The following is a 72089-nucleotide window of genomic DNA, read 5'->3' on the forward strand; positions in this document are numbered from 1 at the left end:
TGGCAAAGCATAACAAAACCTCTATTCCCAACAAGAAGTTTACTACTATAGTTAAATTGGAGATTGTACATATAGATCTTAGCAGTCCTATGAAGACTAAAGAATTCTATGGTGAAAGGTATTTCATGATTTTGGTTGATGATTTTTATAGAATGATGTGGGTTGCATTTCTTAAAGAAAAATTTGTGACATTTGATAAGTTCAAGACACTCAATAGTAGCATTGAAAATGAATCAGGCATGAAGATTAAATTTCTAAGATCTGTTGGTTTCTGATTTAACAGTTTTGCAAATAACCAAGAAACCAAACAAATGGATCTAAGGCTAGCAACTTCCTATGATAAATGCACTTGACTGGAGTCTTGGGCCAACTATAAGGCATAATTCCTTCTTCACTTCAAGCTTTGCAAGACCTAGGCAGGTTAACCTTGAGGTTCTAAGATATGGTACTAGTGCAATTAAAAATGAATCTGAACCTATTTAGTGTAGATGAAAACCCCTTATATCTCCCAATAACTCATGAAATGACATAGATATACACTAGCTAAATGAAAATCTATGAATCTCGCAAATCGAGTGAGGGTTAATTCTTTTTAGCCCATGAAAAAACATTAAATACTGAAATGATTTTGATTAAAACATTGAATTCAAAAAACCCTCAGGTATGCAGTAGTAAGACTTTAATGATCTTGTAGCTGGCTAATGCCTAATCCATTGGGCAAATCCATTAATAAAATGCATACATATGGATATCTGATACTTATTTATATATTCAAATATACAATCTATCTATTCAACTTGTAAATAAACATCAATGTTCAATTTAAACCTCATTCTTACATGATATCACCATCAGTAACCTCACACCCTATTAATTTCCTTGAAGCATTTATGTAACCCTTTGAGTTACAGACAATAATGAAATAACATACACCCTTAAGGGATTGCCACTACAACCTAAGCTCTATGTCAAACATTATAAAACATTGAAGATCACTAATGATAGGAGACAAGATTCAAGATGAAAATCAACCTACAGTTCTTTGTATTAATTTCTTTGAAACAATACAACCATATGAATGAAATGAAAATATGAAAACATCTAATAGATCTGAACTATCTGTATTATCCTTCCTAATGCTGTTCATGAAAGAGAGAAAGTATTGAAAGAATGTGGCTTTATAGTAAAACACTGGAACCCTGTTGGTATTACCTAGAGAAAACTACCAACAACCACAATGAAAGAAAGATAGAAAGATATAGAAAAGAAAGAATTCTCGGATCTGATCTCAGACTGACATGTGTCCACTTGGAAATCAATCTTTCCTAGTTGCCAAACCTCCTTCTCCTTCCTTCCATTTTGATCTGATTTGGTTTCATCATTATTCTGTAATTGATTTGAAAATATCTTCTATTCAATGATGAAAACCCTTTTGCAATCAAAATATCTAAAAACCTTTTGAAATTCTAGTGAAATTTGAGTTTCAATTGATTTGAAAGTAGTTAAATTCTTACCCCAACTACATTTTCACTTCCTTTTAGCCACATTCAAGTCATTACCTTAGTAGTAATCAATTCTGAGCTTTAATACTTGAATGCAGTTGGGAAAATAGGAATTTGAGAGAAAACCTTGAATAACCTAAACACACTGCTTCTTATATGAAAACTAACCTCAAAATTAGAACGTTCATCTTCTCCCAATTTTGAAGATATATAATATCGCTATATTTGCTCACCAGAAACCTCCATAATCTTAGTTTGAAAAAATGTCCCCCCTTGCTATAAAGTTCAGGTCTGCAACTATTTGAATTTAAAAATTCAAAAATTAAAAATATTCTAAATGTCTAAACTTTAGAATATTATCCCTTTGAATTTAAAATTATTGAATGCGCACCCATTTGAAAAGGTATTTAAAATAATAATAAAATTATGACTTAAAAAAATTTCACTTTCCTCCAAATTCATGTCAGCTCTTTGTTGACCAAGCACCACATGGCACTCCATGATTGGTCTGTCTGATCGCCACATCAGTGCTCAATCATCACTACATTCTAACCACTAGTCAGGTCCACTGCCACGTGGCACTTGCCTTCTTTCTCGCATACATAGTTGGCAGTTACTGACTGTACAAGCGAGGAATCACCATCATGACATGTGTCCCTATGCCACATCATCTTGCACTTGGGAGTGCCACATCACCTTGCATGCTTTATCACATTCTTTAACCAACTCCTATCTCTATTTTGCGGGCATGCACTGTTCTTTCAATGCACCATGTGGCATGATCGCGTTGCCTAGGTCCACATCAACTCACTTGCCTTTTCATTTAAAATTATGCCTAATGTCACGCTGACATCACCAGGTCAGCTAGGACCTACCTCACAAGCTTTGGCTTTCAAAAAAGAATTTTTCCTTAGAAATTATGTGAAGTGTGTTGGATAGTATTTAAACTTCAATATTCTTGCCACCCACCCCATGTGGGATTATTCATTTTCACAGTTTTCTCAATTTCCTATGCTTGTTCCTCTATTTTCTTGTGCATATCACTTTCCTCAGTTGTGAAATGGAGTGATAAAGAGGAGATGTTGTCATTGCAACATGCCTCTGAAATAAAAGGTCTCCAAAAACTTGCATCTACATGAGTTTAATAACAGGTTGAGTTTCTATAGTATTGTAAGTTTCACTCAAGGGGCTCCCTATGTTGTTGCGAGCATAAGGGAAAAGAACATTAGATACAAATGAAATTGGTGTTGTGGTCCCTTCTATATCGAGCAAAATGTAATAATAAGATGATTCCATGTTACCAAATTCCTTTAGAGCTCTAGGTAGCACAAGATTTTGTTGAGTTTCCACATGTATTTATGACTGCATCTTTTTAGATATTAGACCATGATCCGGAGTGAATGGGTCCAAACCCATCTAATATAACTTGAAGGCAGCATCAAAAAGATAGTGATAGAATTCTACCTAGATCTTGGCACTTGTCCATGAGTCACCCCATATATAGATGCCCTGATTCCTCACTAGAACTACTGTAGTCTTTGGATAAGCTGCAATCTTATTGCTTGTGTGTGAATTCCTCTAGCAACTTCTCTTTAATTGCATGTGGCTTCTCTAGTTTAATTTCCTATGGATTCTTCTTTCAGTTGCATGGGCCTCTGTTACTCTCCTTGCTATGGATTTTTAAAACTTTGACTAGAGTCTTCATTTTTCTTGGCCACCTTTGACTCTCTAACACCTGTTGCCGCCTATCCTTCATCAAGCTCCCCTGTCATGGGTTTTCTTTGACTAGCTCTGCCCTCTACTCGCATGGTCTTCGCATCTACTATGGCCTCTCTATGATTTTTGGGCATAAAACATGAGAGCTGCTCCAACAGTGCCATGCTTCAAGCCTTTACCTTTCATGGCTATGATGACAATTTTAAAAAAAATTAATTCGAAGAACAACTATTTCTTCTAGCCATCAATCTATCATATGATTTATCTAAAAATTAAGAGAACTTGCACTCCCTTGAGTATCAACCCTACTAGATGAACAAATTACCCTCTCCTTAGAGGCCTTTGATGCCACAGTTTCTATACACCTGCTGACAATTTTGAGGTCTTCAGCCATGGGAAGTAGTTTTTTACAAAAATGCAATACTGTCACTGCACTTGTAAGGTATTTTGGAATAACTTCATCTATGTAAGCTTCAACTTGAGACATGAGGTTTGCAATTTCATAATCCTCTATCATCTACAGATACGTAGTAGCACAACAAAACATTACAATATTTGTAATGCTAACTCCAAAGTTGATTCCATAACAGAATTTTGTAGCTAGTTCAAATGCTTTGACTCCACGTGGAATATCACAAATATCTATTATCGATAGGTTTGCATCATGTGCTTCTGCTACTAGTTTTTGAATGTATCTGGACTTTGAGGCAAGAGGAAACTTGTGTAGAGAAGATTTGGCCCCTCTTGCTTGAACTGCACATCACTTTTAGTTGTTCAACTTTGTGTATATACTTGCTAATAACTAGGCACCCAAATAAATTGCAATCTTAGGTTTATTTTTTAAGAGGTCACAGTGATTTATAACATTACCAAATTCTTCCCCTAGCTCCCAACTAAGTATGTAAAGCATTCCAAATTCTATAACAGGCTAAAATATTACTGAGTTTTAAAAACATATGATGTAGTATTTTTGTTGTAACTTGTTGATGTATAATTCTCAGTGATGCCCCTTCTCTTAGAAGAAACCCTAGCACTTCCTAATGATTGGTATCATTTTAATCTCTGAATATCTTCTATTTCATATCTTATTAATCTTATCAATCTAGTACAATTAGTCGGGCCCAAAAGTGGGTTTGGCTAATTTTTTTTCCGTTTTCGAACAACTAAAATGTCAAATTGATCCATTGACTACCTGATACTGATTCAAAAAAAATTCAATCACTCAATCAGCATTTGAAACTCATTTTATCCTTTTTTGCAACCTACCGCTTTTGTGCTAGGAGGTCCTTTGACTGGCCTTGAACACTGATGCAAACACCTGACCGAGCTTTGAAATCTGGCACACTGAATCTTTGCTATGCATACTTGTACCACATCGAATCAAGTTTCATGAGAAATTAAGGGTCAAAAGATATTTGCTATTAAAGTTGACCTTTCAGAACTTCCTGCAAGAAAATATGTCAAAAAATAACAAGTTGCGTTTGAATTTGGCTTCGAAAATTGGGTAAAACTAACACTTGGGAAGACAAAAAATCGGGCACTAATTCTCTATCATGAGGACATTATGGATCTGAAATTTGGGCTCATGATGAATAACTAGGCACAAATGGTGGATAATTAAAGTAGGCTACTTGGATTTTGCAGATTGAAAACACTGTCAAAAAGCAAATGGAATTGACTTGGAAAAGTGTGCAGATGAATTCATCATGACCTAAAAACTGGCACACTTAAAGTATTTTTGGAGGAAAACATAGTGGTACAATATATTCAATCTCATCTATCATGGATTTCAAGATATGACATCACAAACAGGGGTTCCAAAAAATTTGCAAATGCTGACACTAGTAAAAAGTTACAAATTGCATTTAGAATCGTGTTTGAAAACTGATCAAATGGATTCGTCATGAGCTGAAACTTGAAACATAACAAGTCTCTGATGTCTAAAATGAAATGCACAAATAATTTCATCATTTGGGTCAACTGGTCAAAAACTATAACTCATCAAACAAGGCTTCCTAGAATTAAGTGCAATGTGCATCAGCATGAAAACAATAAACTGCCAACTTTGAGGGATTCAAAGCCTAGTCAAATGAATTTGAATCAACTCAAAATTTGAAACATAGGCTTTCAATTATGGATACTAAAAATTGGTGATTCATGAGACATTACTGGGTGCAAGATATTCAGTGGGAAACAGGGCCTCATGTCGCTATTTAACACTAAGGGTAAAAATGCAGATTTAGAACTAGCTCAAAACAAGACTTCACGAAATGGCTCAAAATGGTGATTTAACTTCATGGAACAAGGAGACACACTAAATGGAAGGTATTAGAAACATGAAACACCACTTTGGGGCTCAAAGGTACAACCAGGTACAATCTCATTTAAAAGCACTCATAGGGCTCAAATTCTCAATGGTACTCAAAATTGACCATGAAATTTTTAGTCCCAACAGTGGCTTTGTCTAGGGATGCATGTCCCTTGTGGGCATGGAAAGGATTCAAATCTTTGGGAGAAGAAAACCACACACCTGAACTTCAAAAACTTCTCTTGAACAACTTTATTGAAAATAGGGAAACTACTTTAACTATGTACACACGATGGCCTTGGGCCACCTAAAAGTTTTCAAAACTCCTTACCTCTATCATATACCTGATTTTTATTTACATTCTCCTAAGCTAAAATAAAATTCTCATTCTCATTTGTTTCACCCAACATATCAATATTCACAATCAGCTCATTAGGCAAAACAAAACTATCATCATCTTCATAGTGTGTATAAAAATCAAATATACTTTCTTCATCTTGCTCACTATGAAAATATGAATCAATGTGATCATAACTATTGATATCTAACTAAAACTGATCACTACTAAGTGAATCATGGATTCTTTCAATTGGAAACACAAAGTTCTCATATTCAACTTCATTCAACGAGTTACATGGATCAAATTGTAACTCACCTTATGCATCCATATATGAAGAGTATATAAACTCTAATTTCTCCTCATTTGAAACATCAATACTCCATGAATTAGATTGAACATATGATTCATCTTCTTCACATTCCAAAAAATGATTAGATCCCAAATCATAAGAATTATCATGAAATTGCATGTTCAGTATATGTTGATCTGTATCAATATTTCCCTCAAATAACTCACTAAAATAAATCACCTCATCAGTATTATTTTCCTTGTCACATGAGTAATTTGAATGTATCTCGGCCTTATGAAAACAAGAAGAAAATGAACCAGCAACAAACCTTATCTCTACATCTTCATTCTCAACATAGAAGTCATCATGTGTATTAATGTATGAACTACCATTACATACACCTCCCAAACTTGATAGATCATATTCTAAAACTATATCTTCTTTAGCATCAAATTTAGGGGAAATGAATTCACCATATGTAAATGCAAAATGTGGCAAAGCACAAGCATCCTTAGATAGGTTAGCATAACTTTCAAAATCATGAGCCAACAAGTTGGAAATCTCATCAAAACTTAACAAGATTTCACTACTAGTTTCTTCCCCTTGGTTGTGATCATTATCTAGATAGCTTGATACATTTGTAATAGAAAAGTTGTTAGTAATATATTCTGAAAAGTCAACATCTTGATCATCAAATACATCTTCTTCTTTAGATGACACCTCAACAACCGGCATCGTAACACATTTACATTCATCACTAGAACGAAGACTATTACTACTGTCACATTGTTCCTCTTCTTTATATTCATTATCATAAGAAGATGAATCCACATTATGCATATTATCAGACTATTGATCACTATCCTCTAATTCATAAAATTGAGACTCTTGATATTCAGTATCACCTTTAATGAACTCATTAGATTTCAAAACACTTTTGATCTCCATGATAAAATCTTGGATTTCATAAATTTTATCTAATCTTAAATATTGGCTGGCCAATCAACCAAATGTGGCATAATATCACCAATTGTATTTCTTAACATTAAAAAAGTCTTATCATGAATCCTTCTTTTCAATCTAGCAATATTTGCATGAACACTTTCAGGAGTTGGTACATCATTTTCAGACCTAAACTCTGAATCCATTTTATAAACTTATTAAAACTCCACCTCTATTTTCTTAGTACTGAAAGCACTAGATGGAGGCATCCATTTTTAACAACTTTTGACTTCCATGAAAAGAAAACATGAAAACCAAAATACCTCAAGTGTTGATGCTAAACTTTAATATGTTGATTTGGCATAGGTGCAAGACTGAAAATCCTTTACACCACTAATCCAACTTTGTAGAGTTGCCACATCCTTTCATGCAGATAAAGATATCACTACCATGATTCAATTTTTACACTTCAATTTTTTATAATAGTAGATTGCAAAAAACACTTTAAAACTTATCAAGAATTTAAAACTTCCTTTCCAAGAAACTATCAACAGTTTTAGATATGCCCATACAATCGAAAGTCCTTCAAAATTTTGCAATGAAATCAATTAGGAACAAACTATTATAGAGATTTGAGAGTCACCACTCACAAAAAATCTGAACCAAACCTTCAATGTAGGAGAAACTTGTAGATCATTAACACCTCGAAAAGAAAATACACTTTATAAATCGATTCCTAACTCTGAACTTTCCCAACAACACTTGAAAAGACTGAACTGATTGAAGATAGACTCATAATAGTCATAGAACACAATTTTCATCCAATTTCATAACACACTGATGTCCATGAATAAAGCTTAACTGGGGATCACAAAACCTTGCATACAAAACTAAATATGCAAAATACATCAGAGGTTTCTAGCTCCATAATTTAGGCATTTACAACCTTGTCCCTAGCAGAGTCACCATTTTGTTGGCTCCTGATTTAATAGTTTTGCAAATAACCAAGAAACCAGACCAATACATCTAAGGCTAGAAAATTGCTATGATAAATAAACCTGACTGTAGTCTTAGCCCAACTATAAGGCATAACTCCTTCTTCACTTCAGGATTTGCAAGACCTAGATGGGTTAACCTTAAGGTTCTAAGATATGGTACCAGTGCAATTAAACATAAATCCAAACCTATTTACGAAAAATGAAAATGTTGGAATAATGATACATTTGTCATTAGTTACAACACTTATTTGATTCTGAATGCTTACCAAGTTCATCACTCAGTTTACAATTCATACCAAGCATTCGTTCGTTACCAAGTATGTACAGTAGTGTTTACCGAGTCAGGAAGATAAACGAAGGATTTAGTGTTTACCAAGTCAGGAAGGTAAACGAAGGATTTATTGTTTACCGAGTTAGGAAGGTAAATGAAGGATTTAGTATTTACCGAGTCAGGAAGGTAAACGAAGGATTTAGTGTTTACCAAGTCAGGAAGGTAAATGAAAGATTTAGTATTTACCGAGTCAGGAAGGTAAACGAAGGATTTAGTGTTTACTAAGTCAAGAAGGTAAATGAAGGTTTCAGTGATTACCAAGATAGAAAGGTAAAAGAAGTATTCAGTGCTTACTGAGTGAATCGTCCGAGTTAGTTTCTACCAAGTGACACAATGTTTACCGAGTCACTAGTGGTTACCAAGTTCCAAGCTACTCAGAATGATTAGTATGGACTATACTCCTGCTCTTACTGAGTGCATGACGATGCAGTGTATTGCAGTGGATGCCGAGTTTTACAAGGTCACCGAGTGAGTTTGAGGAACCTGAGTTTTCTACTATCTAGCTGACTTAGTAATGTTTTGTCCACTTGTGTTCAGCCGACCTTGTTGCTATAAATATTGGAATGGTATATATGTAATGTATTGTGCCATTTGCAATAGAGTGAAGTAAGAATGTAATTGAGAAAATTGAAAGAGAATTAGCAGCAGAGTATTCAACAAGGTTATCAAGGAGCAGGAAAGATATATCCATCACATCAAGTGATCAGTACATAAGATCTAATCAGTAAACCAGTTGCAAGTAGATCCACTACATTATCTTAATAGGTGAATCAGTTTGTAAATCCTTTAACAGGGTAGACTTAAAAGTCTTTTATAAATCTCCTAACAGAGTGCATACTTCATTGTATGTTTGTAAATCCTCTAACAAGGTGGATCTAGCAGTCCTACTTGCTCCTAACAGGGTAGATCACCAGAAGTGATCATTGTAAGCCTTAACCGACCAACTTTATACTGCAGTATTGAATTTTCGTGGGCATCATCCCCACCCTAGTTTTACATTCAAATTGAAAGGTTTCTGGTTCACCAAATTAGTGTGTTAATCTTTTCATGCGTACAGTAAAGTAGATGAATGAATGGTGAATTTTTTATTATGCTGAATTGGTTTAAATTTTTAAAGTTTACTAATTCACTCCTCCCCTCTCAGTAACCTTGTTAGTCCTGAATATTGCCAACAATTGGTATTAGAGCATTATGGTTCTTAGGATAAAGTTTAAACAACTTGAGCAAAGATCAAGGACAATGGAGATATTCAGATTTGACAAAACTATTGACAATGAGAAACTAGATTTGGAAATGGCCATGATACAACTTAAAAAAGAAAAAGAGCATCTTTCTCTATCCCTAAAAGGAAGGAAAGATCTTGCAAAAGAAATGAAAGATCATCAGTATACTGAAACAAAAATTGAAGATCTCATCCCATCAAGTAGTTCAAATGAAGCTAATGAGGCAAACAAGGCAATCAAAGAACTTCTAGAAAAGAATGGATCTTTGCAAGAAGAAGTAAGGATGCTAAGATTGGAACAAGAAACTCAATCAATAAGATTTTGTGAAATTATGGAGCAAAGAAACATGATGCAAGAAGAAATAGAAAGAAGGGACAATGAAACTCAAAATCAATCCCTTGAACATGAAGATTTGGAAGATCAACTATCCAATGTAAATCAAGAAATCAGGATTCTCAAAGCACAAAGTGAAAGAATGAGAAATGAATTGAATATTGAAAGACAAATCAATGAAATTCTAAGAGGAGACCTAAGATCTAAAAAGAAAATCAATGAAAGCTTGGAAAATGATCTAAATGTTGAAAAACAAGTCAATGAAAGGATGATGAAATCTCAAGCAGACATGAATCAATTGAATTAGAAAAATGAGCAGAATTTTTATAAGCAAAAAGGTAAAGCTGGTCTTGGATACAAGGAAGAAGGTGAATCTTCTGAACAAGGTACCCAAAGGAATCAAAGACCCACTTATAATCATTGTGGCAAGATAGGTCATACATCTAAAAAATGTTGGAGTAATGGTAAAGGTAAATTCAATGGCAAATGTTGCAATTGCAATCAGCATGGTCAGAAAGCCAATGAATGCAAGGAGAAACCAAAGTTTGAAGGCGAATGTCACAAATGCATGAAAAAAGGACACAAGGCATCTGAATGTAGATCAAAATCATTCAATCCAAAAAAAAAAATTGTCAAAGCAATATTTGGTTGGGATTACAATACTTGGTGCAGATGTCACTATTGTGGAGAATATGGACACACAGGAACAAACTGTAGAAGGCATCACCTAAGGAAGAAAGATACAACCATAAGATGCTATACTTGTACTGAACTTGGTCATATAGCCAAGAATTTCATGAATATAGGAAAGGTTGAAGATGAAAAGAAAACTAGAGCTGATAATATTCGAAAGCAAATGAAACAACAGTGGATTCCTAAGTCTACCGAGCAAGAAAATTCAAATGATGGAAATGTCACTCTAGAAGTGGGTGACTCCACCATTCCTAATTAGACTTATCAAGAAGGATAAGGGACTACATCTTCAAGCCATATCCTAAGCAGTTCCAGAAAGAAGGAGTGGAAATGATAAATCAGTATTGTAGATACAAGTCATAATTCACATTATTGCATCTATCGAGTAAGGTTGGTTTTCAGACTTTACCGAGCTTGGTCAAGAAAATAAGAAAGGTTTTGTGTGTTCACTAAGTTTCAAGGTTTTCCGAGTAAGTCAGTGACTATTTGTAAAATTGTAATTCTCATCTACCTTCGTACCTGAGCATTAATGACAGAATTTTGATCAAAAAGGTAGAATTTGGTCTCATTTTTCACCGTGAATTCAGAGTTCATAGAGAAAATATATTTTCAAGTGCATCCAAGCGAGTTCAAGTGATTTGAAGTAATTTTCTAGTGAAGAATTTGTGTTACGAAATCATTCTATTACTGAGCAACAATGGCATCCACAAGCACCAGTGGAAGCAAGGCGAAGAAAGGTTCTAAAATGCTTGTGAAGGGAGTCGAATGGAAGGCGCCCAATTTCAAAATAGTTCCTACCATCACTGAATCACTCGACCCGCATGGAGATCAATCGCAGATCCCTCCAAAGGTACTTCTTATCAATGATATTCATACTCATTTCAAGTGTACTATGCAAGAAATAGGGACACTAGATATGGATAGTACCCTAGCCGAGTTATGCATGGATGGAACCCTAAAACCTGAGTTTAAACATTTGGAAACCAAAGGTTTAACCCATATCCTGCATTTTCTAAGGAGTTTCCAAGTGAAATGGGTAAGGTATATCTTAAGCTGTGTGCATAATGGACAATTGTGGTTAGAGCAACCCATCCTCATAACGAAGAAGATGATCCACAAGATCATGGGTTTACCAATGTTGACCAAAGCCAAAACCACCAAAACCCTAGGTCGAGATGAACTTCAAAAATTAACCCAAGCTGTATGGGATGGCAGAGGTTCAAAGCTTAACAATGTTTCAGATGTAGAACTGAAATTTGGTATTTGTGTTATTGCATACAAACTATATAGTTCCAATAGGCTGAATAGTGTACCTTGTGAGGCTGTAGATTTGGCATATAAGATTATGAAGAAAAACATGGAGTTTGACCTAGCTGATGTGCTATTAAAACAATTGAATAAAAACATGGATAGCATAAGGACTGGAAAGACAAACCCCTGTAAATTTGGTTCTTTGCTAGTTTGTTTATTTTTCTATGTACAGAAATTCTTTCCATCTAAAGGTGCAGCTGTATGGAGGAAAGATACTCCAATTTTTTATCAAATAAATGAGTTCATAGCAGAAATGGGTATCAATTTTGACAAGGTAATGGATAATTATTTTGAAGATTTCAAGGAAAGGATGAACAACAGATTCAGGATACCTCCAAAACTTGTTGAAGATTATAAGGATGATGTTTGTTTTATGGTTGATTGTGACAGAGTCTACATCCAGGCAGTCAAACCCTGAGTGGCATGGGTAAAACCATTTCCCTATGAGCTAAATATTGATGATGCTAGAGATATCATTAAGGCACTGGTAAATGAACCAGTGGATCCCAAGTTGCTTGCATTTGGAACCTATGAAGAGGCAAAGGTTAGAATAGAGCTTGAAATCAAGCTTCCTCAAGCAATCTCTAAAGGCAAGAGAAAGATAGAAAAACTAAAAGCTGATACTGGACCTCTTATGCTTACCGAGGGCAACGGTGAGGATGAAGAAAAGGAAGAAGAAGAAGAGGAGCCAGAAAAGGAAGCAGAGCCAGCAAAGAAAAAGGGTAGGGTAATCATTACCAAACCTCAAGCAGTGTTCACAAGGAGAACCAGGAGAGGCAAGAAAGAAGTTGTGTTCAGCAAACCTCCTCTAACATTTGAAGAAAGGATGAAACAACTAAGGATTGGTGTAGGAATCAACAATTTCAAGGCATTGAAATATGAAACCAGAACTCTTGCTGAGCAAAAAGAAATTGAAGATATGTTAATGGACAAGTTGGGAACTTGGAAATTCTCCCCAGACCAATTTGTTTCCCAAATTCCTGCTGAACTGTTTGATAAAATAAAGGTGAGATGGGAGAACATCGAGCAAACAGTTAAAGACATTTTTGAGCAAAGATTAAGAGAACTAGTCCCCAGCCTAACAGATGCAAAAATCAAAAGGGCATTGAAGGATCATGAAGGAAAAATGAATATGAGATTTAATACATGTCTCATATTGCTAAAAAGCATTGAGCCAGTTGTTAAAAATGCAACTTATAAATGGAGTGATACATATAAACTGCATAAGACAACTGAGGAACCCATAGAGATCAAGGATGATGATGACAATGGTGATGATGAAGAGGATATGGATGGTGGAAACACCATTTCCATGGAAGTAACTGATGAAGACCTTGAAAAGGTAATGAAAAAGAAGGAAGAAGAAGAAAGGAGGAAGAGGAGGAAAGGAGGAAGAAAATGTTAAGGAAGAGGATGATGCAGTCAAAATTGCAGCAGCTGTCATTCCCTCCCTTCCTAACTCTCCACCAAAGACTGTAAAATCTACTATGGAGATAGGATCTTCAAGCAAGATTGTGAGAACAATAGAGACATCCATTGCCCAATTTCCTCCAGTCTCCTCTCAGCTCCAAGTTTCTGCAATGCAAGTGCCAAGCACTTCATCTACTGAGTTGGTAGTCACTTCTTCAGTTAATGAGCTTCAAAGCACATCATCAGCCACCAAGTCATCCACTGCAGCAGTTACTTCACCGAGTATATCTCTTCCACCTGTAGCTTGTACAGTAAGTCTTCCAAGTTTCTTATCAATTTTTTCTTCCTCAGCCACATTGGCCCCAATTTTTGCTCTAGTTAGTTCTCCAATCGTAAATACACTAGTATGTACATCATTTTTGAGTAGTACATCATTTTTAGGAAGTATATCAAGTTTTGATACAGCCAGCACTTCTCTTAGTTTACCTTTAGTTGGTCCCATTCTAGTCTTGACTGCTAGTCTTGCATCATCAACCATTGTATCTACTTCAAAAGGAAAAGAGGTAAGTACTGTAGATAAACCAAAGACACCATTGAAATTTCTGCTTATAGGAAAAGTATTAGATGGTGATATAGATTTGGATGAAGAAATTGTCATTCCAAAGATAAATCTAGAAACTGCTACAGTTAATGAACTAAGATTGGTTAGTCAGCATCTAGAGCAAAAGGCACAGCAAATGTAGCTAAGGAATGAAAGGGACAGAGAATTCAACATAATTGAGAGTGCTAAAAACATAATAACTGAGGCTATAAGTGTTGATGTAGATTCATCTCAACACATTTTGTTGTAGCTAGAAGAAGCAGTGAATAAATTTAATGAGGATATCTCAGGACAAGAAAAGTTAATGGAGAAAGCAGAAAGGAAATTTGAAAATAAGGTGCTTGAGCACATTGCTCAGTACTTAGCAATAAAATAGGTTGAATTAACCTCAATTTTTTCTAACATTGAAAATTCTTTTAATAACATAACCTCACTTTTTGCAAAACTTTGTGATGTTACCGAGTATACAAAGGAAATAAGAGAAAAGTTAAATAAGATAGATAAGGATATGAAGATAAGTGCCCAATCGCTGAAGCTTGACCCCAACTCAAGCTCATCTCATCACCTCAGGATCAAATTTTTGGCAGAGAAGCAGGTAGAACTACTCAAAGAGGAACGAAGGGTAAGGTCTACACTGCTGGAAATCCAGAACATGATCCTTCCCATCATGAACACAATGCAGAAACACATTTCATATTCAAAAACATTGATCCATGACAATAAATTCTCTGTTGCAAACCATATGATTGAACTTTTTGCAGAAGTTCAAGTAGCTCTCTCCACATGTAAAATCCTGCAAGACAATTGGGATAAAATTCTGCAACTAATTCTTTAGGTACATTTTGATTTTATCACACATTTTGGTGTCTCCATGTAAATACATTCTTTATTCTTTGGCATTATTGTCAAAAAGGGGGAGAAAGTAATATATAGAGGAGAATCAGACACAAAAGGGGAGAAGGTAATAAAGTAATAAAGAAATAATGATAGTGGTGATAATATGAATAAAGACATATAACTCATGTAAAAACCTTGTGTATAATGTATGGGGGAGTTATATGTAAGGTAGCCCATCTATATTTAGCACAACAGAATCAAGTCAGTTTTATCAGATCTTGTGTATAAATTTTGGCTCATAAGTTTTTTTGTCACTAATGCCAAAGGGGGAGATTGTTGGAATAATGATACATTTGTCATTAGTTACAACACTTATTTGATTATGAATTCTTACCGAGTTCATCACTCAGTTTACAGTTCATACCGAGCATTCGTTGGTTACCAAGTATTGTTCAGTAGTGTTTACCGAGTTAGGAAGGTAAACAAAGGATTTAGTGTTTACCAAGTCAGGAAGGTAAATGAGGGATTTAGTGTTTACCGAGTTAGGAAGGTAAACGAAGGATTTAGTATTTACCGAGTCAGGAAGGTAAACAAAGGGTTTAGTGTTTATCGAGTCAAGAAGGTAAATGAAGGATTTAGTATTTACCGAGTCAGGAAGGTAAACGAAGGATTTAGTGTTTATCGAGTCAGGAAGGTAAATGAAGGTTTCAGTGATTACCAAGACAGAAAGGTAAAAGAAGTATTCAGTGCTTACCAAGTGAATCGTCAGAGTTAGTTTTTACCGAGTGACACAATGTTTACCGAGTCACCAGTGGTTACCAAGTTCCAAGCTACTCAGAATGATTAGTATGGACCGTACTCTTTCTCTTACTGAGTGCATGACGATGTAGTGTATTGCAATGGATGCTGAGTGTCAGAAGGTCACCGAGTGAGTTTGAGGAACTTGAGTTTTCTACTATCTAGCCGACTCAGTAATGTTTTGTCCACTTGTGTTCAGCCAACCTTGTTGTTGTAAATATTGGAATGGTATATATGTAATGTATTGTGCCATTTGCAATAGAGTGAAGTAAGAATGTAATTGAGCGAATTGAAAGAGAATCAGCAGTAGAGTATTCAGCAAGGTTATCAAGGAGCAGGAAAGATATATCCATCACATCAAGTGATCAGTACATAAGATATAATCAGCAAACCAATTGCAAGCAGATCCACTGCTTCATCTTAACAAGTGAATTATTTTATAAATCCTTTAACAGGGTAGACTTAAAAGTCTTTTGTAAATCTCCTAATAGAGTGCATACTTCATTGTATGTTTGTAAATCCTCTAACAAGGTGGATCTAGCAGTCCTACTTGCTCCTAATAGGGCAGATCACTAGAAGTGATCATTGTAAGCCTTAATTGGCCAACTTTATACTGCAGTATTGAAGTTTCGTGGGCATCATCCTCACCCCAGTTTTACTTTCAAATTGAAAGGTTTTTGGGTCACCAAATCAGTGTGTTAATATTTTCATGCATACGGTAAAGTAGATGAATGAATGGTGAATTTGTTATTATGCTGAATTGGTTTAAATTTTTAAAGTTTACTGATTCACCCCTCCCCTCTCAGTAACCTTGTTAGTCCTGAATATTTCTAATAGAAAACCCCTTATATCTCCTAATAACTCATGAAATGACATAGATCTATCGTAGCTAAATGCAAATCTATGAATCTCACAAGTCGAGTGAGGGTTAATTCTTTTCAGGCCACTACAAAACATGAAATACTAAAATAATTTTGATTAAAAGATTGAATTCAACAAACCCTCAGGTATGCAGTAGTAAGACTTTAAATATCCTAAAGCTGACCAATGCCTAATCCATTGGGAAAATCCATGAATCAAATGCATACATATGGATATCTGATAATTATTTATATATTCAAATATACAATCTATCTATTTAACTTGTAAATAAACATCAATGTTCAATTTAAACCTCATTTTTACATGATATTCCCATCAGTAACCTCATAACCCTATTGATTTCCTTGAAGCAGTTATGTAACCCTTTGAGTCATAGGCAATAATGAAATAACATACAGCCTTAAGGGACTACAACTACAACCTAAGCTCTATGTCAAAGATTATAAAATATTGAAGATCACTGATGATAGGAGACAAGATTCAAGATGAAACTCAACGTGCTATTCTTTGTATTAATTTCTTTGAAACAATACAACCATATGCATGAAATGAAAACATGAAAACATCTAACAAATCTAAACTATCTATATTATCCTTCCTAATGTAGTTCATACAAGAGAGAAAGTGTTGAAAGAATTTGGTTTCATAGTAAAACATTTGAACCCTGCTTGTATTACCTAGAGAAAACTAATAAAAACCACAATGAAAGAAAGATAGAAAGATATAGAAAAGAAAGAATTCTCAGATCTGATCTCAGACTGACATGTGTCCACTTGGAAATCAATCTTTTCTAGTTGCCAAACCTCCTTCTCCTTTCTTCCATTTTGATATGATTTGGTTTCATCATTATTCTGTAATTGATTTGAAAATATCTTCTATTCAATGATTTTAACTCTTCTGCAATCAAAATATTTGAAAACCTTATGAAATTTTGGTGAAATTTGAGATTCAATTGATTTAAAAGTAGTTAAATTCTTACCCCAACTGCATTTTTACCACCTTTTAGCCACATTCAGGTCATTACATTACTAGTAATCAATTACGAGCTTTGATACCTTAATGCAGTTGCAAAAATAGGGATTTGAGAGAAAACCTCAAATAACCTAAACACACTGCTTCCTATGCAAAAACTAACATCAGAATTAGAAAGTTCATCTTCTCCTTATTCTGGCGACATATAATATCTCTATATTTGCTTACTAGAAACCTCCAAAATCTCAATTTGAAAAAATGTCCCCCCTTGCTATAAAGTTCAGGTCTGCAACTATTTGAATTTAAAAATTCAAAAATTAAAAATATTCTAAATGTCTAAACTTTAGAATATTATCCCTTTGAATTTAAAATGATTGAATGCACACCCATTTGAAAAGGTATTTAAAATAATAAAAAATTTATGACTTAAAAAAAATTTTGTTTCCTCCAAATTCGTGGTTAGATCTCTATTGACCAAGTGCCACATGGCACTATGTGATTGGCCCATCTGATTGCCACATCACCGCTCAATCATCATTGCCTTCTAACTACCAATCAGGGTCACTACCACATGGCTCTTTATTGCTTTCCTACATGCACACTTAGTAGCTACTGACTATGTAAGTGGGGAAGCATCGTCTTGACACATGTCCCTATGCCATGTCATCTTGCACTATGAAGTGCCACATCACCTTACTTGCTTTTCCACATTCTTTAACTAGCTCACATCTCTATTTTGCAGGCATGCACTATTCATTTGATGCACAACATGGCACAATCTCATTTCCTGGGTCCACATCAGCTCACTTTCCTTTTTGTTTAAAATTATTCTTGATGTCATGCTGACATCACCAAGTTGGCTGGGACTCACCTCACAAGCTTTGGTTTTCACAGAAGCATTTGTCTTTGGACATTATGTGAAGTGTGTTGGATAGTATTTAAACTTTAATACTCCTGCCGCCTGCTCCATGTGGGATTATTCATTTTCATGGCTTTCTCAATTTCTTGTGTTTGTTCTTCTATTTTCTTGTGCATGTCCCTTTCCTTAGTTGTGAAATGGAGTGATAAAGAGGAGATGTTGTCACTACAACATGTCTTTGAAATAAAAGCTCTCCAAAAACTTGCATCCACATGAGTTTAATATCAGCTTGAGTTTCTTCAGTATCGTAAGTTTCCCTCAAGTGGCTCCCTCCGTTGTTTCAAGCATAAGGGAAAAGAACATCAAACATAAATGAAATTGGTGTTGTGGTCCCTTCTATATCAAGCAAAATGTAGTAATAAGATGATTCCATGTTACCAAATTCCTTTAGAGCTCTAGGCACCACATGATTTTGTTGACTTTCCACATGTATTTGTGACTACATCTTTTTAGATATTCGACCATGATTTAAAGTGAATGGGTCCAAACCCAGCTAATATAACTTGAAGGAAGCATCAAAAAGATAGTGATAGCATTCTGCCTAGATCTTGGCACTTATCCATGAGTCACCCCATATATAGATGCCATGATTCCTCACTAGAACTATTGTAGTCTTTGGATAAGCTGCAATCTTATTGCTTGTGTGTGAATTCCTCTTGCAACTTCTCTTTAATTGCATGTGTCTTCTCTGGTTTAATTGCCTACGGATTCTTCTTTCAGTTGCGTAGACCTCTGTTACTCTCCTTGGTATGGATTTTTCAAAATTTGACTACAGTCTTCATTTTTATTGGCCGCCTTTGACTCTCTAACACCTGTTTCTACCTATCCTTCATCAAGCTCCCCTATCATGGGTTTTCTTTGACTAGCTCTGCCCTCTACTCGCATGGTCTTCACATCTGCCGCGACCTCTCTATGATTTTTGGGCATAAAATATGAGAGCTGCTCTGACAGTTCCATGCTTCAAGCCTTTACCTTTCATAGATATGATGACTCTTTAAAAAAAATTCAATTCGAAGAACAACTATTTCTTCTAGCTATCAATCTATCACAAGATTTATCTAAAAATTAAGAGAACTTGCACTCCCTTGAGTATCGACCCTACTAGATGAAAAAATTGCACTCTCCTTAGAGGCCTTTGATGCCACAGTTTCTATACACCTGCTAAGAAATTTGAGGTCTTCAACCATGGGAAGTAGTTTTTTATAAAAATGCAATACTCTCACTACACTTGCAAGGTATTTTGGAATAACTTCATTGATGTAAACTTCAGCTCAAGACACTAGGTTTGCAATTGCGTAATCCTCTATCATCTACAGATACTCAACAACACAACAAAAAATTGGAATATTTGTAATGCTAAATTCAAAGTTGGTTCCATAACTGAATTTTGTAGCTAGTTCAAATGCTTTAGCTCCACCTGGTATGTCACAAATATCTATTATCGATAGGTTTGCGTCATGTGCTTCTGCTACTAGTTTTTGAATGTATCTACACTTTGAGGCAAGAGGATACTTGTGTAGAGAAGATTTGGCCCTTCCTACTTGAACTGTCACATCACTTTTAGTTGTTCAACTTTGTGTATATACTTGCTAATGACTAGGCACCCAAAGAAATTGCGATCTTAGGTTTATGTTTTAAGAAATCATTTTTATTTATTACATTACCAAATTCTTCCCCTAACTCTGAACTAATTATGTAAAGCATTCCAAACTCTCTAACAAGCTAAAACACTACTGAGTTTAAAAAGCATATGATGTAGTATTTTTGTTGTAACTTGTTGATGTATAATTCTTAGTGATGTCCCTACTCTTAGAAGAAACCCTGACACTTCCTAATGATGAATATCATTTTAATCTCTAAATATCTTTGATTTTATATCTTATTAATCTTATCAATTTGGTATAATTAGTTGGGCCCGAAAGTGGGTCCATCTAAAAAAATTTCATTTTTGAAAAAATGAAACCTCAAATTGATCTTCTGACTACCTGATACTGATTTGAAACAAAATTGATCACCTAATCAGCATTTGAAACTCATTTTATCTTTCTTTGCAACCTGTCAGTTTTTCGCCAGGAGATCCTTTGACTAGCTTTGAAAACTGATCCAAACACCTGATCGAGCTCTAAAATCTGACACACTAAATATATACTCTACATACTTGTACCACATTGAATCTCATCTCATGAAAAATTTGGGGTCAAAAGATATTCGCTATCAAAGTTGACCTTTTAGAACTTCCTAGAAGAAAATATGTCAGAAAATAATAAATTGGGTTCGAATTTGGCTTCAAAAATTGGGTAAACTAACACTTGAGAAGAAAAAAATTGGCGCACTGATTCTCTATCATGAGGACATTATGAATCTTTGATTTGGGCTCATGATAAAAAATTGGGTGTAAATGGTGGATAGTTAAATAGGCTACTTGGATTTTGTAGATTGAAAACGCTGTCAAAAAAGTGATTTTTGCAAGTGGAATTGACTTGGAAAAGTGTGCAAAAAGATTCATCATGACCTAAAAATTGGTACACTTAAACTATTTTCTAAGGAAAAAACTATGGTACAGTCCATTCAATCTCACCTGTCATGGATTTCAAGATATGGCATCATGAACAGGGGTTCTGACAAGCCTGCAAATGCTGACAGCAGTAAAAAGTTACAAATTGCGTTCAAAATCACGTTTGAAAACTGATCAAATGGGATCATCATGAGCTGAAACATGAAACATAACAAGTCTCTAATGTCTAAAATGCAACACAAAATAAATTTCATCATTTGGGTGAACTATTCAAAAGCTATAAGTCATCAAACAGGGCTTCCCAGAATTAAGTGCAATGTGCATCAGCATGAAAACAGTAGACTATCAACTTTGAGGGATTCAAAACCTAGTCAAATGGATTTGAAATGACTCAAAATATGAAAAATAGGCTCTTAATATGGACACTAAACACTCCCAAAGTGGTGAGTCATAAAACATTACTGGGTAAAAATGTAGATTTAGAACTAGGTCTAAACAAGACTTCACAAAATGGCTCAGAATGGTGATTTAACTTCATGGAATATGTAGATGCACTAAATGTAAGGTGTTAGAAACATGAAACACCACTTTGGTGCTCAAAGGTATAACCAAGTGCAACCTCATTTAAAAGCGCTCATAGGGCTCAAATTCTCAATGGTACTCAAAATTGACCATGCAATTTTTAGTCCCAACAAGATCAAACAGAGGAGGAGAATTTACTTCAAATGAGTTTAAAATATTTTTTGAAGATAATGGAATCAAAAGACAATTTATCAACTTTGAGAACCCCTAAACAGAATGGTGTAACAAGGAGAAGAAATAGATCAGTAACAGAAGTAGTAAGAACTATGTTAGCTGAGAATAATGTATCCAAGATATTTTGGGGAAAAGTTGTAAATACAAATATCTACACTATGAGAAGACTGCAAGAAAGGAAAGACATAAATAAGAGCCCTTATGAACTATGGTTTGGTCACTCACCTATAGTTAAGCATTTAAAAAAAATTGGCAGTAAGTGTTATAGCAAAAGAGATGATGATATTGGTAAGTTTGATGCTAGAAGTGATGAAGGGATGTTTCTTGGCCATTCATTGAAAATAAAGGCTTATAGATGTTATAATCTAATAACTAAGACTATTATGGAAAGCGCTAATGTGAGAGTTGATGAGAAATTCAAGATACAAGAAAGAATACTTGATAACAATTCAGATGGTAAGAATGTTGTTACTATACCAAGGAACGATGAAGTATTCTTTGAGACTAATAATGATTTGTAGAATGAAGAAAATTCAGGGCAAGAACAAAGCATAAAACCTTCAAAAAAGCTAAGAGTTGAGATAGAAACTCCTACTATGGGTAAGAATATGAAAAAGGATCATCCACATGAGTAGATCATTAGAAGTAGAGATAAAGGTGTTATAAAAAGAAGAAAAATAATGAAGAATCATGTTTGATATCTCAAGTTGAACCTAAGAATGCAAATGAAGCATGTAAAGATGACTATTGGAAACAAGACATGAAAGAGGAATTGGATCAAACAATAAAGGAGGAATGAGAATTAGTACCTAGATGAGAAAACAAAAATGTGATACCTGAACTAAATAAGTTTTAAAAAACAAGATGAATGAGAAAGGTGAAGTTGTAGGAAAGAAAGAAAGATTGATATATAAAGGTTACACACAACAAGAAGGAATAGTCTATGATGAGACCTATGCTCCTATTGAAAGAATAGAAGCAATAAGGTTATGCATAGCCTATGTAGCACATAAGAAATTCAAATTATATCAAATGGATGTCAATTTATCATTTCTGAATGGAGAAGTCAAAGAAGAGGTGTACATAGAACAACTTGAAGGTTGTCCTTTGACAAATGACAAGGACATAGTATGCAGACTGAAGAAATCATTTCATTGCTTGAAGCAAGCATCGAGAACCTAGTATGCAAGGTTAGACAAGCATTTGACAAAGCTTTGATATAGAATAAGTATGGAAGACAGCAATCTCTATTGGAAAGAAATTGATGATGGATTGATAATTTTGGTAGTATTTGTTGATGATATAAAATTTGGAGGAAATGATAATGAAAGTGACAAGTTTGCAAAAGAAATGAAGAAGGAATTTGAAATGAGTATGATAGAAGAGATGAAATATTTTCTAGGATTATAGATTGTGCAAGATAAAGAAGGAATCTTTATTTATCAGACTAAGTATTTGAAAGATTTACTAAAAAGATTTGGTTTGGAAACATGTAAACCCATTGGAACACCTATGGTAACGAGACCCAAGTTATCTACAAAGGATGAGACACTTTCTGTTGAGCAAAAGAATTACAAATCTATGATCAAAGGATTGTAATATTTGGCTCACACAAAGCTGGATATAGAAAATGTAGTTGGAATTGTTGCAACATTTCACATGGATCCTAGAGAAGCACATTATGCAACAATCAAAAGATATTTAGATACTTAAAAGGAACATCTAATTTTAGATTGTTGTATGATAGATCTAATGATTTTAATTTATGTGATTATGTGGATGTTGATTGGGGAGGTAGTAAGGATGAAAAAAAGAGCACCAGTGGTGGAGCCTTCTTTCTTGGAGGAAGATTAGTTTCTTGGCTAAGAAAGAAGTAGGATTGTACCTCACAAAGTACAACAAAAATAGAATATGTTGTAGTAACAAATAATTGTAATCAAGTTGTTTGGATGAAGCAGATGCTGAAGGATATAAGGATAGAATTCAGTAAAGCTATTGTCATATATTGTGACAACACAAGAATATTAAATATTTCTAAGAATCTAGTGTTTCATTCTAAGACTAAGCACATTTTTATCAAGTATCACATGTTGAGAGAAAAATTTGTAGAAAAAGAAATTAGATTTGATTATGTGAGCACTAAAGAGAATATTGCAAATATCTTCACTAAGCCTCTTCCCAAAGATACTTTTGAGTATTTACAAGGTATGCTAGGGGTTATGTGCATTCTGACATCAGAATAGATGATGCAAGAAGTGCATTAGTCTAGTGTAATAGAGCACTATTTTTGTCTAGATTGAATGCTAATGCTTCTTGTATGGGGAATTATATGTGATGGACAAAATCATATAGGACTCTTGTTGGATGTTTTTTTTGAATAGTGTCCTTGGACACTTGAGCTACTGAGAGATAATTATTGTAGAGATTGTTGGTTACTAACACATTTGACATTGATTTCAATGAGGGAGAATTTAGAATGAAAAAAAGTGTGAAAAATAGTATGCATGGAAAAATAGTTTGATGTAAAACACATTCAAGTATATCAATTGGGGAGAATAATTGATGAAGAGCATTTGAAAAGAAAGATTAACAGTCTTTTGTTGGTATTCTTGGAACTAGATGTTTATCATCTATGTTTCCATCAATGCCAAAGGGGGACATTATTGGAAGCATGAATGCTTCTGATATTCCTATGGGGGAGTATTGTGGAAACATGATTAAATCATTATAATGATGATATTTTACATTCATGGCTATATTTTTCATTAATGTCAACATATTAGTTTTATGCAGTATCTTATATAAGAACAATGGAAAGATCAAGATGGTATGGATAGATAGTTAAGCATTTTCACTAAGAGATTTTAAATGGAGATCCTATTATGTGTATAGTATATGTAGCTAACCTTAGAGGCATAAGATATTAAGTTTGGATGAAGTTATACAAGTTTTGGTGATAACTATTTTGAGATAGAGTTTGTAGAGGTATGCTCTGGTAAACTTGTTATATCTCTTAGCAGATTTATTATTCTGAGAAGCCAAACTTATAGATGTGAAGAAGATATGTTGGTGATGACATAGCTAAGTTTTCTGATTATAATGACACGTGTATGGAAAGTTATTCAATTTTCAAGATTAAAGATTAATTTTATTGCTAAGTGTAACATGTTATTACTATGGTCCTATAATAATTAATTGATAAGGTTTAACAACTAACTCAGGGAATTGTTTTATGGATTAATTTAAAGGAAGGATGCTTTCCTTTATCATGATAATGGATGTGAATTAATTGTAAGCAACATGAAGAGCATAATGCAAAGTTAAGTAGAGTAGGGCAAAGGTGACCGAATCTTAGTTTCCAGGGTTTTATTATGTGATATGAAGTTATATACTTAGATTCAAGGTTTGTGACTAGGTCTACAAGGTTTGAAACTAATTGGCCTAGTTGACAGGATAGAGGAAAGGAGTTAAAGTACAATACATACAATTATTCTTAGAGGAATAGTTTTGAGATCAGTTGAACAGTGAGTTCGATGATCATTTCGCAGAAGTTGTTTGGACAGTGGGTCCTTCTATGTTCTACAACTCCTAACAAGGTTGGTGCAACTCCTAATAGGGTTGAAATATCCTAACAAGGATTCAAATTCTCCTAAAATGTACTCATATGTACTAAATATTTTAATAGACTCCTAATAGCATCCATTTTCTACCAAGGAATATTTATATTAGTACATCATCTTGTGGGCATCATTCCCACTAGGGTTTTCCCTCTAATGAAGGGTTCCTCTAGTTAACATATCTAGTGCAATTATTTATGTTCATCTTTGTATGGTTTTTTTTCTTACTTTGGTTGAATGGTTAAGATTTTTTAAAGTTGATAAATTTTTTAATCATTGCATAACTGATTCACCCCCCTCTCAGTTATCTTGGTGAACTATTGTTTCTAACAAATTTTAGTCATCTAAATCAAAGAAGAATGAATCAAATGATCATATTAAGGATACTAATATAGTTTCTAAGCTTAATTAGGAGAATTAGATTCTAAAGCATGAACTTGGGATCAATAAGCATATGATGTGCATGATGGGAGATGAAAAGAAAATTTAATCCATTTTGAGATCTAAGAATATAGATCTAAAATATCAACTTAAAAGGGTGACATCTAACCTCAAGAATACAAAGTTAGAGGATAGAGAACTTGAAAACTTAAACATTATTACTAAAAGAGAAGTTACGCAAAAAAAAGAAACAACTTGAGAATTTTTATTTTGATACTAAGAAGCTTGATGAGAATATTATGGTACAGAGACTAGTTTATGACAAGATAGTAATTAGGTATGAAGTAGGAGAATCATCTAAAGAATTCAAAGATACTAAGGAGTTAGATCTAGTAAACCAACAACCTATTCATGAAGAAGATTGGAACAAAAAATTACATTCTCAACTTGATCAATTTAAAAAACCTAAATAAGAAAGGAAATAATTTAGTGGAAGATTCTTTTCATGTTATCAACTTTGACAAATGAAGAAGGGTTGTATAGGTAAGAATTCTAAACCCTTTTCTCGTTCTTGATATAATTTATTTTCTTATGGACATAAAGCTAATGATTATAGAAAACCTAGATACAATAATATTAATCATATATACGAATGTATTGACCTTGCATCTAGTAGAGCATTAATAGAAACAAATTTCATAAGTAATGGAGTTATGCATGATAAGTGCAACACTTTTGGATATTATGCTAGAAATTCCAAATTGTAGACTAATCTATTTGGACGTAGATATGCAAAAAATTATGATAACATGTCACATTTGAAACAATTCATGAAAGACAACAAGATTTTATGGGATGAAAAACATGAGAATGCCAAGTATGAGATCACATAACATAAGATATAGAAGGCATGCAAATAACAATATAAGAAGGAATCAAAAAGAATAATGGAAGGAAGAAAGACAATATGAAAGTGCAAGTAGAAAACTTCAATGAAACATTTGGTAAAGCAAAGATAGCTAAAACCACACAAAAATGTGCTAAGAAGACAAATGGAACATCTTAGAAGAACTTGAAATCAACTTTAGTAGCTGATAAACCCTAATCAATCTAAGAAATTAATTCAATAGAGTAAACAAGGGGAGAACACAACAAGAATTTATTAGACCCTAAAATGTTGATAGAGAGTTTTGTGCACTTGAGAGAAATATGAAAATAAAATATAAAACATAAAATTAAGACACATTAAATTATGGGGTCATATGAGAGCTTTAGAAAGACATTCATTTTAGTGGATATAATATTAGATTTTTGAGATTGTGTACTAGTGAAATTAATGCTGAAAATATTTATCATAAACAAAATGATTAAAAATAATTAATCATCATTTGAGAATTTGGAGATAAAAGAAAGTTGTGGAGGATATTTTAGAGTTATTTGATGGAGAATAAGAGGGTTGGAGAAATAGAGTTAGCATGGTTTATGTAAAATCCTAAAATCTAGAATTTTCAAGTAGTTATCTACATCAATAAAGGCTAAATTGTGAAGTCTTTTAAAATTTTAACATGGATGTATCTTTATTACATGATATTTTTGAGAAAAAAAGGTATAAGTTAAAAATAATTTTAATTTCACATTTGGGAAATGACCCTATTGGGGCATTCTCACGAATTCTAGATGAAGTGCTAATTGTAGAGGATGTGCAATCATACACTCACTAAAACATTTAAACATAGGGAGATTCAAATATTTGAAATAAATTTGAGAAGATTTATAAACAATACATGAAATTTAAGGATGAATTAAACCATTTAGGCCAACTAAAGATTGGACAATTCTTGTTTCACAACAAATTTAACAATGAAGAGTGGGAAAGAATCACTCTATGAAGAATCTATGACAAAAAAATTTGGATGTGAGATAAAGTATTTGAGAGAAAATATGATCTAATTAATGAAGTGTTTGGACTAAGTAATAAAGGAATAATGCTTATGAATAAGAAGAATGTGAAGAAAATAATGTAACAAAACACTAAAAGAAAAGTGAAATGGTAGAAGTATGATGTTGAGTCTGATTCAAGAAGATGATACCATATTTATAAATAAAATACTAGCTCACATGATGAGTTCTATTACAAGGTAAGATTAAGTCTCTAGAGGCTTCATGCATGTAGCTTATGAGATATGTATGGATAAATTGGAAGTTTACTTTGTGACATTTTGTTAAGAAATATTTTTTTGACAACTAGGAAAGAATCAAGAAGAACAAGTATGCAACCTTTAGATTTGGGTCTCTCATAACTTACCTATTATTTCATTTCATGAAGAGATTCTGAAACATGCCATAGTGTAATTGAAAATTGGATAAGTTTTCCATGAAATTGATAAGATACTATTATAGAGAAACTTCTAAATAATACATGATGGGAATTATAAATAATTTGATAAGAAAATTACAATCTGACTTGAATAAAAGAGTAAGGATACCTAGAAGAGTTGTAGAGAAGTACAAGGAACCAATATGTTTGATCATGGAACCTAATCAAAAATGTATAGAAGCAATTGATACAAGAGTAATGTTTTTTGAACCATTAGGTTATTTAGCGACTAAACACAAAATTGAGGGTTATGCAAAAGAACTACTAGAATATGATATGGATGATGACAATGAGTGATGGGGTAAAGCTAAAGAGAGAATAGCTAAAGCTTAGTAGCTGTAGATATCTAAAGTACCTAGAAATAAAGTTGATAGTTTTGTAAAAAAAGTGTTAAAAAAAATAAGGATGACAAGGGAAAGTTATAGTGAGGCTAAGAAAATAGAAGTTAAAATCAAGGCAACTAGTGAGAGTAATAGTTTTTTATGGGTTAAACCACAACCAATTGCACCTAGTACCCCACCATTAGCATTACCTACTCCTATAGTACCTACCTTGGAAAAATCATCTATTGTATAATACTAAAAAGATGAGGAGGAAGAAGAAGGGATAGTGATAAGTGAGATCATTAATGCTACTTCTTAAAGAATGTCTACAAGGACCTCACTAGTAGTGATACTAGTGTTATAAAGGATAGGGTTGTCATTGCACCAAAAGTTTTGTATTTCAATGTTTGATACAATTAATAGTCTTATAGAACCACAAGAGGTGTTTATTCCATGTCATAAATCTTATGAGGGATGTTGGACTAGTGACAACAATCCCCCTCCCAACATCACTCATTGTGGCCTATGAGATTCGAACATCTAACCAATCTATGATACCAACTGTTAGAAAGGAAAAGATTTTCATTGGACCAAAATATCGATCTATTAATGCTTGATAAAACCAATAGTCTTATAGATCCATAGGAGGTACTTAAGCCATGTCTTCAATCCTATGAGGGACACTAGCTCACTGCCAACAACTAGAACCTATTAAATAGGAAAAGGAGAGAGAAAAAATATAGAAATAACCCAAAGAGATGAAAAGATCAAGGAAATGACTAGAAGTTCAAGACCTAAAAAGTAGCCAAAGGTGATAATGACATATGTTAAGAGGAAACCCATAGAGAAAAAAGGAAGAGACTCCACCAAAGATAATGATATGGAAAATCACCCAACCACAACCAATTCCATAAACACAACCACAACCACAACAAGTAGAGAGAAAAGAAACAAAAAAGGACTAGTTTGAAACCATAAATTGGCACAATGAATCAAATGCTTATCATTGATGCAAATTTGGCATGTTAAAGAAATATTATGATCTATATGTTCCTTTATAGGAGAGAAAATTAGAGAATAAAGCCATCAGACATATGGTTGATTTCAAGCAACTATTTGTACATATACATAAATATATCCCATAAGAATCATATGATAGAATGATAGAGAAAAAGGCTAGGATAAAAGAAGAGGACAAGAAGATAAGAGGTGGAAATTAGGAAGCTCTTTGATATTCAAATTAATGATGAAATGAAAGCTATATTAAAAAAGGTTTCATCCCATTATCAAGAAACAAAAAGAGGTCAATATTGCTAATGGAAGACTTGTATTAAGAAGTACTCAAAGAAATAGAGGAGGTAATAGTAAAAGTGACAATGTCATCAACATTTAGTCCAACAACAATATATGATGAACCCCAAGATATTACCATGATTGACTTTGAGGATACACATGATGTGCAAGATGATAACATAATGATAGGGAGAGAAATAATTACTTTAAAATAAATTGGTAAAACATTGGGGAAAGCCAAATCCAACAATATTTCTTTAAAGAAGAGTAAAATAGAAGAAGAAAAGAAACAAGAGAAGAAAAAATAAGAGAGGGAAGATAACGAGAAAGAATAGAATAATCAAATGGATACTTGACCATCACAACCACCTAAAGAAAAAAAGATCCATAGTTGAGGATGGATAGGTTGTAGTAGTGTAGACACTTCCGAAGGCAATAGAAACATCATTAGAAAGTACTTGAATATCACCTCTTAGAACATTAATTGCATATTTTTGACAATATGTTACTCAAATGTTTAATTGAAACAATGACATTAAAAATATCTTTAGTTTATAGGATTTTTACTTGGAAAAATAGCTGAAGTAACTATTAAGATGAGAAAGATTGTAATATGTACACTTGAAAAAATAACAGAGAGGATCTATAATACAATTCAATTCTAGATCAATGAACTTGATATAGAGAAGATAGAACACAAGGCAATAGAAGCATTTGACAAGAAGTTCTCTATACTAGTGGTAGTTGCACCAGTGAAGGCTCAAACCTCACATGATGCAAAGTTGTGAGGCACAATATCTAACAACATTACTACTTATTTATCACTTCTTCATACTTGTATCAATGCAGTGATAAAATATAGGTACAAGAAGGAAAAATTGTATATGGTAAACATTATTTATCATCTGATTATAGAAAAATGTATTTAAAAAGGATCAAAGAAAAAAAGAAAGAATTGAAGAACATTGCCACTAAATTGACAAATTTTAATACACTAATCATAGATTTAGAGAAGGGGATCAACAATGCTCATGATGAGATAAGGCTACTTGAGTTGGAGAAGGAAAGGATCACAAATAAGTTTTCATTGTTAAAAGAAGACCTAATATTGAAAATTAATAATGTGCAGAAGAAACTTAAGGAATGTACATATAAAAAAGAAATATTTTCTAAATTTTTTTATTTTAATCTAATTGTAGTTGAATTAGCATCCTATGCTTTATGTTCATTAATCAACATTTCTCAAGTAGTAAAAGATACATGGTAGATTGAATTTACCATCTTGAAGATTTTTGTTTAAAGTGTATTAAAATCATTAATAATTAGTAAAATTGATGAAAATTGGTAACAAAATTATGACATGTACATATATTTTGACTCACCTTTTCCATTGATGTCAAATGCGGAGAGTATAGTATTGAAGAAAGTTGCAAATTGTTATGTATACTTTATTGTATGAAGTTATAAGTACGATAAAGTATATTGAATGAGGGAGTAAATGAGTATAGTATGAAAATAAGATGGTTTAAATTTTGAAGATGATCAACATATTTTGAAAATTTAACAACACTACAATTTTTAGGTTTTTTGTAACATAACCAATTTTCCCACATGTTTCCATCAATGCCAAAGAGGGAGATTGTTGTCATCTTTCTTAGGAGGATAAGTAAGGATGATATAGGATTTTCATTTATGGAAACATATACCTACTATCAAAAAGGAAAAATATGATATTAATTTTTGGATATTTGAACTTAGAAAATTGTCTAGGTATTATTTAAGAAAATAGGGAACAATTATACATTTTTCTTTAGCACTATTTACTAGAAGCACTTGAGATAGTGCATGGTTAAGGGAAGTAAGTACAAAATGTAATGACCACATGGGTAAAAGAACTTAAGTTTTTTTTTGTTATGGACAAAATTATGGATAGTTTTCTAGCTACAGGAGGTAATAGGTTGAACATAGCAAATGAAAGAGTAAAGACATTTTGGTGAACAGATTATTTTTGTTTACAAAAACAATGACTTAATAAGGTAGGGATGAGGTCTTCAATGTCAACCTTTATTTAGAAAAAAGTTACTTCATGTTTTTGAAGCATGAAATGTATTGATAGATGATTGGTTAAGTTGTTTGGTATAAAGGAAGATACTATTTGTTTATAATAACTATGGTATTGTAATATAATGTAATAATATATGAATGCCCACTTTACATATTCAATCTCGATGTGAACTTGATGATAGTAAGGTATTGTATGGATGTGTGATTAGTTTTTGTCAAGAAATCTACCAAGGAAAAATCATATGTTGAAGATATCAGCATAGTTTAGAAGGTTTTGGTATCTATACCTTTTGTATATAGATTGTGCTATGGTTTATTTGGGAAGTCAGCTCAACTTTCTTCCTTTGTATTGTAATAGAAACTCCTAAATAGGTTGAGGCTTCCAACAAGGAAATATACACTACATAGATATAATAGACTCTTTAGAGGGTCAATATATTTTACAAGAGACTTTTGATTAATGGATATTTTTGTGGATACCATGCTCACTAGGATATTCCATGGCGTAGGGTTTTCCTATTTAACAAATAATGGTGTTATGATTTTCATTATGTTATGGTTATGTTTGCTTTTCATTTTGATTATATATGAACTCTTATAGATTGTTAATGACATCCTTAGTTCATAAAAAAATTGGGAAACACTGATTCACTCTTCACCCTCTCAGTATTCCCTTTTTCAAACAAGATCATTAAGGATGATGTAAATATTTGCACATGCTAAAGAAAGATGAATTTATACCCGTCAAATCTACCATACAACATTTTCTTCTATGTTACCATAAAGTATAGACCACCTACTAGAACTCCTAATTTAGATGATAGATGAGAAGTATTGACTCATAATTTAATGATGATAGGTATTATAAGTGCTTTAAAAGATGCAGAATATATTGATATCAAGGTCATGTATAATTCTAAGGACACGTCAAAGAAACAACTAAAAATAGAGGGAGGTGTTGAACATGTGTTAAACTATAGGTTTGATAGTCTTAAACGCATATATAATGAGAAGAGGATGAAATATGGTGAAAATATTTCTTAGCATAGTACAAGGATAAAAGTGATTATTGTTGCTATTAGAGGATTTGAAGGAAAATGTAAAGATGATAAAACTATAAGTAAAGTTGCAAGAACTATTACACCCAGTTTACAATTAACCTTCTTATACTCAACAGTTGTAGTAAGTGATTAATGGTTATTATTGGAACACCCACTAACTTATCCTCTACTTATAGATAAAACCTATTTGTATGAGAAGTTCTTTCATCCTACACATTGGGTACTTTACTTTCTTCCACATTGCCAACTAAAATCGCAATAAAGTGAATCATTCCTTTATGAAGATTACGGAGGACTAGTTCATAAGATTCCTTCCAAATTTATTAAATATTACTCCATTGGAGATTATTTTGAGTTGGCTCATTTCCTTTGTTTTCTTTTGGTATAGGTGGTTTGGAATATAAGTGATTCTTGAAAAAAGAAGTAGTTGTTATTTATTGAAATTTCTTAAATGTCTTCAAGAATCTTCCTAGTTTTAACCCTTTCAACCAATATATAATCATATGTGACAAAATTACATTGAATTCACTATTTATAAAGTTGACTACATTTGAATTGAGTAACTTTGACTATAGTTTACCTACATTTGAATCTTAATTTTGAGTTTCACCAAAACATGGTTAATCTACATACTAATGATTTTTTTGTTGGTTGGGTAGAAATAGAGATGGAAGAACTTAAATATTTAATAGATAAGAATATTCCATAAGGAAAAGGAAGATACAGAGGAAAAGTTCTATTACATTTTGGAATTGAAGCCAAAGTGGTCACTTTTCTCACAAACGCCCTAACAAAACAAAGAAGGATAATAAAGATGAAAAGAGAGAAATTTTAAAAATTCAAGAACAACAAGAAAAAATGAAAGAAGGCGTTATACATAGTTGAGGATGATTAGATTTATTTAATGATTGTGATGATAATGATGTGGAAAGAATGTTCCTTGTTATCAAAAAGATTCCTCTATTAGATTCTTAAGACAATAAAGAAAAATAATACAATTTATTCTTTAATAGTAACAATAAGTTTATCATTGGCAGTGGATGCATAGACCATATGAATAGAGAAAAGAATAAGTTCATTATAATAGATAAATGTGGGATAGGAGGTAAATATTCTAATGCTCCTAATGATAATATTACATGTGATGATATTTATTGGGTAGATGGTTTGATTTATAGTCTATTAAGTGTACTTTACTTGAATAAAAATTCAATATAGATTCAAATTCAATAATCTCAAATTCAAGAAATGAGGAAGACTTAGTGAACTTATTTCTACTACTAAATATAGAAGAGGAAATCTTTTCAAAATGAATACTTATCAGGGATTTTTATTTATTGCAAAAGTATAATAATGTTGGTTATGGCACAAAATGTATTGTCATGTGAAATTATATAATATGGAAAATTTTAATGTAAGGAAATGTATGAAAGGAATCACTACTTTGGTTAAATGTAAGAATTTATTTTTTAAGAAATTTCAATTCGAAAATATGAATAGTTCAAGATTTATGAGTAAAGTATATTCTTTAGAGAATATTTTAGACCTGCTTCATATTGATTTTGTGGTCCAGTTTGTCATTAAACTTAACATGGAGAAAATTATTTTATACTAATTTTCGATGAATATTCTAGGAAGATGTTCATGATATTTCAAAACATAAAATAAGATGATCTTCGTACATTAACATGGATAAGGTAAATGTTTATAAAGAAATAGGTAAACCTGTAGAATGTCTTAGATCTAATATACGAAGTGAATTTACTACAAAATATTTTAATGCATTTTGTGATGAACATTCTAATCAAGAAATAATTGACAAAACATAGAACAACAACATAAAAAAGATTTGGTGAAAGGAGAAATAGATTGATTTTGGAATGTGGACTTGAACATTCTAGAAATAGGAAGGAGTGGCACTGAAGTTCTAGAGGGAGGTAGTTAGAACTATAGCCTACAACTTGAACGAACTACAACTAAATAGTTGTACAAAAAAAATGTCATACAAGCTTTGGTCTAGACATACACCTAATGTAAGATATTTTAAAGTATTTAATATAAATTCCTATATAAATAAACATGAAAGAATATTCCATGTTTACTCTTCTAAAAAAACAACTTAGAAGTGTTTGAATGAGAGGACTAAACAAATAATTGAAACTAAAAGTGTAAAATTTGATTAATTCTAAGAAAAGAATGGAAAAAGTAACATGAAGAAAATTGAAGGTTAAAGTGAGCTCATATATTATTAATCAATGAAGCCTAAAATGACACCAAATGTGAATGGAGGAGCTAGAAATACTCAATTGGTAAATAAAAATCAAACTAGAAATCATGAAGAAAATGAAGAAAATTAGAACATAGAACTAGTAACTCAAAGGAATGTAATGATTTCATGTATCTTATCTGATATAACTTGTGATAAGAATAAAGTATTAATAGAAGTTAGTTAAGGGATAGAGATACTAAATATTCTCTATTGGAGATCAAACCTTAGATATACAAATCTTCTTTATAGGATGACGATTGCAAGAAGGTAATGAAGGAAGAGATGGATCAGATTGAGAAGAGCAAGATATGATCATTAACAACTAGAACCAGTTAAAAAATGGAATGGGCACTTAATAGGATTTTTAGGAGTAAGCTAATTTAGAATGGAAAATTTATTGGGAGTAAGGAAAGATTACTTTGAAAAGGTTATGCACAAGAGGAAGGTTTTGAGTATGGTGATATATTTGCACCTATTGCAATATTGGAAGGATTAAAAATAATACTAGCATATGCAACATTTAAAAGATTAATCTTTTTTCAAATGGATCTTATGTTGGGTGATGTGACGCGCTCCCCTGCCCACAGGTGGTTAATTATGTGGTGTTCCATGTTCACTAACAGTCATGGCTTTTGGTGCAACGGCAAATGGGCCCTACAATTGGTATCAAAGCCTGGTTTTGGCCTGGTCATGGGTTCAAATCTCCCCGGTGCCTTCCCGACCTGCATAAGCACCTGGTATGCGCATCGAGGGGGAGATTGTTGGGTGATGCGACGCGCTCCCCTGCCCACAGGTGGTTAATTATGTGGTGTTCCATGTTCACTAATAGTCATGGCTGTTGGTGTAACAGCAAATGGGCCCTACATCTTAAATAATCTTTTCTAAATGGAGTACAATAAGAAGAGGTATATACATAACAACCTAGTGGATTTTTTGTATAAAAAGGAAGGAATATAGTTTCCAAATTACATAAGGAACTATATAGATTGAAGTGAGAAGAAAGATCATGCTATAAAAGGTTATATTCTTATTTAATTCAGATTTGATTCACAGGAACAAGATACAACAATAATAAATATTTGAAAGCTAAAAATGAGGATCAAATACTAATATATGAAATATATTTTGACGGTATAATATTTGGTGACAATAAATAGAGATAAGTGATAGATAGATTGTATAACTTTTGGGGGGTATCCTAAGCATTGCTTGAGATTGTCATGTTGCATTCATTCACATATTTTTCATTGATGTCAATATAATATTCTTTCGATAAAGACTCATATAGTAGTAGATAGAGAATGATGTTGTATAGATTATGTATTGATGATCAGGTCAAGAGCAGTTGAGGATATGTGCTACAGTATGTCCAAATGACATGGACAATTATGCATGCAGAAAGTTAAAGATATGTGAAAGTCATTTTTTATTTATAAAAGAGAGTATACAAATAGATTACCTGAGAAGTGGTTTATAGTGTTCATATTCTATCTTCCAACTGGGATAAAATCATGATGTGTGAATTTAGCCAATGATAGTAGAAATCCTTATGATGACATCAAAAAGTATGTGAGATCAAAGGTTGCACATGTGAAATATTTTAATTACTATGAGCTGATAGTATTTTGTAATTTTGAAAACATATTATAAATTGCAATATCTTAATGAGGGCCTATTATAATAAATTTGGAAAGCCTCAAGGTAATATAAAAGAATTATTTTGAGATCATGGTATAAAGGAAGGTTATTTTCATTGTAATGTGGTGCGAAACTATGTGTAAGTGTGAATTGTGAAAGTAATATGCAAAATTGATAAATGAAAAGGTTGTGATAGTAAGAGGATAGAGAAAGAGTTTGAGTTGCAAAGATTAGTTTAATTTCTATTATTCTAAAAGGAATAATATGAAGGCAAGTGAGTTTGGTTGTCTTTCTCTTGAAGTTAGTTTGACAGTGAGTCCATCTACCTTGGTTGGCACAACTCCTAACAAGGTTGGAATCTTGTATCATGGATTTAAAGTCTCCTAATAGGAGCTGATATCTATTGAATGTATTTCATTGGCTCCTAACTGAGTTCATCCTCTTACAAGGAAATTTTATAGTAGTATGTCATTTTGTCGGTATCATCTGCATAGGGTATTTATTTCTTATTATGGATTTCCCTTATTAACATAGTTGGTGTTATTGTGTATGTATATCTTCTTTTGGCTTTTGATTATATAGTTCACGTGTTTAAGGTTTAATAAGATTGATAAAACTTATATTGACCACATAATGTATTCACCCCTCACCCCCTCTTAGTTATCTTGGTGGACATTTCTTTCTAACAATTGGTATCAGAGCACTAGGTTATTGAAGGAAAAAATTAACATCTTAAGGAGATCAATGGCAGGTCATTTTAGAAAAGAAAGTCTTAAGATTGATGGAGTTAACCATGACAACTAGAAAGATAAGATGAAGACACATCTTCTATACATGAGTCTAGGAAATTGGCTCATCATGAAGAATGGAAAGAAGATTATGGAAGAAAGAAAACTTGAAGAATGTAGTGAAGTTGAAAGAGATCTATTTATGTGTAACATGCTTGCTAGATAAGAACTTTTGTCAGCTCCTCATGAAAGTGATTATACTTAGGTAAAAACCTTATATCTATCTCATGAAATTTTAAAAGATTTGGAATCTAATTTTGAAAGTGATAAGCATTCTAAGAGGATAAAATTAAAAGTTTTGATATGTTTGTTTCAAGAGGCTAAAATGATGGAAGATGAATCTGTATGAAATTATATTGGTAGAATATCATAAATTGTTACACAAATCAATTCTTGTAATGGATCAAAAGATAAAGATGCAATCATATGAAAGATTTTGAAAACCTTCACACCACCATTCAACTAGAAAACATAGATGATCGAACAAGTAATATCTTGTACTAAGAAATTTAACACAAATACTCTTTTTGGAAGATTGGAAGTAGAAGAAATAAGCTTGAAACAAGCTAGAGATTTTCCTTGTGTGGAAACTATTTTTAGTGCATTAAGTGTTTGTCCTTCCTTATCAAGAATTGAAAGCACCAATAGAGAATATGTTAGTAGTAGCAGATCAAGATCTGAGGATGAAAGAAGGATTAATGAAGGAACTTCCATTCTTATATGGAGATAACTGGATGATAAGAAAATACTTAAATATTGGACTTATGATTGATTTGTTCATTATGCTTCTAAGTGTCCTAAAAGAGTTAAAAAGTAAAAAAAGAATTTTAAGTCTAGAAGGCCTAGACAATGTGTGTATGAAAATGAGAATGATGATCATGATGAAAGAGTTCAAATAGAAAGCAATGAAAAGTTAGAATTTGTAGCTATGAAAGAAGAAAATCTTGAAATGGATGTCAAAGAAGAGAAAGTCCTAATATTGTAGATTAAGAAGAAAATTGATTGGATCATAGATAGTGGTTATTTACATCATTTGATTGGTGACATGAATAATTTTTTTAAGTTTAACAATTTTGATGGAGAAATTGTTAGAGTTCGTAACAATCTGGCTTCTCATATTAAGGGCATATGATCTACTACTCTTGATGCGAAAGCTAAAATAGATGATGTTTACTATGTTGATGTATTAAAAAATAATATATTAGGTGTTGGATACTTAGTTGATAAGGGATATTAGATATAATTCATAGAGAAGACATGTATTATAAAGGACAGAGATGGTAAGTTGACTAGCACTGAAACAAAATCTAGAGGTTATGTTTTTCATTAGAACCTTATAGAGATGACTTGTTTGGCTATAAAAGTTGATAACAATTGGTTATGGAATACAAGGTTTTTTCATGTAAATTTTGATAATATTGTGAAAGGAAGTAATACCAATTTCATTAGAGATTTATCAAAAATTGTGAAGCCTACTAATGTTGTGTGCACAGAATGTGTTATGGCTAGGCTAAAAAAAAGCTCTTTACTTAACAAGAAGTTTACTATAATAGAAAAATTTGAGATTGTTCATACAAATATGACTAGTCCTACTATGATAAGAGGTTCTATAGTGAAACATACTTCCTGATTATTGTTGATGACTTTACTAGGTTGATGAGGGTAATGTTTCTTAGAGAAAAGTCTAAAGGATTTAAGAAGTTAATATTGTTCAAAAATAGAGTTGAGAATAATTTTGGATTAAAGATTGAAATTTTAAAATTAGTTAGAGGTGGAGAATTTATCTCAAATTAATTTAAGACCTTTTGTTAAGAAAATGACATTAAGAAGTAGCTATCAACTTCAAATACACCTTAGAAGAATGGAATTATTGATAGAAAAATAGGCCTATAATAGAAGAAAAAAAAGTTATGATGTTTTTGAATGATATATCAAAGAAATTTTGAAGAGAAGTGATCAATACAATAGTATATACAATGACTAGTCACTAGAGTATAGATCAAAATATTTTTTTTTAAAATGGAAGTAAATCTTTTTAATAATGAAAATAGGTTTTACAGGGATTTTGAAAGAGTTAAAACACATCATAAGGCAGATAATAAACAATTAGAGCCCAGGTAGGAAAAGAAGGCCAACCAAAGAGCCAGTTCAACAGATAGGCAAAAAGCCAAAGGCTGATAATAAGAAGATAAAGCCCAACCATAAAAAAAGCCCAACCTAAAGGCTAGTACAATAGACTAACAAACCAACTAGACAAAAAAACTACATCAATCTTACAGTCCAAAAGACAAGAAAAGAAAAACCATTGTTATTCCTCTATCTTTCTCTCTAGCTCCTGCATCATTTCCTCTACTTCATAGGCTTTGTTAATTTCCTTGGTCATCTATTCCTACTTCTTCTAACTATCCCACTCCATGCTATTGAGGGTAATGTCAGTAGTCACTTCCTCTTCCATCCTAGCTCTTTCTTTGTCCTTTTCCTCATTTTCATCTAGAAGACCCCATGTTTTCAACATTCTAGTAAGGGACGAGATATTGTCATTGATAGAAGTTAGAATGGTAAGCATCTAATTTTCTAGATTATGGTTGTAATTTTCCAAATTTTGGATTCTCTTCTCAACCAAACTAAGTTGATCCCCTTGATCATTGAAATTCCCACAACCTGGCAGCTTCATTTTGTGTTCTAGCTAGCCTATTTTTTCTCTAAACTCCTCCATCTCATGGTAGAGCCATTTGATCAAACTAAAATTGTCAATCATGTTGTTCTTAGCATTATTAAGAAAATTCATGCCAATCTCCCTTGCATTATCCATAATGGCCACCATTGCTAGATCAATGAGATCCTCTAACTAGAGCTAAACCTATTTTCCTTCTAAAATTTGTGGGTTCATTGCATCTCTTACTATAACCATTTTGGAAGTTATTACATTAAAGTTTCTCCAGGCCATGCACGTATCCTTAATAACCACCTCTCCTCCCTCACCATTTTTCTTCTCCTTGTCCTATTCCTAAGGATGAATAGGGGAAAGAGGAATGGTAGAAAGCTCTGGCCCAGAATCCACAATCTCCTCTACATCCTTCTCTTTTCACCTCCTTTGTTTCTTAGCCACTAGCTATACTAACTTAGTTTCTTCCTCCTCTTCAACTTCTTCATTGATTTTCATAGCGTCCGCTTCCTCATTATACTCTTCATCTACCTAGATAGATGATTTAGACCCATGTCTTATAGGGCTCTTCCCGCTCTAGGTTTTTATTGATGAAGGTGACTTCTTGTTTGAATCCTTGGCCTTTTTCACAAGTGTAATTTTCTCTTCACCCTCCAAACTAATACTTTGGAAATCCTCTAAATCAAATGAGAAACTAGAGCTTCCCATATCCATAGAAGCTCCTATGCCATATAGGAAGGTTTTGCTTATGGTCTAAGCCTTGAAATGCTCATAAATAAGAAGCAATAATCCCTCCTATAGGGCTGAATTCACTAAGAATTTCTTCTTATGCCCAAAATACTCTTACACATTGAAGTATATAAATAGAAAGGGAATGCAATCTTGACACCATAGCAAAAGTGATTGAGTAGAACAAAGTGATGTGTTCTTACTCTATCAAATCTAGTGTCCAAAGAAATATACTCTATAATGGCTCGTAAAACATACCTTCATAGCTTCTTGATAGAATCCATTTCATGTTAAGTTTCACAATTTACCAGTTCATTTCTCTCCTTTTTATACTTTGCAAATTCTTTCATAACATTTGCTAACATCTTCTTCTCCCTATAAAACTTCATCCCCTCTGCCAAAATTTCAGTTACCAGAGAAATGATTTCCTCACTGACCTAAAATGAAACCACATCCACTTTTACCCTTACATCCTTCCATGAATCCACCATACTATTAGTGATCGCAAGGTCAAAACCATGAAGTTTTGTAATGTAGTTGGCTATACCATGCTTCTCTAGCTTTTACCAGAATTTCATCCTTTGCTTCCATTTTTTTGCTTCACCAACAAGTTCCTTCCTTATTCTTTCCCCCACCTTTTCTGAGTTTTCAATGCTCACAATTCTCATAAACCCCAACTTCTGATAACCCTTCTCCAACCTCTATAAACCCTGATGGAAACCTTTGTGATAATTGCTAATATGTCTTTCTTTATCCCCAAAATAGTAAAGAAAGAGAAATAAATTAACCCAAGAAATTTGTCAATGTGACACTGATAACCTCATCTAACTATGTATTCTGTAAATGCCATTAAATGCCATTATTATAATTACTTAAAGCCTAACTCCCATTAAATACCATTATAACAACCAGATATCCACTGTACCTCCCTAGATTTTTTCCAACTTAATTAGGATTTTCACCTCTTCTAGGATATTTCCTTTAGAATTCCAAATCATCCCCTTTTCTTGCCTTACTGCTTTGTTGGCAAATCAATCCAGTAAAAAGTTTGCCTCCCCGTATTCATGGGTGACATGAACAATTCCAAAATTATCAAGAAGGGGGTGGGTCCTATGAATAATATTATCTATTGACCATGATGGTTGAGTGACCCCTATAATACACCTTATAATGTAATATGAATCCCTCTCCAACCATAATTTTTTAACTCCCATGTCCAAAGTTAATTTCACCATGTAGCATGCAGCACTAGCTTCTACATAATGGTTTGTCTGATATCCCAATGGATGGGAAAAAGCTACTTGCCCTCCACCATAGCTATTTCTAATAATACCTCCACAACCCAAAGGTTTAGGGTTTCCTTTTTCCACACCATCAAAATTTTCTTTATGCCATCCCTCCAGAGGGAGCAGCCATTTCACCTCCTCCCTTTTAGTCCTCCTATCCTTATCTTTCTCCTTCTTCTTACCACCACTTTCAAAATCTCCCCCCTTTTTTACTTGATAATTTTCCTTCATGCCTCTATATATCTTTTCTGTCAGAATGAAAGTGGGTTCCTCTCTTCCTCTGAAGATTTGATTGTTTATTTCCTTCCATACTCCCCAACAAAAAGGAGGCAAAGTCCAGGTACTAAAATCCTACAAATTTGTTCCTTTAAAAATACTATTCCATTGGAAAAATAAATGTATTACATTGTTTGGCTTGCACCAAATTACCCCAAGATTCTTAGTTAAGCTATCCCAAATGTCTCTAGAATAAGAACAATGGATAAACAAATGATTTGTCATTTCCATTTGATTTTTATGCACAATACATCTATCAATTATATAATGTCCTCTTTCAATTAAATTATCCTAGGTAAGAATTTTTTCTTGTAAAGCTAGCTAGAAAAAATATTGATCTTTGGGGTAAGACTAGGTATCCAAGCTTTAGCCTAGGGGGGCTTCTCATTCAATATCCAAAGAGAGTTATATCTTGATGTAACTAAGTAACAACCATTTGGGTTATCTCCTCAAATAAACTCATCCTTCTTATTATTAAGAATCAAAGAGTTTAGAATTATCATAATTGGCTTGAGGTCATCTGAAATGAGAGAAAGGTCTCTCCAACCCTAGTCAGTTCTATAATTAGAAACTTTCAAACCAAATTTAATAATACAAACATTTGACTAGTTTTCAAAGATAGGTTTATTTATAAGGGGGCCTTGAATCAACCAATTATCATGCTAGAATAGAATGTCCTCACCATTACACACTTTTCACTTAATCTTACCTCTGGCCAAATCCATTGCCTTAAGGATTCCATTCCAAATGATAGATCCATTTGGGATGTCTTCATTATTGAGCAAGAACTGAATAGTAGGTCTTCCGATATACTTATTAACAAACAAATCTCTTCATTCCCCTATGCTACTAAAAATACACCAAATCTATTTAGCTAGAAGAGCCTTATTAATATGCTTTAATTTCCTAATTCCCAGGCCCCCATAGCACTTTGGAAGACAAACATTATCCCAAGCCACAAGGGAATATCTATTCTGACCCTCAAGGCTAGACCAAAGAAAATATCTCTGGATCTTTTCCATTTTTTTAGAAAAATTTATCAGTATCCCATAAAGACTCAAGGCATACATCAAAAGGTTTTGAAGAGTGAATTTTACCAAAAGACATTTGCATGCTTGGGTAAGAGAAGCCCCTTTCCACCCCACCAGCTTCTTCCTAAACCTATCAAGAATCCCATTCCAAAAAGAATCAGGAGGCTTTGAACCCATAAGGAGACTAAGATAAGTAGAAGGGAGCTTTCCCACTCCACACCCAAGAATTCTCACTATTGTCCTTTATCTATCCTCTGGATTATTAATGAAGAAGATAGAGCTTTCCTCCCAATTAATAAGTTGTCATAATCCTCTAATATACAAATCTAGAATATCCTTCATCACTTTAGCATCCTTAAAAAGTTCCTCCCCTCCCATAATAATATCATCCACAAATTGTTGATGGGAAAAAGAAGCACTCCTCGAAGAAGGTTTGATCTCTTTAAGTCTCCCTTCTTTTTTTCTTTCTCTCAATCAACCTTCCAATACACTTAGCCATGATAATGAACAAAATAGGAGAAATAGGATCCCCTAGTCTTAACCCTCTCGAAGGTTTTAAAAAAATTTGAGGGATCCCCATTTACCAAGATAGCAAGGGAAGAAGTAGAAACAAGCTGAGATATAAGCTTAAAAACTTTCTAATCAAATCCAAAAGCTTGAAGCACCAAACCAAGGAAAGTCTAGTCCACCTGATCATAGGCTTTGGAAAGATCCAACTTACGAAGCATACCTTCTCTTTTTCCTACTTCAATGGAATGAAACACTTCATGAACCATCATGATAGAATCCAATATCTACCTTCTAGGAAAAAAGCCCATTTATTGTTGTGATATTATCAAAGGAAGAATTTTGAGGGTTCTTGAGGTTAAAACCTTTGAGATAATCTTGTAAAAAGAGTTACAAAGACTAATAGGTCTAAATTTATCCGAAGAATCTACCACAAGGACTTTAGGGATGAGGACCAAGAAAGTAGAATTGATCTCCTTAAGAATGCTTCTTGCTCCAAAAAATTCTTGTACAGCCTTCACCACATCTTCCATAACCACCTCCCAATAAGTTTGAAAAAAGAAAGTTGGAAAACCATTAGGTCCGGAAGATTTGTCAGCAAGAAAAGAGAAAAAAATCTTCTTTAACTTCATGTGCTTTTGGAATCAGCCTCAACATCTTGTTATGATGGGGTTGAATAATTTGTGAGAGACAAGAGACAATTTCATTCTAATCCACCTTCGATAGCAAAGGATCCAAGGAAAAAAGAGAGGAGAAATAAGAAACATGCTCAATAGCAATATCAATCTCTCTTGTCAAAAGGTCCTACCCCTTTTTTAAAAATTGGTATTCTATTATTTGCTATATGCTTAAGAGTAGAGATGAAAAAACTTGGTATTTTGATCACCCTCTTTAAGCCAATTGATTATAAATCTTTGCTTCTAGAACTTCTCCTCTTTGCCAATAATATTATGCAAGTTAGCCAAAATGGACATCTCAACATTCCTATTCAAATCATTATGTTTTTCTTGTTGAATAGTGTCATGGATAGAAGTGAGCTTGATAGAAAAATCCTCTTTGTCCTAAAAGATATGGTGAAAGTCAATCTTATTGTAGACTTTAATCATTCACTTCACATTACTCAAGTTCTTAGCAACTCTGAACATAGTTGTTCCTTCCACTTCCATTCCCCACCAATAGTATATCCTATTCAATAAATCTAGATGGGAGGTCCACATCTTTTTAAACCAAAAAGGGAAGTTCCTCCTAGGTTCACGAGAGATAACTAAGAGGTATATAGGGGAGTGATCTGAACCAACTCTTGGGAGCAAGAACAACCTACAAGAGAAAGAATTTAGCTATTCCAAAGAAATAAGCACTCTATGCAATTGAACCTAGATACAATCATTTCCAATTATTTTTCTTGACCATATGTAAGTTCCACTCGATAGATCAACATCCAACAAAGCCAAGCTATTAATAAAATTGGAGATATCCATCTTGCTTTCCCAATCCAGAGCCAAACCTCCCATTTTCTTCTCATCTATAAGAGGAGTATTGAAATCCCCCATAATAATTCCTTTATTCAAATTTCCTATTTGGACCATATCAAAAATCTTAGTCCAATAATTCTTCCTTTCCCTTTTAGAATTAGGAGCATAGACATTCAAAAGGAACCAATTTTCATTCGAGTGCAAATGAATCACTTTACAAAAGAGAATATTACCATTATTAAATAGTGTAGAAAATCTAAACTATTTATTATTAAAAAGAGTAGGCAAACCTCCCGACACACCTTCAGAGTCTGTTGCCTCACCTACCATATTACTACTAAAGGGCATCTTACCTAGAATATCCTTCTTCATTTTTACCTCTTGAATCATCAAAATATTAGGTCTCTGATCTCTAGTCATATTCCTAAGAATTTCCTACCTATGGACCCCATTGAGGCTCCTTATATTCCAAGAAATTATCTTCATTTCAAATTAGAAGTACATTCCAAAATAGTTCTTTGGCTCCCATACACCAGACTCCTTCTTGCCTCATCTTGAATGACTTAACAAACACTCCTCCTTCCTACTGACCTTGACCTTTCTACCATATCTGGTCTTTAATGGCTCTTAGTTTGTGTTGGAGAAGCTGCAGAGGGTTCCCAACTATTTTACTTTTTGGGTTTTCCTAAGTTATACTTCAAATGGTCATTAGCCCTTCGTATCTTAACTGGAGATAAGGAATTGTCCTTCGCAAATCTCTCTTCCAGATTGCAAGAAATAAAGTTGTCCTTCCTAAGGAGGACCTCCCTCTACTACCTCTTGGTACTCCCTCTCAGATTCTCCTTCATTGTACAACACTTGTTCTCCCTTACTCTTCTATAGACTATCATTCTCTATCTTATTATCCAATATAGCCACCTTAGCTGGCAAATCCACCTCCTTGACTCCAGGGGAACCAGGGTTTTTGACAAGATCAACCACCCTGCTAGGTCTGGGAAAAACCTTATTTTCTACCTTATCTTCTACTATGATGGGGTCTACCCCTATTTTTATTGAATCTTCAACCTAAATAATCTTTGGTCCAGTCATGACCTTTTCCACTATCTCATCAACCTTTGGGTCATTCTAGACTGATTGGTTTTCTCCTATGGTAGGAGCCACTAGGACCTCCTTTGGAATCTCTTGGGGCTTTTGACCTTCAATTATATCCTTTCTTTTCTAGATCTTTTTCTCCTTTCTAGTTTTAAAAAGACTTGAAATCCTTTTCTTTTTAGCTTTAGCCTTAGGGGACTGATTCACCTTATGCCCAAATTTCAAGTAGTGAAAATAGGTAAAAGGAACACTTTCATAATCCAATTTCTGAGGATGTGTCCCAAGTTTCAAGTGAAAGCACACAAATTCTAGCATATCAGCCTCTTCCCTCACTCTAATATAGATCCTTTCATATGTTAGTCTCCTTCTAGAAGCTGTTATTGGGTCTATAGACAAAAGCTCTCCAAAGGAATTTGCCACCCCCATGAAGACATCCTCATTCTAGGACTCTAGAGGCAACTCTGGAATGTAGGATTTGAGCAAAAGTGCATAACAAATCCATTAAGCCAAAGAAACCCTACATGTAGAAGAGGCAAGGGTTTGATCTAAGAAACTCAGACAAAGAAGAAAAATATTATTCAATAGATTCTTCATAAAAAATACAAAGAGATCAATCCTTATAAAAGGATATTGAAACCCATAAAAGGTAACCTAAAAGCCTAAAAAAGCTAGAGTTGCACATTATAATTAATAAAATATTAATTATATGCACCTATGAGATAGCTTAAGAAAACTAGAGTAATAGGAAACTTAATTAATTAAATCAAAGTGATTTAATTAATAAGTGAAAACAACTAATTACTCTAACACCCCCCCTTAAGTGAAGTTCAGGAGGTAAGCTAACCTAGGACAACTATGAAAGCAAAAAAATGGGTCCTAGCAACAAGGCCTAATCAGGTACCCAATATAAGAAAATCTCTGTAAACTAGAGAAATAGAGAAAACCACATGGGAAAAACCCTACTCCAAAAAGAGATAGAAAAGAATGTTCCAAAAGAAGGAACAAAGAGAGATCATGAAGAGAACCAATGAAGCATGAAAAGTTGCAAAAGTCTATGAAAAGGTGTTGATCTGTAGAACCTCCATGGAAATAGAAGGCATGAATCGAGTGTGTCTATATTGTAGATAATCCATCTCATCGAAATGCATAGGTAGCCAGCCACTGAAATCACCTAGTATATAGGATTAGGTACTAAATACATAGCTCACACTAACAAACCATTGAACCAAGGAAGCATAGAAAAACAATATAACCCCCCCTTAATGAAAATGGGGTGAGGTGACATGCAACTAAAAAGATGTGCCAAAAATCTCCTACAAGACAAGAGCCAAACACATCGAGAGTGAGGTATAGACACCTATAAAGGCACATGTCATTGAAACATCATGGGGCTAATGTCATGGAAGGGAAACTCACTTTATAAAGAAAGAGGGCCTAAATGGCAATCAACTATCCCCCCATGGCACTTTATAAAATAATGCAAGTACAACAAATCACAATGATGAAAAGGATCTCAAAATGCAAGAGTGGAACTTTATCTAAGTGCATTTGCATAAAGATACTTACAATTAATATCAATAATGATTAGAAAAATAAAAATGCTGGTAGAATAGAAGGTATAGCCCAAAACAAAGCATCTAAAGAAAAAAAATTGATCCCTAGACCTGAAATAGCCAGGATATCCACTAGCATGCTAAAATGTAGAAGGCTAAATAAAATGTGCCTAGAGTAGAATCTAGAACAACAACCAACATCACTATAAGATCATAGAGAGAGATTTCTAGTGATATAAAGAAGTCCAAAATCAGAGATAGGATGCTCAAGATATGCCTCCCAAACTGCAAAATAGAATATCCAGATTTGACTACCAAAATAGGCAACCAAACTGCATCAAAAACCAAAAAAACCTACACAAATATCTCTATCTCAGAGCCAGCTTTTTGGTGCATTTTTTGGATCTAAAAAAATGTCTTTATGCCCAAGTTATAGAGAAAAAACCAACAAGCCCTCTAAAATGCAAGAAAAAATATTTTTTTAATAAAAAACAAAAAAAACTGCACTATAACATGGGTGTAGGCAGAGCTGGGGAAGATGGTGAAGCTGCTGGTGGCCACGGTGGTGGGAGAGAGGTGCCACCAGTAGTAGAGGCCACTGAGCAGTGGTGGTCACAAGACCTGCTGCATTCAATAGACCACTAACGGTTTACCATAGGTGGTTTACCTCTAGTCACTAGTTGTCTCGATGACTGCAAGCAGTTTTTTAAACTATTGCTACAAAAAATGCCAATTATTATTTTATTTTTTTGTAATTTTTTGACAATTTTCTACCTCGATCTGCATGCCAGGGGCTATACGACCCTATACGAAAAAAACAAATTTCCTCCCAGATCAATGTTGTCCAAATTGGACAAATTTTATATGGAAATGAGAGTTTTGACACCTTTTGAATCCATCTATGAGGTCTGTTTGGCCTCAAACTACTCCAAAAATTAGTGACCCCCCTATTTTCTCAAAAAAAAACCTTAAAAAACACTAGATTTGATCTGCCAAACCCTTGTTCTCCCTTTTTTCTTGAAACACCAAACAAGCTACAATAGATCTAGCTTTAATACCATGTAGGATTTGAGAAAAAGTGCATAACAAATCCATGAAGCCCAAGAAAAATTGCATGCAAAAAACCTGTTATAGAGGAGAGAAAGACAAGAAGAGGCAAGGGTTTGATCTGAAAAACTTAAAAAAAGAAGAAAAATATTATTCAATGGATTCTTCATAAAAAATACAAAGAGATCAATCCTTTTAAAAGGAGATCGAAACCCAAAAAGGGTAATCGAAAAGCCTAAAAAAGCTAGGACTGCACATTATAATTAATAAAATACTAATTATATGCACCTACGAGATAGCTTAAGCAAACTAGAGTAATAGGCAACTTAATTAATTAAATCAAAGTGATTTAATTAATAAGTGAAAACAACTAATTACTCTAACATGGAAGTCTAGCCCAAATAGGTGCTTGCAAAAAAAAATTAGTCATTCAAATCTAGCTTTGAAGATCACTTCTGGAGCACAAGGGTCAAGCGACCTATATATGCTCCAAGGTCCTTCACATAGGATGTTTGACAAGTCCTCATTACAAGAGAAATCAAAAGATAGGAAGCCTGTTGCCATCTCCATTACAATGACCTATCCTTTAAGGTTCCATTTCTTCTGAGTGAATGAACTTACAATATCTATGTTCAGCCTTGGCCCAATAAACTTTCCCACTAGGGTTGAAGCCATGAAAGTAATGCTATGATCTATGAACTCATCTGGAATAGCAATCACACAAGAATCCTTTTCCAAGCTAGATAGAATTTTAATTGGAAGAAAGGAAGACTTACCAATAGGCTTAACACCAAAAAGAGAAGACCATTTTGTGGGAAATTCCCCAGACCAATCCACCTTCAATGGAAAAAAAGGCTTCCAGATCTCTACTCTTGTCACTTGGGTTCCCATCTTAATTCTCTGTCGCTTCTCTGAATTTCTACTATCCCTTGATACTTCATAGATCCCTCCCACATTCCAATCTTTTGAATCCATCCTCCCTAAGGAATCCTACCTAGGATAGGATTCAAATTTTAAAAAGGCACACTTCCCATTCCTCTTCCCTATTCGCTCCCACTGGTCATGCCTCTCTAGCATTGGAAGTAAATGTTAGATCAAGAGACATGATGGCATTGGTAAGTTTGATGTAAGAAGTAATGAATTTATTTTTCTTATTTATTCAATGAAAACTAAAATTATAGATGTTTTAATCAAAGGACTAGTACTATTGCATGAACATGAATATGGATGAGAAGATTGAAGTTAAGGAGAAAATGGTTGATTATAATTCTAATGATGAAGAAGTTAATCTTAAGCCTATCCAAGAAAATTTTGAAACTTTCTTTGAGATTACCACTAATTTTCCAAATGACATTTAAATTGTGGAACATAAAGAATAACCAAGATATGAACTAAGAGAAGAAGTAAGAATTGAGTTAGTGACACCTACACCAAACAAGAATTTGACAAAGAATCACCTTGCTACTAAAATTATTGGAAGCAAAGAGAAAGGAGTTATGACAAGAAACAAAGTTCATGAATAATTAAGTTTGATTTCTTATGTTGAAAAAAATAGTGGAGATGAATCATGAAAGGATTGTCAAAGGATTTAGGAAATGAAGGAAGAACTGGATCATATTGTGAAGAGTGAGACATGGGAAGTGGTTCCTAGACCTGAAGATAATAACATTATAGGAACTAAGTGGTTTTTCACAAATAAGATGAATTAACAATGTGACATTGTGAGAAATAAAGCAATATTCATATACAAAGGATATTCACTAAAAGAAGGTATAAACTATGAAGGGATATTTGCACCTATTGCCAAAATTGAAGTGGTAGGATGTTTTTGGCTTATGTAGAAATTAAAAAGCTGAAATTGTATCAGATGGATATGAAGTTAGCAGCTGTGATTGGAGAACTTGAAGAATAAGTCCACATTGAGGAGCTTGAAAGATTACCTTTGACATAAGAAATAGACATGGTATGCAAGTTGAAGAGAGCATTGTATGGACTAATGAAAGCACCTAGAAACTAATATGTGAGGTTGGACATGTATTTAGACAAAAAAAATATTTTCTTAAGGTACTAAAGGTAGTAACTTATATTTGGAAGAAATTGAGAATGTCTTGTTGATTATTGTGATATTTATAGCTGACATATTATTTAGAGGTAATGATGAAGAATATGATAAATTTGGTGATGACATGAAGAATAAATTTTAGATGAGCATGATTGGTTAGATGAAATATTTCTTAGGTTTATAGATTGGAAAAAATAGTGATGGTATTTTCCTATCATAGACTAAGTATTTGAAAGATTCATTGAAAGTATTTGGCTTGGAAAGTTGATGTAGGACCACAACACCCTTACAAACTCACAACCAAAAATATAACAATATGGAGACAAAGAGAAGACAAAATACTTTACAAAGGAATCATTGAAAATTGAAATTAATTACAAGTTCTCCAAATGAGAGACATCCCCTTTCTAAAAATATAAGAGATCTTCCAAACTAAGAGACTCTAACTAACTTGCACACTAGAATCTTCTACACAATAAGAGCTTACAACCAAAGAGCTTGAACTCAAAGAGGGTTACCAAGAAGAGATTCCCAACTAAAATCTTACCATTAAGATATTTCACCTTAGAATATTGTATCACAAGTGCTCATATGCCTTGCTTAAACAAACACTTACCACCCAAGATATTACAAACAAAACCAACATGGGATAAAAGGTAAATACAACTACCTTAAAAAAATTAATTAATTCGCACCCAAATACAACTAAGCACCAACATATGGCCAATTAGATTACATTGAATTTTCAGAACACAAAAAATATTAAATTCCTTATTTATGGATTTTTTTGCAAGCTTCTAAGAAACCACCTACATTTACCTTGAAAAATGTAATGATAACTATTTTTTTCTTATTTTTATTTTTATGCCACCCATGCACCTTGGTAAAAAAAGGCCCCTTTCTCTCCATCCTCCAATGTTGTTGAATTTAATACACCGATAATAAAATTAGGAATTCCATACAAATATTCCTTTGCACACCACACATAACGAACAAGATGATCATGTAAACCATCATCATCTTTCAAATTTATCTCAAATTCAGCATCCCAATATTCATAGAAATTGACCTCTTTCATATATTCATCTTATCTTTTTTCTATCATGCCATCAACAAGGTATGTAACCACTTCACATGTTTGACCTCCAACCAAGGCATGGTACTCTTCCTCTACTTCTTAATTCATACAATCATCTTCATCTACTTTGCATTCAAAAATCTTGTCATCTTCACAATTTTCCTCTTCTTCAAATTTAGGTTTAAAATATTTTTATCTACACCCACTTGCACTTATTTTTGTATCACAGGTGTGATACTCCACTAGTTATTCTTTCTTTTCTAGATCCAAATAATTCTCTACATCTATTTTTTGGTGATGTATTATTCTCTTTCACAACTCTACTTCTAATTCATTCACTTGCTTCTACAAATTGAAGATTTAACTCATAATGCCTCTTGATGGCTTCTTGATGTCTTGCTCTAATTTTTTTAAAGTATAGGAATCCTCAGATTCCATCCAATCATAAAATTCATATTTTTCTTTCTCTTCTCCATAATCAATTCTTCACAAGATAAACTTCATGCAACCCAATCACCGCATGCAAACTTCCACAAAATTAGTGATCTATCTACAAAATCAAGGACTCCTTGAGAAAATTCACCCAACCTAAGGTCCTGGTGCAAAATGCCTCACATTCGACAATCTTTCAACATGTTTAAGAACTCCTTCTCTGATACCACTGATGTAGGACCACAACACCCTTACCAACTCACACCAAAAATCATAACAATATGGAGACAAAGAGAAGAGAAATTATTTTACAAAGCATTCCTTACAAGTTCTCCAAGTGAGAGAACTCCAACTTCTTATGATATAAGAGAGCTTCCAACTAGCTTTCACTTCAAGAAATTCTAGACAAGAATTTCTTACAACCAAAGAGCTTGAACTCAAAAAGCTTCACCAAGAAGATCTTCCCAACTAAGATCTTTCACCTCAAATTCTTGTATGACAAGTCCTCATATCCCTTGCTTAAATAGGAACTTACCACCAAATATATTGCAATCACAACCAATGTGAGATAAAAGGTAAATACAACTACCTTACAAAAAATATTTAATTCCCACCCAAATACAACTAAGTATCACCATATGGCCAATTAGAAAATTGCATTGCCTTTGTGGATAGAAACTAGTATTAAATGTATGATTTAAGAAACTTTCCAAGAACTTATAAGATACCTCCTACGTGTACCTTGATAAATGAAATGACAACTATTTTTTCCTTATTTTTGTTTTTGTTCCACCCATGCACCTTGCTAAATGAAAAACCCTTTTCCATAATTATTTTTATTTTCCCTCAAATTTTTGTCAATTTCACTCTCCTCTACAATTCTTTTATTTATTCATTCATTAAATTATTTTATTATTATGCTCCCTTTTAGTTTTTTGATGCAAGGTGCTCCTGCATGAAAAGTTGTACATCCATGATAACTAGTCACAAGTTATCTAGCAATGGTGAGACACATACAGTTGAGAAGAAGTATGGATCCATGATTGGAGATCTGCAATATTTGACTAAGACAAGACTAGATATAAAAAAGTATAGTTGGTATAGTAGAAGGAGATCACGCAGATCCTAAGGAATCACACTATGTAGTACTAAAGATTATATTTAGATATTTGAAGGGCATACCTAATTTTGACTTGTGGTATGATAGATCAAATGAATTTATGCTATGTGCATGTACTAAGGTGGACTACGAAAGTAGTATGGATGACAAAAAGAGTATAAGTGGTGGAGCATTTTTTCTTTTGGAGGATGATTGGTTTCCTGGCTGAGAAAGAAACAACATCATATTTCATTAAGTACAATAGAAGAAGAGTATGTAGTAGTAGAAATCATTGCAATAGATCATGTTGATGAAATAGATGCTGAAGGATATTGGGATAGATTTTTTAGAGATTTTTATCATACATTATGATAACACAAGTACAATGACTATGTCTAAGAATCATCTGCTACATTCTGAGACTAAGAATATATCGATCAAGTACCATGTTCTTAGTAAGTAAGTTGTGGAGAAAGAGATTAGATTAGAGTTTTTTAATATAAGGAGCATATTGTAGATATTTTATGAAATCTTTTCCTAAGAATAGATTTGAGTATCTATGAGGTATGCTTGGGGTTATTATCCTTCTTACTTTAGAGTGGATGATGTAGAGATTCCATCAGTCTAATGGTATAGAGAACTGTTGTGGTTTCACAATGCATGCCCCATTTCAATTAGGAAATGGGGACCCCCTACTTTTTTTCTAATTCAGGCCAATTTTGAGGCCCTAAGTCCACATCTCAATGTCAAAGAGTCTAAAAAGTAAAAAGTCAAAAAATTGAAAAAATTGAAAAAAAAACCAATGTGTCCACCTAACATGCTATGCAACAGCACACTATCCTTGGTGATGCACCGATGCGAAGCTGCACACTTGCGTAGTCATGCACCATCACACCATATTTAAGCCCCAACCTCACTTTCATTTTTTACTTTATTCTTTTCCATTTTTGTGATAGGAGTCCTTTTGCACCCTTTGCAACTCTCTGCACTCTTCACACTTGCCTAGCTTTGTACTTTTGAAGTGTCACATGTCCACATCTCCTTAGGTGCACAAACACACCTCTACAAAAAATAAAAAAGGGAGGGTACATAGTAGTGCACCCAACCTAGTATACTATTGTGCACCCTCTACCACTCCATATACTCCAAAAATGCAAAGAAACAAAGGAGGTGCACAATGCGCATCCAATTAGTTGTGCAGTGTGTACCCCCATATGCAAAAAATGTTGCTCCACATACAAAAAACTTTTAAAAATAAAAAAACTAAAACCTCCATGCAAAGGTAGGGTGTGCAATCATGCACCTAATCTAGTGCACTAGTACGCACCCTTCGAAACTCATACACGCACAAAAAAAAGAGGGGTGTGTAATGCGCACCCAATCTGGTGCCCTCCCATGACCTAACATAGTGTAAAACACAAAATACAAGGTGTGCACCTAGTCTAGTGCACAGGTGAACACCTTTTTATTATTTTTTTTCTTTACTAAATAATAAGGGGTAACTAGATATTTTTGCTAGTTTAATTTTTAGGATATTAATAAGCCTTATTGTGATGTTATTTTAAACTAATAAACATCTCTTCTTCATGGAGATATAATGGCATCATCATATAGTGAGAAAATGGCACCCAAGCCCATGGTTTTCAAGTTCCAAGGTGTCCCTTTGAAGTCGAGATTCTAGGATGACTATTCCGAGATTAGAGATACTAATTTGGGACACATTGACCTTAGAGACTTCTTAAGAATTTGAAACAAACCCACAAAGAGATCAGCATTAGTATCTTCTTTGATTTGATCAAGGTTAGTCAATGTAGCTTCACATCTAACATTAGTGGAATCATCATAATTAATCATAACATTGGCCCAACATTTTGTTCTTGAGGAAAGAGTGGTTAAGAGTGTAACTAAAGAAGTTTTTCTTGACCTTAAACCTGAAAAAATTGAGAGGGCCTTCCATCTCCCTAAGGAAAATAAATTCATTAGACTCTCTTATGAGGTAGCTGAAAGGTGGTATAGGGAGCATCTGAAGGAGGCAATAGATATCATTCAGTCATCCTATCTCATTGAGAAGACTCCTCTAGGCAAGGTGACACAAAAAAATTGATATGAAAAGGGGGTACATGAAGGATGATATTGGATACTCTATTACTCTTTTGAGCAGGGTCATGGGTCTACCTATAGCTAGGCACTTGAATTTTTTCATGGTGAATTTAATTAAGACAATCAAGATGGCAAGGATGCCACTTGACTAGGCCACCACATTAAGTGAGAACTTATGTGAATAATTGGAGGTAGTCAAGGGCAAGAAGAAATTCTATATGACCTCATATATGGTGTATCTACTAGCAGCAAGGGAAAAAAACTACCCCAGATTGTAGAAAAGAGGCAACATGCAAGATCCCAATGCCTGGTCGTACATTATCTACCCTCAACTAGTGAGGAAGAAGCTCTCAGGATAAAGCAAAGAGTACAAAATCATGAATGATGCATTCATATTAAAAATCTAATTCATAGAGGGAGACTATGCAAAGAGGTTATCTGATGATGAAATAGTGTAGATAATAGCTCTTGGGGCCTACTACATCCAATTTAAAACATTCACGTATCTATGGGTAGCTAGTGCTACTATCAACCTTGAAAAGCTCCCTAGATATCCTTGTGATAGATTGGTGTTATTGGAGATTGCATGGTAGATTGAGTCTACATATGATAGGGTAAGAAAATAACAAAGACCACATTGGACATGGCCCCTAGTCATAGGACCATATTAGGTGAGGCAAAAATAGGATATTCTATCTTTTGAATGCGAGTGGAAGCAATATCCACTTGAGGAATACAATTCTCCTAGGCCATGTTTTGATAATATTGGGAAAGTGTGGAGTTTGGCAAGTAGAGAATTCCACCATGAAGAGGCCATTGAAAACCACTAGATGAATGCAAAAAAATGACTATGATGTCTATATCAGGGACTATTGTAGAATGAATTTGTATCTAGCTAAAAAGGCTCTAAAGGTTTAGATTCTAGAGGAGATAATAAAACAATATTTCAAGGAGCTGTTGAACCCTCTATTCAACTTAGAAAAAATTGGAGAAAGACCCATAATGAATGTTGAGGTTGATAGGGAGGAGAGTGATGACATAAATTATTGGTTGAATGACCCTCAATTGCCTCCATTTATGCCCAACCAATCTAAAGAGGGTAAAATTCAACATCCCACTATTCCTTCTCTACAAGCAAAACCAACATCCCCTTTTGCCTCCATGAAACATAAAAGGATTAAGATCTACATGAAGAAGAGGCAAAGGGTGACTAAAAGAATGGTTCCTTTCCCATCTATCCCTGAAACTATTCTCAAGGGAGAAGAAAAGGAAGAGGAGGAAGATGAGGAGGAAGACATGCCCACATAGAGAAGAACTTGGCTAGCTAGAACCACAGAGCAAGAAAGGAGAAGGATTACCATGATAACACCATCATCCACCCCTAGAGGAACCATTGGAAGTAACTTCTTCATAAGATGGGGTAAAACAATGGGAGGATGAGTAGAGTGAAGAGGGTGATGACATATTCAAAATGTTAGATTTTGATTTTATGCCCATGGGACTAGAATTGGTTGGGGATAAGATCAGGGGTACCACTATAAGTGAATCCCAACAAGAAAATTGGACACAGATGCTACTAGAGTCATAGGGTCCCGATCTTACTTCCCCATCTCCACCACAAGTCAAGATGGTAGATCAAGGCTTAGTTACTCCTCTGCCTCCAAATTCTAAAGAAGAACATGTTTAGAAAGAACCTTCACAAGAGTAGGAACCACAAAAAATGTTGACCAATGAAGTGTCAAAGGAAGGACAAATAGTAGAATATTCCCAACCAGCCCCCCAAGACACTGAGTTGTAAACTATAGGGTCTACAAAGATAGAGGCTACAAAAGAAGAGCCCTCGCAAAGGGAAAGTACTCAAAGGAGGAGTGATAAGGGAAAGGAGGTTGCTGAGCATACCCCGTCATCATCCTAAGGAAGGTCTTCAGCTGAATATGTCCCAAGATAGATCAAGAAAGAAATAATGAGAAGCATTAAACCAAAATTTCATGCTGACAAGGAGGACATTTTTGAGTTGGTTGAGATCTTTAACAAACTTGAATCCCTGTGACATGAAGCCAGATCATTGGAATTTTTCAACAGTACTTAGGATTAGGATTTTTTCACACAAGTGACCATCCCTCCTACTAATATGCATATAGAAAGCTTCAATCCACAAGATTATCAAATCAAAGAGGTCTTTCTTGGGAAGCCCACATAGGATACAACTAGATTGATGGTAACCATGGGGATCAAAGAAGTTTTCATGAATATGGAATGCCAAACACTTAAAAGGTAGAATAAAATTCTAAGAGGATATGTAGCCAAATTTGTTGGTCCTCTAGATTAGAAGCACCTTGAGGAGACCTTAAACACTATACTCAGAGAAGGGGGAGTTGTGCACGTAGACCCATTTTTGAAAGCCTATCAACAGTTGCAAGAAATTTTTGAAGAAGAGGGCATTTTTCTCATCCAAGGGAACCTAGAGTTACTAAATGCTACACAAGAGAATGTAAATTAGATGGTAGCAATTTTGAAGTAGGATTTCAGTATACTAGATGAAGTAAGGACCTAGAGTAAGGACTTGAAAGTTTTGTAAACAATAAAGGGGCAAAGGTACAAAATTTTGATAGATGTATATACAATGGAGGAATTAGATTTGATTGATGATTAGATAGAAAAGATTCTAAATAGTAATAAAGTAATGGACACATTACATGCGAAGATCCAGCGGCTCAAGGACCAAGCCCGAGAGGAAATTTTGGAAGCAAAGAGGCATTATAGCGATGCATGTTTAGATATTTTTGAAGATGAGGAATGGGAGAAGTTGTTGCCTATAGAGGTAGTAGTCAAGAGTTTCAAGAATAGTTTTGAGGAAGCTGCTAATGATGAAGATATCTGGTAGGCTTTTAGAATAGAAGAAGGCTTATTAGAAGTAGATGTACCAAACTCGGGGATTTTGCTGAGACTTGAATTGAGGTAGACAATTATAGGAAAAAGGTCAAAGAAAAATATGAGGCTTTAGATTTACTAGATGTGGCCAAGATTACTAAGATTATAGATAAATTCAAGGGAAAATATCCAAACATAGCTTCGGGATGAAGGGGAACAAAACCAAAAAGCTAGAATTTGAATTTTGACACTCAGTAAAATTTTGAGATTTTGGACCATTTTGAGGTGCATAGGTCCATAGGCCCATAGATGCATAGGTCCACAAGTCCACAAGTTTTCTTTTCTAGAGGTGTGCCAATATTTTACTGCTAGTTCCAAAAATAGAGCTTTCCATGCATTGGAAACACATTTTGATGATAGTTTAACTCTGACAAACACCCAGTGAAGGATCAACCTCCATGTTTGGAACTTCTGAACACTTCCACTTCAACTAAAGTCTTTCTTATTCTTTCTTCTCTCATAAATTCTTTTTTTCTAACATGTAAAGGAACATGCATATGATTAATGAAAAAAAAATGGATGGTGTCCTACTTAGCACCAATTAGGTTGTTAGTTTGTATATAACTAGTTTATTTTGTTAAACTAAAAGTATTTTATTGCATGAATATATCTCTCACTGTCAACAAAAATTGAGGAGGTGATTTATTATAAATAGAGGATTGTAATCTATAATCAAGGCTGTCATTATTTTGCAATAAAATTATGCTTTTTGTGCTCACATTTGGAGTGTAGTGATTCTTCCCTAAATGTGTTATATTTTTGTGAATTTATGTTCATGGAATTGTGATTGAGCCAAAGGTTCATTTCTTTTTTTCTGGTTGTGTGATTCATTAGTTCTAGTGTTTTCTATGGTTTGATGAATTTTGCTGACATAACTAGCTTGAGAAGAAATCATCAAATTGTGCCTGCATAACTTTTCATCTCACATGAGTGCACTTTCCATGGCTTTGCAATTTGATAAAGAGTGAATTATTATATGATTACTAATTTTCTCATTGATGATTTCATCAATGGAATTGAGGAAGCGTTACTCCTACTTTCATTGGTTACTCACCAGTTTTTTTGAAAGCTTAACTCATAGATGTGTTGTTTTCTGTAGCTTATATTTGTTAGGATTTCAATTTAATGTTATTTTCTTTAAAGTTATGGTTATTTTCTTTATTAAATCCATTTTTAGAATATGACTTCATACTAGTTGTATTGTTAGATTGCATTCATAAAAACCATAAAAATATAAAAAAATAGTTCTTTTTTGCATGTTTTATATTGAAGCAATGTGCAGATTCTTCATCTCATCTAAAATCAAAATGAACTAGCAAAAGGATTATTGTGAACAATCTCATTTATCTTCAACTAAATGGATTCTAGCAGGTCGCAAGATCACCGAGAACCTTGGAGCTGATCCTTAGATTAGCTTTTCAAGAGAGGAGTTTGAAAAGATTCCTACCATTAAGCATCATGCAAAATGACGACTCAACAAAATTGGCACCAGAAGGAGGGCTTGAACTTTTGATTCTTGGAAAAAGTGGAGAATTTGCTAAAGTTTCAAAATTATGCACTTTTGAAAAATTCTATGCTTTTCACAAGCTCAAAAACTTTCTTGAGTTTTTGAGAAATTTAGTTGTGCAAGTGTGCAAGTCTACAGCTGCATAGATCTGTAGGTGTGTAGGTATACAGGTGCACAAAATTTAGTTGTGTGAAAAATTGTGCTTTTGTAGAGGTGTGCTTTTTCTAGAAATAATGTAAACTAGAGGGTCCTAATCCAGAATCCCCATTTCTATGAGTGTTAAGGTCCTGACCAAGTCCACATGACTTTCTTGAGCTTACCCACTTCTATAAACCATGTAGTGATAATGGAATACCCTAAATTCAACTTCTTTCATTCAAACGTTCATCATCTTCTTGAACTCCACCTCCACTCCAACCACTAGGTGGACCACCACATACTCCAATAGTTCCACTTCAACAACCACCCTTAGGTCTGCCAAACCCTCTGATGGCCTTTTTTGCAAATTTTGTAGACTCACCCATAAAATTTAGAGGTGCACTCCATGACCTCCCCAAAATCTCAAGAATTTTTTCACAAGGTTCATCTATGGAGAGACACAAAGTGTCAAAGATCACATCAAGGTACTCAAAGAAATATGCAACCAAAAGTAAGTTGCTAACAAGGATGTGGTTCTTTGTTTATTTTGCTACTTTTGGGGGGAAATTTCCATTAATTGGTACACTAATTTTCCACCTGGATGTATTGGAGATTGGGATACTTTCAAAAAATTGTTCCTAGAACAATTCAAAATATTCATCAATCCAACTATGATACATCAAAAATTCATATCAATCAAAAGGGATCTAGTTGAGACAATTTCTCACTTCAACCATCACTTTCATATGGCATATCACAAGCTATAGATGTCATACACTATACTAGTTGAAGTTGCTATTCAGATTTATTTGAATTCTATGAACCATCTTAATGTTATTTTTTGGAGAAGAGTTCTTGCTACAAATATCGACACATTGGATAAAGTCTTCATAGAGGAAATTACCTTCACTAAGCAAGCTAATCCTATTGGAGGAAGATTAATGCTTCCAACTATAGCTATCACAATGATGCCAACATATCCTATCAGAGTACCCATGATGTCTAGTTAGTTCATACTTATGAATCCAATTCCATTAAAATAGGCACCTGCTCCACAAAATCTTGCACTAACATATCCAAGGTACGAACGTTCAAAAGTTGTCTTGTTTGAGCAAAATGCAACAGTGTTCGCTAAAGCAGAAAATAGTTTTGTTTTCAAATTTGGTCAAATGAAAAGCTCTATGTCCTAAATAAATAATAGACTAAGTCATCTAAGGTTGTCATAAGGACAAAACAACAACTTTGAAAGAAACAACACTAGTCCTTACAATAACAATTATGGCCAAAATTATAATAGGAACTTTAATGCAAATAACTACAATAATGTAGGGAACAAAAATGGGGGGAACAATTTCAATCCTCCTGATTGTAATAATGGCCTCCAAAGATAGAACCAATAGTGGAACACTCGTCTGAGTAATGGAAGCATTCCTATTGACAGCAACAATAGAAATTTTCACTATGCAGATATTAATCAGTAAGACGATAGTTCGAATGCATCAAAAAATGATGGTTTTCATTATAATGGGAATCAAGAGATGACTCAAAGTTCACAAGTGAATGAAAATGCTCCTCCTATATAATTTAATGCTATGTTACTAGAATCCTATGATTCTACATAAAATACATAGGTAGAACAACTAGCTAGTGAAGAGTTATCTTTTCTATTTAGTCACGAACTTGACCTTCAACATGAACAAATGCTTTCTTTTTGTAATGACAATCAAAATATATATATAATCTTTAAGAAATAGAAAGGAACCTTTTACGGATGTAATTCCTCTAGCTTTACAATCAACTCCTCCTAATTCAAGAGTGAGTAACAATCTGGCACTGATTAGGCCACCTTATGGAGGACAACAGAATTAGAATCAAGTGAATGTACCAGTAATGTTGAAAAATCATGCTTGGTCTACTAAAAAGTATAGTGCTATAGAGGACTTGAAATGAACCAAAGCAAATATGTCCTTGTTTGACATGTTGCAAAATTTTCCGAAACAATGAGAAGTGCTCATGAAGACTCTAGATGATACAAAGGTACCCCACAATATGAATATGATCCCTCAAAAGATAGTGTCTCAACAAGTAAATGATGTAGAAGTGATTCCCACTATGTTCAAAGACAAGATTGAGGTAACCCCATTTTTGCTCAAAATTAGAATATATGTAAAGAATCTCCACAATTATTTGATTGATTTAGGAGCCTCATGTAATGTCATGTCACTATCAATAGTGCAAATTTTAGGGGTCATTCCTCAACCTTCCAATTAGATAGTGATACACTTGGACAAAATAGAAGTGAAAGTCATTGACGTATTGAAAGATGTTCGGATATAGTTGATAGTTGATCCCCCAATTCAAGATGTCATTGATATACATGTGGTTGACATTCCAGAGATGTATGGGTTGCTCCTAAGTAAATAATGGATGAAATTCCTAAGAGGATGGTTTTCTACAGATTTCAGTCAGCTACGATTACCATGAAAGGGATTGAACAATCAAATCAAGATAGACGTAGAACCCAAATTGAAAATAATGATCACAGAATACAATGCTTTGAATGAGGTGGCATTCCTCCAATTAGATTTGGGCTCATACAAAGTGATGGCATTTGATATGATTCCCACCAAAACATCAAGTGATCAGGGTAAAGAACTAAAGATATCAATCCCGAAGGATGACATTGTGACACAATTCATAGATAGTATGATGACTAATTTACAATGCTTAGTAGAAGAAGTTGATCCCAATATCTTACTCCTACTAGGATTTTGTGGAATACACAAAGTTAGTCACTCTAAATTCAAGTGCTCATCATGCCAAGAAGTAGTCATAAAGGTGTTAACACACATGACGCAAGACAAGGATAACCAAATTCTAGAAAAAAGGACCTGTGGGAAATCAAAGTCATATAAACTTGACTGAGTCAGTAGAGAAGATTGTAGAAGAAATTGAAGATCTAAATTTATCATATAGTGATACCTCTTTAGATGGTGGAGGTTTCTCTTTTCCTCCCCCAAGGATGATCAAGATTCAAAAAAGAAGATGGTACATGAAAGGCCAAGGGTGGACTTCAGTCTTCATTCACCCTGAACCCAAAATAGATGAAATTAAAGAATTGATGGAGGAGATTCAAGAAAAACAAGAAAAACATACATTTCCTTTGTCAACATATTACAAAGGAGAATCATCAAGTCCACCTTGTGAGAAGCTGCAATGGGTTCCCAAGAAATAATCTTTTAACTCTCAAGTGAAAGAGAAGTTAAGAAAAAACAAACACAAGGTTAGAAAGCCCAAGGAAGATCCAATCCAAACACTTTGCTTCAACGGTTCTAGATGAAAATTAGGGGCTAGTGTAGGTATAGAATTGGTTAACCCAAAAGGTAAATCTTTTTATGTAGTATATTGATTATAGTTTAGATGTACTAATAACGTTGCAAAATATGAAGCATTGGTCTGAGGACTTCCATTTGCACTCGAGAAAGAAGTCATAGCTCAAATAATAGAAGGAGATTCTTAGTTGATTATTCAAAAAGTAAAATCATTATACTCTTGCAACAACAAAATGTTACGTTCTTATAGGAAGAGAGTATGGGATTTACTAGATGTTTTTAAAGCTTTAAACATAAGGTCCATACCAAGGAGGAAGAACATGGTGGTAGATGCTCTCACTATTTTAGCAAGTGCACTATAAACAGTCAAAAGAATGAAATTGAAAATATTTTTAGTGGAGTTAGTTGCTACTCTATCTATTCTGGACAATATTACAAACTTTCAAGTCTTTCAGGATGATCAACACATACATGAATTTATCATGTTCAATGGCCACTTTAAAGGGCAAGAAATTGATGATAGTCCAAATGACAAACCTGAGGATGATGAACTTGAAGATGAAAATGGGATCCAAAATTTAAAGACTAACACTATTCCCAAGGGGATTGTTGTGTTATAATGCATATTTGATCATGAAGAATCAACACTTAATAAAAGAATGACCCAGGAAAAGGGGATCAAGGAATGTGATGCATACAACTTGGGAGCTAACAAAGATCTGAGAATGGTCTAGATTGGGAAAGCATGAAATGCACAAGAAAAGGAAAATATGCTTGAACTAAATACTAAGTATAAAGATGTTATTGCTTGGAGATATGAAGAATAAAAGACATACAACCCTGAGATTATAACCCATGACATCCTGTTGAAACTAGATGCCAACCCTTTTCGACAAAGACAAAGAGTTGTTAATCCTATCATTGAACCACTAATAATGAAAGAAGTTAAGAATTTTTTGGATGCAAAGATCATATTCCTCATCTATCATTCTATATGGGAGGCTAATTTGGTTCTTGTATAGAAGAAGACTAGAGAGATTCGGCTTTGTGTTGATTTTTGTAATGTGAACATGGCATCTCAAAAGGATAATTATCCTTTACCCTCACTGGACGAGGTTCTACAAATTGTAAATGGTTCAAAAATGATGTCTTTCTTAGATGGATATTCAAGATATAATCAAGTGATGGTTGATGAAGGAGATTGTCCAACGATGGCTTTTACAACTAACTAGGGAACTTTTGCCTATAGAAGGATGCCTTTTGGACTTATTAACATAGGGGCTACATTTCAGCAAGACATGGATGAAGCTTTTAAGGGATTGGTAAATAAGTGTATAGTTATCTACATGGATGATTTAACCATCTTTTCAAAAGATCAAAGAACTCACATTTCTGATTTAAAGTGGGTATTCAATAGATGTCATAGGTATGACATATCTCTCAATCCAAAGAAATGTTCATTTGGAGTCACTAAAGGAAAGCTCCTAGGTCATATCATTTCTAAAGCTAGGATCTCCATTGATCCTAATAGAATCAAAGATATTCTAGAGTTGTCACCTCCCCATAATAAAAAATAGCTCAAGTCTTTCTTTGGAAAGATAAAATTTGTGCAAAAATTTGTAAGTGGTTTTGTGGAAATAGTTTTCCCCCTCAATGATTTACTCAAAAAGGGAGCTAAGATAGAATGGGTTCCAGAAATTAAAAAATCATTTGAGGATATAAAAGTGGCCATCTCCATATCCCTCATACTGGTGAGTCTTGATTACAAATTACCTTTTAAGATATACTCTTTTTCTTTAGAACATTCATGTGCTAGGATACTAACGTAAAAGAAAGAAAAGGAAGATGAAAGATCAATCGCTTTTATGAGTTGTCCTCTAAAGAATGCTAAGTTGAATTATTCAAACCTTGACAAAAAATCTTTGCATTAATCAAGGTTGTGAAGAAGTTTCCTCATTACATACTAAGAAGTAAGGTGTACACAATTGTACCTAATTTAGTAGTAAAGAGACTTTTGATGTTGAATGAACTTGGTGAAAGATGAGGAAAATGGATGGCCATACTTCAAGAATTTTCTCTAGAAATTCAACCTATGAGATTAGTCAAAGGTCGAGGGTTATCAAAGATGATAGCTAATAAATAGGAAAGAAATGAAAAGGAATTTAAGTTTAATAGTGGAATAAATGAAGTTGATCATAATGAAATGATTGTATCTCAAGTTGATATTGGTCAAGCTATGGTGATAGATGTTCGGTGTCAGGATATTGTTTATTGTCTTCTACAATAATAATGCCCTAGTTGGATGAATAGTTCACAACATAGAGGACTCAAAATAAAGTGTGAGTCCTATATGCTACATGATAGAAAGTTGTACAAGAGAAATTATGAAGAGATCTATCTAAAGTGCTTAGGTCATGAGGAAGCAAAGGAAGACTTAGAACATTTTCATGAAAAGTATGGTACAGGACATGGTTCAGCAGAAGCAACTACTCATATGATTTTAAGATTGGGTTATTTTTAGCCCATGGTATTCAAAGACATTTTCAAGCATATACATTCTTGCCATATTTTCCAAACTAGTGCAAATAGAGAAAGGTAGTTGGTGATGCCATTACAACCACTATACAAAGTATGCCCCTTCGAGAAGTGGGGGAATAATTTCATTGGTCTGGTCAATCCACTATCATCAACTAGCCACACATTTATCCTCATAGCTATTGATTAATATACATGGTGGACAAAAGTGGAAACATATAGAAATTACACTGCTAAGGTGGTAACAAAACTCTTGGAAGAGCACATTGTTAATAGATTTGAGATGCCATTTGCCCTTGTTTGCGATAATAGATCCACTTTCACATCAATATTTTTGACTCAATGGGCATTTGAGAATAAAGTTATTATCAAATTCTCTTCAAATTATTACCCACAAGGAAATGGGCTAGCAAAATCTATTAACAAGAACTTGATCATAGTAATAAGATGATTATTGAAAGAGAACCCTAGAGATTAGCATACACAATTGAAATATGCCCTATGGATAGATCAAGTGAGGGTCAAAAACACTTTGGGGACTTCTCCATACTTGCTTGTTTATGGACAAGAACTAGTGTTCACATTTAACCTTAGGATTCCTATTTTGAAATTCATGAGTGGGTACACTAAAGATGCTGACAAAGTACATATTAGATTGATGAATCTTCTAGAGATGGATGAAAAATAGACAGTTGTATTGGGGCACATGGCTAAACATCAAGTTTTCATGAAGAGATTGTTTGACAAGAGGGCCATGATAAAATACTTAAGGATTTTTAACCTTGTTCTACTTTGGGATAAGCTAAAATAAATAGTGGGTAGCCATGCCAAGTTTCAACACTTGTGGACTGGTCCTTATCAGATCATGAAAATCCTTAGAGAAAACACTTTTAGGCTTAGTTCCTTACAAGTGGAACTTCGTCCCTTGCCAGTAAATGGACAATTTTTGAAACACTATTTTGAGGCCTACAAGAAACCCAAAAAAATTAAAAATAGTTAGGTTTTATTTCTACACTTAGTTAGATTTTATTTTTGTAATTAGTTAGGTGTTATTTTAGCAAGTGTTTTTAGTTGTGTGTTTATTTCTAGTTGCACATTTACTTTCAAAGTTGTGTTAGTCCTAGGGGGTGAGGTGCACTTGGAATTTTTATGTTGAGATATTTTGCTAACAACTCTTTGGTTCTGATTTCAAGAGAGGTATTTTCTTGTCAAAACATTTGGATGATTGTGTGTTCTTTACCAAGTGAGCAACAAACATTGCTTGCAAAAATAGAGAGACATTAAGTCTCAAATTCAGGATTTTAAACCAACGAGCTCTCAACACTTTGTGAACTTAAGAATTGATCATCTTAAGTGTTGTTGAATTAAGGTTAGACACAACAAGGGATGATTCAAACTCTAATTGGTTCAAATAGGAGAGGTCTTCTCGAAGGGTTGCTAAGATCATTGTTTGGCATGAGAGTTTCTAAAAGTTCTGAAAGGGGAACACAATGGATGTTCACCAAAGATCGAACCCAAGAAACAACACTGATGTCTTGGCTACATAGTCTAAGCATGGTTAAGATATAGAATAAAGAAAAAAAGTAAAGAAAAAATAAAAAAAATAAAAAGGAAAATATAGTGTTAAGACTAAAGAATTCTAAAAGATCAGAAATGGAAAAAGATACATTTTCAAAGCAAGGTATCATGTACCAAAATGTTGCTTCATTAATAGTGAACTACGTGAAGCAATTATTCAAAATTTTCCAAAATATTAAAAAGAAATTGACACCTTGCTAAGAGCCCTTGAACTGATTCTCTCATCTGGTCAAGCAAGCAATTGATAAACATCCTTCATGAAGATTCGTAATGAATGAGCCAGGAAGGGTGGAAGATTTTTTCTAAGTTCTCAAAAAACTTGAATGCACTGCATCCTGAAATGTTGAAGGGAATGAATACTCAAATTAGACATGGAGCTGGAAGGTTTTGGATCCAGTTTGATTGTAAAATCATTTGAAATACACTCAAGGCATTCATAGTCTAGTTGGTGTTTCAAACACATCGAAAGAATGTTTGTTGATGAAGAAATACCTTTATCATTTCTTCCTTTTTTGGGGCTATTTATTTTGGTTTTACAATGCAAGCCCCATTTTGATTAAGAAATGGAGATCCCCTACTTTTTTTTAGATTTAGACCAATTTTGAGGCCCTAAGTCTACACCCCGATGTCGAAGAGTTAGAAAAGTTAAAAGTCAAAAAATTGAGAAAACCCAAACAATGTGTGCACCCACACACCAAACATGTTGCACAATAGCCCATCACCCTTGGTGATGCACTGGTGCAAAGCTGCACACTTGCATAGTTGTGCACTACTATACCACCAACGGTGGGAAATGCTATTTAAGCCTTGACCTCCCCTTCATTTTTTACTTTTTTCTTTCCATCTTTAGGATAGGAGTCCTTTTGCACCCTTTGCAACTCTCTACACTCTCTAAACACACCCAACTTTGCACTTTTTAAGTGTTGCACATCTACATCTCCTTAGGTGTTCAAACTCCCCTCCACAAAAGATAAAAAAGGGGAGGGTGCATAGTAGGGGACCTAGCCTGGTGTGTTGTTGCACACCCTCCACCACTCCATATACACCAAAAATGAAAAGAAATAGAGGAAGTGAGCAGTGCACACCCAATTTTTTGCATAGTGCACACCCCCATATGCAATAAACCCTACTCCACATATAGAAAACTTTAAAAACTATTAAAAAAAAAACCCTCCATACAAAGGTATGGTGCACAGTCATGCACCTAATCTGGTGTGCTACTACGCACCCTCTAAAACTCATATACACACAAAGAAAAGAGGGGTGCATGGTGTGCTCCTATACACCTGACATAGTGCAAAACACAGAAAATAGGGTGTGCACCTGGTCTGGTGCGTAGTTGTGCACCTTCTTTTTTAATTTTTCTTTACTAAAAAATAGGGGGTATTTGGATATTTTTGCATGTTTAATTTTTAGTATATTAATAAGCCTTATTGTGACCTTATTCTGAACTAATAAATGTCTCTTCTTTGTGCAGATATAATGGTATCATCACTTAGTGAGAAAATAGCACCCAAGCCCATGGTTTTGAAGTTCCAATATGTCTGTTTGAAGTCAAGATTCTAGGATGACTATTCCAAGATTAGAGATATTGATTTTGGACACACTAACCTCAGAGACTTCTTAAGAATTTGCAACAAACCTATAGAGAGATCAACATTGGTATTTTCTTTGATCCAATTAGGGTTAGTCAACATAGCTACACATCCAACATCAATGCAATCATCAGAATTAATCATAACATTGACCCAATATTTTGTTAGTAAGGAAAGGGTGGTCAAAGTGTAACTAGAGAAGTGGTTCTTGACCTCTAACTCGACAACATTGAGAGGGTCTTCCATCTCCCTTAGGCAGATCAATTCATTAGACTCTCTTATGAGGTAGCTGAAAGGTGGTATAGGGATGACCTAAAGGAGGCAACCGATATCATTCAATCCTCCTATCTCATTGAGAAGACTCCTCTAGGCAAGCTAACATGAAAATTTGATATAAAAAGGGGGTACATAAATGAGGATATTCGATACTATATTATTCTTTTGACTAGGGTCATGGTTCTACCAATAGCTAGGCACTTGAATGTTTTCAAGGTGAATTTCATTGAGACAATCAAGATGAAAAGGATGCCTCTAGACTAGGACACCACATTAAGTGAGAACTTGAGTCAACAATTGGGGGTAGTCAAGGACAATAATAAATTCTATATGACCTCATACATGGTGTATCTACTAGCATAAAGGGCAAAAAACTACCCCAGATTATACAAAAGAGGCAACATGTAAGATCCCAATTCCTGGCTATACATTGTTTACCCTCAACTTGTGAGGAAGAAGCTCTAAGGATAAAGAAAAGAGTACAAAATTGTGAATGATGCATTCATATTACAAATCATCCAATTCATAAAGGGAGACTATGCAAAGAGGTTATCTGACGATGCAATAATGTAGATAATAGCTCTCGGGGCCTAATACATCCAGTTCAAAACATTCATGTATCTATGAGTAGTCAGTTCCACTATCAACCTAAAAATCTCCCTAGATATCCTTTTGTTAGACTAGTGTTATTGGAGATTGCATGGTAGATTGAGTCTACATATGATAGGGTAAGAAAATAGCAAAGACCATGTTGGGCATGGCCTTTGGTCATAGGACCATATCAAGTGAAGTGAAATAGGATATTCCATCTTTGAAATGGGAGTGGGAGCAATTTCCACTTGAGCAGTACAATTCTCCTAGGACATGTTTTGATAATATTGGGAAACTGGAGAGTCTGGCAGGTAGAGAATTCCACCATGAGGAAGCCATTGAAGATCACTAGATGAATGCAAAAAATGACTATGATGTCTATATCAGGGACTATTGTGGGATGAATTTGTATCTAGCTAAAAAGGCTCTAAATGTTTAGATTCTAGAGGAGATACTAAAACAAGATTTTGGGGAGCTGCTAGACCCTCTGCTAAACTTGGACAAAATTAGAGAAAGACCCATAATGAATGTCAAAGTTGACAGGGAGGAGAGTGATGACATCAATCATCTGACAAGGCATGTCATTAGGATTAAAAAGGATCGGATGAAGAAATCCTTTCAACTTGATCTAATACCTGATATTGTGATATTTCATGCACAAGCCCACCTAGCGAAAGGTAGAGGAAATAAAGTTACAATTCCTACCTTTGTGGTCCAGCCTCCTATTAGGCTAGAAATAGTATACCAACTTGACCACCCAATCAGATACTATCACCCTCCAAAGGGGAAAGGAAAGGGGAAGAGAAAGATGACTTCTCCTTAGAGGGTTAATAGAAAAGAAGTTGATGTGCAAGCACCTCATCAGTAGTAGGAAATAGATGTGCAAAGGCCATAGGACACTGGGGCTTCTCAAGACCAGACTAATGCTCAATTGCCTCCACTTATGCCTAACCAGTCTAAAGAGGGTGAAATTCAATAGGTCTCTATTCGTTCTCCACAAGCAAAAATAGCATCCGATTCTGCCTCCATGAAACATAAAAGGATTAAGATTTGTAGTGCCTACCCCTAGGTCGCACTTTTGGTTATCAATGTCAAACTCTTTTAGGGCTAGTTTTATGTTGATGGTTAGCAGCTTTGTTTTGAGACTATCAGATATTCTGCTATGGATTCAGTTGATATGTGATGAGATTACTTAGACCCCACATTTCATGTATACATGATGATTATTATATTCTTTTAGTTATTGATTAGTTAGATGGTTTATTATCACATGTTTTTTCTTATGGATACTTACCCCATACTTGCATGTGTATGGTGTGCATGTTTGTTTTCTTTTTGTATGGCATTTCTGATGTGGTTAAGGAAGGGAGTCGTACTCACCTACTAGTCGAGATCTGCACAATGCACCACTTCCTGCCATTGCTTGTTTAGCTTAGTATATATTGTGCTTGTACATGTGTGAGTTTTATGCAGGTTGCAGGTACCAGGTATTGACTTCCCTGAATTTCTAGAATGAGTGTACCCTATCACATTATCTCAATGATAAGAGAGGGGAGATAAATTCTCAAGTCCAAATCCCAACCCTTTAAGCCATTTGTCCTAATTGGAAATTAGGACAAGTATCTAAGTTGAGTACCCTATGAATGTGTCAGATGACATAATTCATGATATTAACCCTTTTGGTTTGATT

Source organism: Cupressus sempervirens, chromosome 5 (assembly GCF_028749045.1).
Source record: "Cupressus sempervirens isolate cs-2001-9-10 chromosome 5, ASM2874904v1, whole genome shotgun sequence".
In the NCBI taxonomy this organism is placed as follows: Eukaryota; Viridiplantae; Streptophyta; class Pinopsida; order Cupressales; family Cupressaceae; genus Cupressus; species Cupressus sempervirens.